Source organism: Ranitomeya imitator, chromosome 2 (genome assembly GCF_032444005.1).
Source record: "Ranitomeya imitator isolate aRanImi1 chromosome 2, aRanImi1.pri, whole genome shotgun sequence".
NCBI classification, from domain to species: domain Eukaryota; kingdom Metazoa; phylum Chordata; class Amphibia; order Anura; family Dendrobatidae; genus Ranitomeya; species Ranitomeya imitator.
This window is the reverse complement of record NC_091283.1, coordinates 180,642,272-180,714,360: the sequence shown is the minus strand read 5'-3', so window position 1 is coordinate 180,714,360 and position 72,089 is coordinate 180,642,272.

The window sequence follows — 72,089 nt, the reverse complement described above, 5'->3', positions numbered from 1 at the left end:
ATTCTCTGTGGTAGAAGGCAAGGTAAATTTTTTTTCCAAATTTACGCATATAAAAGGAGGTGACTTGATTGTTAATTAGGTGCTAGGACCAATTCTCTTGTGAGAACCAAAGATCATAGATGGTGAAGTCCAATATGGCAGATCCTTCTCCCCCTTCCCGATACCTGCGGTTAGTGGACACTCATTACACCCCTGTAAACATTAGATGATCATGTTCGGTCGTCTTTAATCTAATGTATTTGGCTACCTTTAGCCTCTCAAAAAAGAATGAGACTTTAAACAGGTTGTCCACTTTTGACAATCCCTTGTTGATTAGCGGTAATCTCTGCTAATCCATGCAGCAAGCGTTTATTTCCTCTGCAGCAACCCCGCAGGACAAACGTGGAATTACAAAGTTGGCATTGATGTTTATGTTATGAATTGAAGTGTTGTTTCCTCCAGAATGGGAGGCATGTTTGTACTTATTGTCCAAATTGCTTATCTCATACTTCTTTATTCATTTTCCTATGTTCTATTAGTGAATATTTTTTTAATTTGCTAGTGGGGAATAAAGGGGTACTGTGTGGTCTTTATGTGGGGGATAAAAACGTTTGGGGGGAGCATGATGTGTATAGGAGGAAATATTACTGATGTGTGGGAGGGTATATTACATTATCGGAGCATTATATAGGCTTATAATACTGTGGGGGGAATAATTCTGCTTGGGGACATCATATGGGGTCATAATAGTGTCTGAGGGCTTCATATGGGGGCATACTATTGTATGTAGGGGGCTATTGGGACATCATATGTGGTAGATAAACTGTGCAAGCTGTGTTGGAATGGCACTGTGAGGATCATAATGTTTAGGGGGCACTGCTGGGGCATCATGCTACATGGAGGGTGCTGTGGACATCATAATACATATGGGGTACTGTTGGGGCATCATTGTTTGGGAGGCCATTGTGGTGGTTTCATGGAAGCATCATGTGTGGTGAATACACTGTGGGGGATGCGTGAAAAAGATACTGTGGGGTATGAAAATGTATGGGCATCAGTGTGTGTATGAGGCATTCTGAGGGCGTCATACAACATGAGGGATATTAAACAAGCACTAAGAAGCTACTATACGATCACTATTTCTGTGGGTGCAATACAAAGGCTTAGATAGGGCTAAGGGTGTGACTTAGCTGCAAAAATATCTGCTGTGTTTCTCTGCACATGCAACAATTACTGTGCATTTTCACTATCTTTCAGGGTCTTTCTACCTGTAAGGAGATGGACATGTTCCCACGTTCCTCCTTGAAAAAACAAGCATATCGTCATGTGATGTAATGTGAACTGTGATGTATAATGTGAATTGTAATGTGTGTTAAGAATATTATTAATATTGATAAGGAGTGTAGTTTGACAGTAGGGATAGTGAGAGTTAATTTTTGGGACTAGCCCAGAGTGTGAGTGGATAAGTTGAAGGGAAAGTGACAATTTTCTGCTAAAAAGGCAGATAGAGCCTGGAGTGCATAGAAAGTGGACATAAGTCAAATGTGAGCAGTGTCGCATTCTGGGGTTTCCTTAAAGTGAGAGGAGACCGAAGGAAAGAGATAGTGAGATCTGGAGCAGAAGTGACTAAGAGACGGAGTGATCTACTGGAGATGGTTCCTGGAAGGGGATGCCTAGCTGCAAATCCTAGAGTTTACAACTCTAAGAGGTAAGGGGCCTAGACAGGACTGAGTATGTGAGATGATTAAAATGTCCCAGGTGGGAGTTCCAGAGAGTCGGCAGTAGGGCTCATACTCACTTGCGAGAAACTCGGATGAGTCTCGCATGTTAATACCCAGCGCTGCTGCCGGCATTCAGATCGGAGAGTGCGATCGCATAGGAATGCTCCGCTCGTGAGTGCTGGGTTCAGTGCTGGGTATTGCCGTGCGAGACTCATCCGAGTTTCTTGCAAGTGAATATGAGCCCTTAGAGGAGATAAGGATGGACATACTGGCACCCTAAGGGGAAAGGAGACGCAGAACCGCGGGACAATTACATAATTCTTGCTGAACAGGACTCTAGTGTGAAGCTGGGTGAAGGTGAAGTAGTTAAGAACAGTGGAAACAGAGGACAAGTAAAGAGAGTCTAGAGAAAAGGTGAAGATAGAGAATAATAGAGGAAAGAAGGAAGGAAACTGTGTGGAAAACGCTTTTAGTTGTGAAGCAAATATCCATAACACTTTGTACCCACTATCTCTTTTATATATTTCCTACCAAGTTCCCATTTGGTAAAAAGTTTGTTTTTAAATGGTGGTCTCTGTCATTGAACTGTCCAACTCCTGGTCCTGGCAAACCAGCAACATGTGTCGCATGCGGCCTGCACGGGCGTAGCGCCCTCTTGATGTACCCGCATAAGGTTTTATCCTCATAAAACCCAGCTATCGCCCCATATCACTGCTCCCGTTTGCTTCAAAACTCCTTGAGCAGCATGTCCATGTTCAACTTTCCTCCCACCTCTCATCTAACTCTCTCCTTGACAACCTCCAATGTGGCTTCCGCCCCATCACTCCACCGAAACAGCCCTGACAAAAATTACTAATGACTTAGTCACAGCCAAAGCTAACAGACAGTTCTCCATCCTCCTCCTTCTTGACCTGTCCTCTGCCTTCGACACAGTCGATCACTGCCTACTGTTACAGATTCTTTCTTCCCTTGGCATCAAAGACCTTGCCCTGTCCTGGATTGCCTCATACCTGTCCAACCGCACATTTAGCATTTCCCACTCCCACACTACCTCCTCATCCCGCCCTCTCTCTGTTGGAGTCCCTCAAGGCTCTGTCCTAGGGCCCCTACTTTTTTCCATCTATACCCTTTGCCTAGGACAACTCATAAAGTCTCTTGGCTTCCAGTACCACCTGTATGCAGACGACACTCAGATCTACTTCTCTGGCCCAGATGCCACCTCCCCTTGGTGTCCAGAATCCCGGAGTGTCTGTCAGCCATATCCTCCTTCTTCACCCCTCGCTTCCTAAAACTCAATGTAGACAAAACCAAACTCATCATCTTTCCCCCACCTCATGCATCCCCCCTACCCGATCTATCTATTATGGTAAATGGCATCACGCTCTCTCCCACACCTGAAATCCGCTGCCTTGGGGTAACTCTCGACTCTGCCCTGTCCTTCAAATCTCACGTCCAAGCTCTTGCCACCTCCTGTCACTTCCAACTCAAAATATTGCCAGAATCCGTTCCTTCCTCAGCCCACAATCTACCAAAACTCTTGTGCATGCCCTCATCATCTCCCGCCTCGATTACTGCAACACCCTCCTCTGTGGCCTCCCAGCTAACTCTCTTACACCACTCCAGTCTGTCCTCAACTCTGCTGCCGGGCTAATCCACCTCTCTCCTCGCTACTCCCCTGCTTCTCCCCTCTGCGAATCCCTCCACTGGCTCCCAGTTCCCCAACGAATCCAGTTCAAACTACTAACACTGATCTACAAAGCCTTCCACAACCTGTCCCCTCCCTATACCTCTGAACTAATCTCCCAATATCTTCCCTCGCATAATCTTCGATCCTCCCAAGACCTCCCACTCTCCTCCACACTTATTCGTTCCTCACACAACCGCCTCCAAGATTTCTCCCGAATGTCCCCCATCCTCTGGAATTCCATGTCTCAACACGTCCGATTATCCACCACCCTCGGATCCTTCAGACGGAACTTGAAAACCCATCTCTTCAGGAAAGCCTACAGCCAACAATAACCGAGCCGCTGCCTCACCACCGCCAGAGCCGCCGCCTCACCACCGCCAGAGCCGCCGCCTCACCCCTACCTTCTGTTTCTTCCCCACTATCCCATAGAATGTAAGTCCGCAAGGACAGGGTCCTCTCCCCTCTGTACCATTCTGTTACTGTAAACCTGTTTACTGTAAACGATATATAACCCTGTATGTAACCCCTTTCTCATGTACAGCACCATGGAAATAATGGTGCTATATAAATTAATAATAATAATAATGATGATGATGATGATGAATCCTCCTGATTTTAAATGAATGTCCAATAAAAAAGATGAATCTATCTCATATCTATCTATTATCTATCTATCTATCTATCTATCTATCTATCTATCTATCTATCTATCTATCTATAAGACAGCTTGATATTCTTTCTAAGTGAGGTGAAAATATTTCCATCAGACGAGTAATTACTGCAGGTAAATGTGATATCACTAATTGTAATAATGAAAAGGACGTATTTTACATAGAAGGTGATATCAGCCCGGCTGCTCTTTAGAAAAAGTTTCCACTTATAGAGTGATACTCAAGATCTCTGCTGATATCTTGACATTTGCTCAGAAAGCGAGGGATGACTCAGCTCCTCTTGAAGTTTCAGCCCACAGACTTCGGCCTACATAGACTGCAAGGTGAACAGTAGAACCAGTGAGGACGGACCTGTAGAGCTGTCCTGCCACAAAAGACACTGATGAAGACCATGTCTCATACACCGGATTATGCTGTTGGCAGCAGGGCTGAACACACAATGGACTGGTACAATAGCGGATCAATGGCTGCTCACAGCCACTGCTGTAAGTGGTGGATTGTTTGTTGTGCAGCACTTCCAAAATGGCAAGCATACATGCCAACATTTCACAATACCTGGTCTCAGTCACATTTGCGTAATACAGTTTTGCTTTAGTTCCTGCAGATTGCCTGCTGCAGAAGTTCTCAGAGTGCCCACCACAGAAACAATGCCACAGAGTGCCTGCAAAAGTAAGACAATATCAGAGTGCCTGCCATAGAGATACCGCCATAGAGTGCTTGCTACAGAGACACCGCCATAGAGTGCCTGCCATAGAGATACCGCCATAGAGTGCCTGCTACAGAGACACCGCCATAGAGTGTCTACCATAGAGATACTGCCATAGAGTGCCTGTTACACAGATACCGATATAGAATGTCTGCTACAGAGACACTGCCATAGAATGCCTACCATAGAGGCATCACCATAGAGTGCCTACCATAGAGATACCGACATAGAGTGTCTACCATAGAGACACCGCCATAGAGTGTCTACCATAGAGATACCGCCATAGAGTGCCTGTTACAGAGACACCGATATAGAATGTCTGCTACAGAGACACTGCTATAGAATGCCTACCATAGAGACATCACCATAGAGTGCCTACCATAGAGATACTGCCATAGAGTGTCTACCATAGGGATACCGCTATAGAGTCAAAAATCAAAAACATACCGCTATAGAGTGCCTGATACAGAGACACCGCCATAGAGTGCCTACCATAGAGATACCGCCATATAGTGCCTCTTACAGAGACACCGACATAGAATGTCTGCTACAGAGACACTGCCATAGAATGCCTATCATAGAGACATCGCCATAGAGTGTCTACCATAGAGATACCGCCATAGAGTGTCTACCATAGAGATACCACCATAGAGTGCCTGCTACAGAAACACCGGCATAGAGTGCCAGCTGCATAGATAACGCAATAGAGACTGATATAGAGACACTCCTATAGAGTGCTGCCACCATAGATTACTTGTCATAGACATACCGCAATACAGTGCCTGCCATAGAGACACTGCTATAGCGTGACAGTCACAGAGTCACCACCATAGCGTGCTTGTCAAAGAGTGCAATATTAAAATAATGCTTTACAGGATGCCTACCAGAGATGCCAGGGTACCTTCCACAGAGATCCATCCATAGTGCTCCACAAATGCCCTCTCGAGAGCCTTCCAGAGCTACTCACCCAGAGTACGTGCCACATTGAAGTCATCCATGTAGTAGCATTAACCATACAGTGGCACAGATGCCCCTTTATAGCCACAGTTGTTTCCCTCTTCTGCCTCTGGGTAGCATTAAGATTTGGATCAAGTATAAAGATTCAGGCTCATTTTTGTGGAAAGAAACTTTGGGGCCTCAAAGCAACGAGACACCACCGAACAATAACCACCATCAGCAGCCAATGATGGTAAAAGGTCACAATCATCTTTGTCGTTGATCTGTCCCATCCTCCTCCTTTCAGGGCTCTGTTTTCCGCTGTCCTTTGGTTTCCATCCATCCCGGCTTCTCACTTCGTATGTTTTGCTGATGTAGATTTGCTGCAGATTTTTAGTGCAGATTCCAAATTAAAAAAAAAAAATCCCACAGCCTAATTAGGGTATATTCACACTTGAGTTTCTTTCTAGGCAGAAAATTCCAAGGTCAGTTTTCACTTCAGTGCCAAGTTTGCTGCAGATTCCTCAGGGAATCCACATCAGAGATGTGACGTGTCATATCTTTTTTTACACGGCAAGGTTTTCGAAAGCTGTATGAACAGCAATGAGGATTTCCCATTGATATCAATAAGGAGCTTATACAAAAACTATTTTGGAGTGGGACTGGTTTTCTCCCTTTAGTAAATACATTGTATGCAATAAATGGATTCATATGATATAAAAAGTCCAATGTATTGCAAAATAGCCTCAAGAGATCTCAAAATATGCCCCTTATACTCAGTCCCTGAAGTTGGGCAGGATACATTGACTTCTTCATTTTTAGGCAAAACAGAGATATACTGTATGTACCAGGACTCAGGAGCAGAGATGTAGACAGAGTCCAAAGGTACAGAGGGGCGAAACATCTGAATGGACCCCCAAACCATGTAACACATACAGTATGTACAACAACAGAGAAGACCCTAATTATAATGCAGATAGGGGGAACCTCACAGACACCTATGCCGCTGCTGAATAAAAGTCACTACACAGAGACGAAGACCAATATTACCGCCATACAGTGACTATAGTGATAGATAATAGTTCAAAAGGCCGTACATGTGATTACAGTACAGACCTGCAGTGACAGGTGACGTTCTTCATCTCTTCAGAGCCATGAAGACTCCTTCATCCAGCCACGACTCTTCCACAGATTTTGTGACGCAGACACATTTCACGCCTCACATTTCTAGCACCGTCCCCATCTATTCCCAACCTACACACTCCACCCTGCTGATGCCCTCAATTTATTTGCCTGTTGCTGCCCCTACTGTGCAGTACCCTAAAGTAGTGTAGTACACCCAAAAACATTGGTGTCATTGTGATACCCCCCACATGCCTCTTAAATGTAAGATGCCTCCAAAAAGTAATAATGTCCTTTGATTAGCCCCATACATTAATAATGACCCCTAAGTACTACTTTAACGATTAATAATGACCGCTGAGTGCACCCAAAAATATGATAATTTCCCTACAGTGCTCCTCAAAATGTAATAATGCCCACAGGGTGCCCCTCAAAATGTAATAATGCCCCCTAAGTACCCTATATAATAATGCTCCCTGAATGCCCCCACAATGTAATATCTGAATGCCCCCAAAATATAGTAACACCCCCTGAGTGCCCCTCAAAATGTAACAATACCCCCAGAGTGCCCATCAAAATGTAATACTGCCCCCTGAGTGCCCCCTCAAAATTTAATAATGCCCCCAGGGTGCCACTCAAAAAGTAATAATGCCCCCTGAGTGCCTTATATAATAATGTTCCCTGAGTGCTCCCCACATTGTAATGATGCCACCTGAATGCCACTCAAAATATAGTAATACACCCTAAGTTCCACTCAAAATGTAATGCCCCCTAAGTGCCCCAAAAATATAATAATCCTTCCAGAGTGCCCTTTAAAATGTAATAAAGCCCAAAGTGCTCCTTAAAATGTAATAATGAGCCGTGAGTGCCCCCAAAATGGAATAATGGGCAGGGTGCCCCGCAAAACGTACAGTAATAATGCTCAGTGAGTGCCCTCAAAATGTAATAATGTCTCCTGAGTGCCCCATATAATAATGCTCCCTGAGTGCTCCCAAAATGTAATGCTACCTGAATAACCGCCAAATTATAGTAACACCCCCTGATTGCCCCTCAAAATGTAATAATGCCCGCTAAGTGCCTTATATAATAATGCACCCTGAGTGCCCCCCACAATGTAATACCTGAATGCCCCCCAAAATATAGTAAAGCCCCCTGAATGCCCCTCAAAATGTAATAATGCCCCCTGAGTGCCCCTCAAAATGTAATAATGCCCACAGAGTGCCCCTCAAAATGTTATAATGTCACCTGAGTGCCCCCAAAAATGTAATAATGCCCCCAGGGTGCCACTCAAAATGTAATAATGCCCCCTGAGTACCCCATATAATATTGATCCTTGACTGCCCCCACAATGTAATGATGCCACCTGAATGCCCCCCAAAATATAGTAATACCCCCTGAGTTCCCCTCAAAATGTAATGCCCCCTGAGTGCCCCAAAAATATAATAATGCTTCCAGAGTGCTCTTTAAAATGTAATAAAGCCTAAAGTGCTCCTTAAATTATAATAATGCTTCCAGAATGCCCTTTGAAATGTAATAAAACCCAAAGTGCTCCTTAAAATGTAATAATGAGTCGTGATTGCCTCCAAAATGGACTAATAGCCAGGGTGCCCAGCAAAATGTAATAATGCTCAGTGAATGCCCTCAAAATGTAATAATGCCCCCTCAGTGCCCCTATATACCGTATATACCGTAATAATGATCCTTGAGTGCTCCCAAAATATAATAATGCCACCCCAACACCCCCCAAATTATAGTAATGCCCCCTGATTGCCCCTCAAAATGTAATAATGCCCACTGAATGTCCCTAACATAAAATGCCCTTTGAGTGCCCCCCCAAATATAATAATGCCCCCTGAGTGCCACCTAAAATATAATAATGCATGTGTTTAAAATAAATAATGCCTCAAAAAATATATATATATACACCTCAACCATTATACAACAATTCTACCAGCTGAGTCTTCATTTCTTAGCGTCTAAGTACTGGCAGAGTTATGTGATGTAATTGTGCTGCCGGCACTGGGACGTTGATGGTGTAATCTGACCTGCGACCCACCTGACGGAGACTAGTAGGGCAGGTAGTCCATTTGTCACAATATGTACTGACCCAGCAGGGGTCGGTCAACGGAAGGCACAACACATACACAACGGGATGGTAAAAGGGAGAGGAAGTCCCTACCGATAGTAGGGAAATGAGGGATGGTCACCACCTGAGCTCAAACCTGAGCCTGTCCTTGCACTCCCCTAACACCATAAGGGGGTCCTTCCCCCCGCCGCCATCAGGAACCTCGTCCCTCGCTGTCACCTCACTGTACCCTGGCTAGTGCACTGGCCGGCAAGGGCACTAGCCTCACCACTGCAGATGGTACAATACAGGGGACAGTGACAAACACGAGGTATAAACAAAACACTTAGCTTCCAAGCTGCTGCTGCAAACGCCACTCAGCATAGGATACAAAACCAGGACCTCAAACTGCTGATACACACTGGCACCAGAGCGCTCTTCACTAGTGATTTGCGAGTGTACTCGTTACTCGAGATTTACAGAGCATACTCAGGTGGTCTCCGAGTATTTGAGCGTTCTCGGAGATTTAGTTTGTGTCGCCGCAGCTGCATGATTTGCAGCTGCAAGACAGTCTGAATACATGCAGGGATTGCCTGTTTGTTAGGGAATCTCCACATGTATTTAGGCTGTCTAGCAGCTGCAAATCATGCAGCTGTGGTGACACAAACAAAATCTCCGAGCACGCCCAAATACTTGGAGATCACCCGAGCGTGCTCGGAAATCTCCAGTAATGAGTATACTCGCTCATCACTACTCTTCACACATCGGCTGGTCTCCAGAGAAACTCTATCACTAACAGTCAGCAGATGCATCAGGTGACCATTTAAAGGATGGTGGGAGTGGTCACATCCACATTAGCTGACCCAATAACTCTGCAGTGGCAATAGAATGCCAGCAAGGGAAACTGACATTAACCCCCGCTTGCCTTAAAGGAAAAAAGCTACATTTAAATCATAGTGGAACCAGAGCTGCCACACATCCAAAAATGGATCGTGACACCATAGCTCGGTGATCTACTACAAACTTTAACATTATGGGCTGATACTTTGAGAATGGAGCTCAGCTTGGGATCCGAGTGGGCTACACCGCGTGAGTGTGCATAGGTCAGCCGATGCCTCTGAGTCTGACCACTAGTGTTTCCCAGTGCATGCTCCAACCTGTCCATAAAATCCTTCCACTAGGCATATTGTGGCAAACCTATTTTTCCACTGTATCGAAAACTATGGTGTATTATTTTTTACAATGGCTGATGCATGCCGCCATAAGGCATAGTGTGACATACATCAGGGAATACTCCCACCATAGACAAAACATAAGACCCTGTTCAAATCACATCTGGTCCCTTTCATTAGAGGACTCCAATTAGAAAAAATCAACATATTCCTATGCAGCGCCCCAGAGACCTGGTCGTTGCAGTAATGTCGCTCTGCCACTAAGGGGAGTGATGGTACATCTGATGGCACTAAATGAGTTCACCTGACCAGGTATCACAGTCACACACTACATTTCACACTCCGGCCACCAGGGGGAGCAAAAGGTTCTATTTATTAGGCCACTCCTCACACTTTGGTAAAACTGGGGGTTGGATAGGAAGTTAGTCAGAAGCTGGCTGGGTTTTGTCCAGGCAACATCCCGTGGCAGGGGGTGTTGCGGGGAAGATTCAGAGGGGTCCCTGTCAGGCGTGGGAACCTGGCAGTGACTTAGTGACAAGGACAGATCGTTACAGAGCCGCGCCTACACTACCTTGCGGCGGCATCTAAAGAAAGGACACGAAGCGAAGTATATTGTGGAGAAATGAGAAACGAGATCAAAGCACAAAGGAGAACCAGTAGGAGTCGTGCCCTGAGATCGGCAACATCCTACTGAGGCGCGTAGCCGGTGGCCAGAACGCCGAGGAAGTAACTGACTCCAAGCATTACTTCAAACAGAGGCAGAACAGTTGATTACAGGTTGGCTGTCTAACATACATCACCTAAGAAGACATAGGGGGCAAGCGTGGAGAGGGGCGTCTCTAGGGTCCCAGAATAGCTCCGAGCCTTCCCGTCAAACGGGTGTGTCCTAGCCATAACAAACAGGGGGACGAATCAGAAAACATCAGAATAGAAACGACAGTTGTGAGGACTATCCCGAATGCTCAGCAGGGAAGGACTGCAACACACAAGCGCTATTGGTAGGCACTGATTTCCACCAGCAAAGGGAACTCTGGATGTGCCTTCGGACCGGCCGGTCTCAGACAGCCCTGTTAACAGTGCTCTGGATTGAGGATCCTGAAGTCACCAGTAAAGAGGTAAAGAGACTGCAACCCTGTGTCCTCGTTATTAACTGCGCCTCACACCATCGCCACCTACACCACTGGGAAGCCCTGGGGATATACTTCACCTGTGGGAAGGTATACCATCTAGCTGCTATCACATCACCCCCAGCGGACCCCAAGCAGCGTCGGTCACTCTGACCGAAAACCACAGGTGGCGTCACAAACACATAACAGCTTCTACCACCCTTTCATTGGGCGCCCCTTAGCAGGGTCACGGACCGGGTCCAGCCACCGTGACAATCCTAGGACTGAGACAGAGGGGACCGGTACCGAGTAACCCGCGGCCCTGCATCTGGGGGCGCTCCAACTACATTTAGGTACATTGGATATATTGCCTATGGGACCCCCTCCGGAAAGGCACCCTTACCCTACTCCAGCACTATGCCTCCCGGGACACACTTGTCCATATATAGATGGTAATCACGGCCCTTTCTGGGTACCACAGTATCATTTTTTTACAATGCAAGTCTATTGGTGCCAGTTGTACACATCATTTTTTTAAAACATTTCCTAATGTACATATTGAAAAAAAAAAGTTTTGCAAAAGTGGAACATCCCTGGAAGTGAAGATGCGTCACGCACGACCTCCGTCATATGCATTGTTGTGTAGGCATTGTGTGCAGCTGCGTTCCTTGCAGTTCTCCGGTGTTAGGCTATTTGCAGGAGCTCGGCTTTAACCCCGATCTACCTGTGCATGAATGTTCCTTCCATGCCCCTGTTGTGGCAGCGTTCTCTGATTGGATGGTGTTTCCATGACTACTGCCGGTCCTGAGGGGAGCTAAGGACAGCCATTGGTTAGCAGAGCGGCTGCATCGACAGACTCCAACCTGTGTCCCTCTGGATCACCCGGGAACTTGAGCAGAAGGCAGTGTACAAATAAGAGCGAAGACAGAAAACGGCGGAACCATGGCGAAAAGCAAAACAAGAAAGAAAAGCCAACGATAAACAATGTATGCAGATGTATGGAGATAAAAATAAAAACCACACTTACAATAAATGAAGTAGATCAGGAGGGGGAGATGTGATTGTCAGCACTTACAGCGAGTGATATTGAGCCGTCTCCAGATAAGACGAATCCAGGGTCGCACTCGCTGGAAGAAAATTCTGTTTTTCTCTTGGAGCAGATGTATTACGCCTGTAAATATCTTCTTGTTTTGTTTTATCTGAAACTGCGGGAGGAAAAATATCATCTGTTTCAGTTACCTGTTAACTAAAGTTAGTTATAGAGGCATCAATCAATATAATTAAAGTTGCATCTATGGAAGCAAATCACGGCAACAAATTTTAACACTTACTATTTATATATAGATATAATCTGCATAATAAGTTTAGTAACTTTGTAATTATGTTCCGTTACTTATTCTGCACTGATCCTGAGTTACGTCCTGTATTATACCCCAGAGCTGAACTCACTATTCTGCTGGTGCAGTCACTGTGTAAATACATTACATTACTGATCCTGAGTTGCATCCTGTATTATACTCCAGAGCTGCACTCACTATTCTGCTGATGCAGTCACTGTGTACATACATTACATTACTAATCCTGAGTTACATCCTGTATTATGCCCCAGAGCTGCACTCACTATTCTGCTGCTGCAGTCACTGTGTACATATATTACATTACTGATCCTGAGTTACATCCAGTATTATACCCCAGAGCTGCACTCACTATTCTGCTGGTGCAGTCACTGTGTACATACATTACATTACTGATCCTGAGTTACATCCAGAGGGGGGGCTGTAGGAACGGAGTTAAGGAAAGCCCCCATGACTGCGTTGCCAAGGGAACGCAGGGGAGCAATTTTTAAATAATAATGCAGGGAAAAGGGATTGGTTCAGGGGATGGGGAGGACTAGAGGGGTGGTCCAGTGGGGGGGCGGGTCATGGGAAAAGTGCGGGAAAGGGGCCATTACTGCTAGAATATCCGACCTGAGAAGACGTGCAGGATGGCCTCCGTCGACGAAATCCTGGGGCAGCTGAGGGAGATGGCGAGGTCGCGGCGGGGAGGCTGGCTGGAGGACCAGCTGGCGTCTTTACTGGGCAGTCTGGGAGCCCAGGGGACCAGATCCAGGAGGACCCGTCCTCCGGAGCGCCTGTCGCTGGAGATCGGAGGGCGCGGCAACCGTCGGCCACAGAGCCCCTCTCGGGACTCTGCGGAGTGTGCGGTCACCTACCCCCCCGGCCCGTCCTCCGGCATGAATCCACAGGCCGGCGCTGCTGGAGCTGGACGGCGGTCGGGAGCAGCGGCGTCGCAGGCCCAGAGAGGAGCACAGGCCGCACCGGAAGTGCCTGGCGGAGTTCCGGGTCGCGGCTCCAACATGGCGGCGCCCAGCAGGAGCGGTACCCGGCGAGCAGCGGCGGTGTCTGCGGCGCCGGCGACGTCACCGGCGATAAGGAGCAGAGCGCAGGGAGCGGCGGGGCAAGTGAGCAGCAGCGGAGTGGCGGCGGGTACCTCGGGGTTTGAATCACCCCGGGTGCCTGGCAGAGGCGGCGCGGCAAGAGGCAGAGCGACGGGCAGGCGTACCTCAACCCCACAGCCTGGCCCAGCACGGCGGGGGCGAACGTTGGCAGCTGCTGGGCCTCGTGGCAGAGCTCAGCAAGCAGACAGGTCCGGAGTCGGGCTGGCGGCGGCCAGGTCCAGATCACCCAGAAGGTCCAAGGAAAGTTCCAGTTCGCCTGCTCCGGTCCCCCCTGGTGACGTGGAGGCCAGGGGCGCGGGCCTGGAGCAACACAGCGGCGCAGAGGATTCCGGTTCCAGGAGTGACCCGCGGGAGTTCGGTGATCGCACGGCTGGCGGGGACACAGCACCCGCGCAGCTTGGTGAGTATGAGAATAATTCTGTTGCGGGGTGGGATAGTGGTGCTCGGGTTGGGGATAGTTGGTATGGTGGGGTCGATTTGGCGGGGAGTGGGGGGCCCAGCACCGGGGGGGTCCCGGGGGTCAGGGAGCTTTTGGCGGGTATGTCCCAGATTTTGAGGAGATTGGATGGGGAGGGCCGGGATAGTGTGCGGTCGTCTCCGTTAGGGGCTTGGTTGCCGGCTTCAGGTACGGGTTCGGGAGTGGTAGTCGGGTCCGGTAGGGCTAGTGGGGTAGAGCAGGTGTCGTCGGCGGGGGTGTCGGTGTCGGTACAGACTGACAAGGATAAAGGGGATAGGATCAAGTTGGATGATAGAGCTAAGGGGGAGGTTTATGTGTGTTTTGAGGGGCCGTTGGGGGCTCATTTAAAGAAAGAGGTTAAGGAAAAAATATGGAAAGATGAATATGTAGAGATTTTCTCCCTGTTGCCCCTGGAGAAGTTTAATCTGGATAAGGGTAAGAAAGAGGATAGTAAAAAGGAGGAGGAGGAGAAGAGGCGTTGGCGATTGATACCGCAGACGTTTGCGAATTGGCAGCAGGCGTTTTTCATTTTGGCAGGACTTATAGGTGAGAAGTTTCCGGAGAATTGTACAGGTTTGTTCTGCTATGTCGATGCGATATGGGAAGCATACAGGGCGTATGGGGGCCAGGCGTGGTTACGCTATGACGAGCAGTTTCGGCAAAGGAAGGCGATTAGACCCGAGATAAAGTGGGAGCAAAAAGACATAGGTTTGTGGTTGAAGGTGATGGCTCCGACGAGGTTTGGGCAGTCCTTTCATGGGGGTGGAGGGAGTAGCGGTCAGCAGTCAGGACAAGGAAGTGGGGGACAGGGGTCACAAGGGGCTAAGGACAAAACAGGGACGTGTTGGCAGTTTAATGATGGCCAATGCAAATACGGCAGTACATGCAAGTTCAAGCATGTCTGTTCCCACTGTGGAGGGGCCTCACATGGAGTGGCCAAGTGTTTTAAGAAAGCGAGGGGTAAACCAGGAGTGGGAGGCGGTCATGGGGGTGACACCGGTGAAGGTTCTAAGGATGGCCCCTTATCTAAGTAGGTATCCGGATAGGGAAAAGGCTAGGTTGTTGTGGGATGGTTTTTCTGAGGGTTTTAGAATTCCTCATCCGGCTCATGCTATCCCCTTTTCAAAAAAGAACCTGAGGTCGGCTAACCTGCAGCCGGATGTGGTTACGGCAAAATTGGCAAAGGAGGTAGAGTTGGGGTGCATGGCGGGGCCGTTTAGTGATTTACCTGTGGAGGGGGTGGTTGTTTCGCCTCTTGGGGTTGTCCCTAAAAAAGAGCCCAACAAGTTTCGCCTTATTCAGCATTTGTCTTATCCGAAGGGCCAGTGAGTTAATGACGGGATAGCGGATGAGCTTTGCTCTGTGGTTTATACCTCCTTTGATACTGCAGTGCAATGGGTGCGTAGGTATGGTACAGGTGAGCTAATGGCTAAGACAGATGTTGAATCGGCTTTCCGTCTACTTCCGGTTCACCCCGATAGTATCCAGCTGTTGGGATGTTTTTGGAATGGGGGGTTCTATTTGGATAGGTGTTTGCCGATGGGTTGTTCGATATCCTGCTCGCTGTTTGAAGCCTTTAGTACTTTTCTGGAGTGGGTCGTTCGGGATGTTTCTCAGGTTCCGTCTGTTATTCATTACTTAGACGACTTTTTGTTTGTTGGCCCCCCGGATTCTTTGTTGTGTGGTAATTTGTTGGCTACGATGGAGTGGGTAGCAGGTCAGTTTGGTGTGCCCTTAGCGCGTGATAAAACGGAGGGACCTGTCATGGTGTTGAGTTTTTTAGGAATTCTCATAGATTCGGAGAAGATGGAGTGTCGCTTGCCTGAGGAGAAGCTGTTGGCTTTACGGCAAGAGGAGATGAGATGCGAGAAGTTGCGCAAGGTTACGTTGAAAGAGCTTCAGTCACTGTTGGGGCGGTTTAACTTTGCGTGCCGTATTATGCCTATGGGCAGGATATTTTGTAGGAGATTGTCGAGAGCTACGGCCGGAGTGCGGTCTGCACATCATTTTGTACGCTTGAACAAAGAGCACAGGGAGGATTTGGCGGTTTGGAGGCGTTTTTTGGACAACTATAATGGTAGGGCCCTGATCCAACAGGAGGATTTGAATGATTTTGATTGTGAAATTTTTACGGACGCGGCTGGTAGTGTCGGATACGGGGCTTATTGTGCTGGAAAGTGGAGCGTTGGGGGATGGCCGAATTGGTGACGTGAAGCGGGGTTTACAAAAAATTTGGCGTTGTTGGAGTTGTTTCCAATTGTGGTTTCGGTGGTCATTTGGGGCAGTACTTTTAAGGATAGGCGGATACGTTTCCATTGCGACAATTCGAGTGTGGTGTCGGTGATCAATAGTCTGTCTTCTTCATCTCCTCCGGTAATTAAATTGGTTCGGGAGTTAGTTTTGCGGTGCCTGGAGTTGAATACATGGATTTCGGCTGTACATGTTCCCGGCGTGCAAAACTCTATAGCCGATGCTCTGTCTCGTTTACAGTGGGAACGTTTCCGGGAGTTGGCTCCAGAAGCGGAAGATGCAGGAACGACATGCCCTTTTCATTTGTGGCAGATTGTTGCGGACGAGGAGGTCGGCTGATACAGTCGTCAGTGTCTGGAAGGACGTGGTCAGGTTATGAGGCGTCATGGCATTTGTGGGAAGGGTGGTTGGAACAGTTGGGTTCAGTTGAATCTGATGGTGACAGGGTGATGGCGTTTTTGCTTTTAATTGGATCAGCGGAGGAATGGGGTTGGTCCGTGTCGAAATTGAGTAAATTTATAGCTGGTGTTGCTTTTGGTTTTAAGCTCCAGGGTTCCGTTGATGTCACTAAGGATTTCTTGATTCGGCAGGCATTAAAAGGTTTTAGGAGGGGTTTTTCAACTTGCGATACTCGGCGGCCCATATCTTTCGGGATGTTGGAGCGTCTGGGGGTAGCATTGGGGGAAGTTTGTAGTTCTGATTTCGAGGCTGTTCTGTTTCGACTAGCGTTTTCGTTAGCCTTTTTCGGGGCCTTGAGAATAGGGGAGCTGGTTTCCCCTAGCAGGTTTACAGCCGGGGGTTTGTTGGCGGAGGATATTGAATTTTGGTCAGGTGGGGTTGCTTTTTGGATTCGGCGGTCGAAGACTGATCAGTTGGGGAAAGGAAAGCGTGTGGTTTTAGGAAAAGTGATTGGGGGGGCGATGTGCCCTCATAGGTGTTTGGAAGATTATTGGGGATTGGATCCAGATAGGTCTGGCCCACTTTTGCGGCACCGTCAGGGTGAATTTTTATCGCGGTTCCAGTTCAAGGCAGTTTTGAGACAAGCGTTGACAATTTTAGGCCTGGATCCGTTGTCATTTGGGACGCATTCATTTCGAATTGGGGCAGCATCTGAGGCTGCTGGTTTGGGGCTGGGTCCGGAGGTTATTCGTCGTATTGGCAGGTGGTCGTCGAATCGTTATTTATCTTATGTGTGTAATTGATTTTGTTTATTGTCTAGTGGGGGTATTAATTATCGTTGTATTTTGCAGGACGGACCCCACTTCTGGCGTGGATTTTCGGGCATTCTTTTGTGCATTGGGGGGAGATTCGTGCCGATGTTAGACAAGATGGTAGGCAATTGGGATTTCAGAGGGAGGCGGTGGTGGTCCGTTGGTTGGGTTTTCGGGGCATGTCGTGGCGCGGGTTTTTGACCGAGTTTTCCAGATCGGTTAGTTTGGATCGTTCCCCGAACATCGTAGTGGTACATTTGGGTGGTAACGATTTGGGGTCTAAGCCAGTGAGAGAATTAATTCGGGATATACGGTATGATCTTTTGCGATTGTGGGTATCCTTCCCAGGGATGGTTACGGTGTGGTCCGACATGGTGCCCAGAAAAACGTGGAGGGCAGTACGCTCTATGAAGGGTATCAATAGGGCCCGGGTTAAGCTAAACAGGGCTGTGGCGAGTTTTTGTTTCTCGTAAATTGAGTTGGAAGGTGGTGTTGGAAATTACTGGAGGAGTGATGGCGTTCATTTGAACGATATTGGCTTGGATTTGTGGATGTTGGCAATTCAAGAAGGGGTAGAGAGGGCCATGGCGGTGGTGGGGCACTCGCGAGCCTGAGGTGTTCAGTGCTGCTCGTGGTTGGCGGGGGGCGGGGTTCTTGGAGTTGGTTTCATGGGGCTGATCTGGCTTTGGTTTACTGGCTCTGGATGGGGATTTGACCTCGGGAGCTTTGGGGTTGGTTTGCCCGGTAAACGGGTTACATGGTGCCCTCGAGCTGGTGGTTACGGCTGAGGGTAAAGAAGGGTTTTTCCATGTTGGTTTTGGGCTTTGCCTATTAGGTGCCAGATTTATTAGCTCCAAGAACCCTCCCCTCAAGTTTTTATACAAATGTATAAATGGTTTTTTATGTTTGTTATTAATAAAATGGCCGCTGTGGCCAAATTATCCAAAAGAAATAATTGTTGTGTTTTTAATTTAGGGGTATTAATTAAGTCTGGGGTATAAGGATCAATGTGGTAAGAGAGGCCTGGTATCTCGGAGGTCCCATCTTGGAATACGCAGTCAAGAGGGGGGGCTGTAGGAACGGAGTTAAGGAAAGCCCCCCATGACTGCGTTGCCAAGGGAACGCAGGGGAGCAATTTTTAAATAATAATGCAGGGAAAAGGGATTGGTTCAGGGGATGGGGAGGAGTAGAGGAGTGGTCCAGTGGGGGGGCGGGTCATGGGAAAAGTGCGGGAAAGGGGCCATTACTGCTAGAATATCCGACCTGAGAAGCCCTCCCACCCTCCCTTGTTTTTTGGTCCGTAACGAGGGAATAGTTGGGGAATTAGGGGATAAATTTGTCTTTTGTAAGGGTTTATGTTGTATTGTTGTCACAGTGGCTGGTTGGCGGGGGGCGGGGTTCTTGGAGTTGGTTTCATGGGGCTGATCTGGCTTTGGTTTACTGGCTCTGGACGGGGATTTGACCTCAGGAGCTTTGGGGTTGGTTTGCCCGGTAAACGGGTTACATGGTGCTCTCGAGCTGGTGGTTACGGCTGAGGGTAAAGAAGGGTTTTTCCATGTTGGTTTTGGGCTTTGCCTATTAGGTGCCAGATTTATTAGCTCCAAGAACCCTCCCCTCAAGTTTTTATACAAATGTATAAATGTTTTTTTATGTTTGTTATTAATAAAATGGCCGCTGTGGCCAAATTATCCAAAAGAAATAATTGTTGTGTTTTTAATTTAGGGGTATTAATTAAGTCTGGGGTATAAGGATCAATGTGGTAAGAGAGGCCTGGTATCTCGGAGGTCCCATCTTGGAATACGCAGTCATGTATTATACTCCAGAGCTGCACTCACTATTCTGCTGGTGCAGTCACTGTGTACATACATTACATTACTGATCCTGAGTTACATCCAGTGTTATACCCCAGAGCTGCACTCACTATTCTGCTGATGCAGTCACTGTGTACATACATTACATTACTGATCCTGAGTTACATCCAGTATTATACCCCAGAGCTGCACTCACTATTTTGCTGGTGCAGTCACTGTGTACATACACTACATTACTGATCCTGAGTTACATCCTGTATTATACCCCAGAGCTGCACTCACTATTCTGCTGGTGCAGTCACTGTGTACATACATTGCATTACTGATCCTGAGTTACATCCTGTATTATACTCCAGAGCTGCACTCACTATTCTGCTGCTGCAGTCACTGTGTACATACATTACATTACTGATCCTGAGTTACATCCTGTATTATACTCCAGAGCTGCACTCACTATTCTGCTGCTGCAGTCACTGTGTACATACATTACATTACTTATCCTGAGTTACATCCTGTATTATACTCCAGAGCTGCACTCACTATTCTGCTGCTGCAGTCACTGTGTACATACATTACATTACTGATCCTGAGTTACATCCTGTATTATACTCCAGAGCTGCACTCACTATTCTGCTGCTGCAGTCACTGTGTACATACATTACATTACTGATCCTGAGTTACATCCTGTATTATACCCCAGAGCTGCACTCACTATTCTGCTGGTGCAGTCACTGTATACATACATTACATTACTGATCCTGTACTGATCCTGAGTTACATCCTGTATTATACCCCAGAGCTGCACTCAATATTATGCTGGTGCAGTCACTGTGTGCATACATTACCTTACTGATCCTGTACTGATCCTGAGTTACATCCTATATTATACTCCAGAGCTGCACTCACTATTCTGTTGATGCAGTCACTGTGTGCATATATTACATTACTGATCCTGTACTGATCCTGAGTTACATCCTGTATTATACTCCAGAGCTGCACTCACTATTCTGCTGGTGCAGTCACTGTGTACATACATTACATTACTGATCCTGTACTGATCCTGAGTTACATCCTGTATTATACCCCAGAGCTGAACTCACTATTCTGCTAGTGCAGTCACTGTGTACATACTGTACATTACATTACTGATCCTGTACTGATCCTGAATTGCCTCCTGTATTATACTCCAGGGCTGCCCTCACTATTCTGCTGGTGCAGTCACTGTGTACATACATTACATCGCTTATCCTGCATTGATACTGGGTTACATCCTGTATTATACCCCAGAGCTGCACTCACTATTCTGCTGGTGGAGTTACTGTGTACATACATTACATTACTTATCATGTACTGATCCTGAGTTACATCCTGTATTATACTCCAGAGCTGCGCTCACTATTCTGCTGGTGCAGTCACTGTGTACGTACATTACATTACTGATCCTGTACTGATCCTGAGTTACATCCTGTATTATACTTCAGAGCTGCACTCACTATTCTGCTGGTCAGTCACTGTGTACATAAATTACATTACTGATCCTGAGTTACATCCTGTATTATACTCTAGAGCTGCACTCCCTATTCTGCTGGTGCAGTCACTATGTACATACATTACATTACTTTTCCTGTACTGATCTTGAATTACATCCTATACTGATCCTGAGCTGCACTTGAGTCGCCCCGCGGGCAAGGGGTACTCGGTACCGGGTCCTACTGCTTCACAGGGGGATTTCACAGTGGCTGACCCGGTCCATGGCCCAGGGCGCCCATGTAAAAGGGGGAAGGTCTTAAAGGGATAGAGTTTATGTTCGTGACGCCACCTGTGGTATTCGGTCAGGGTGACCGACGCTGCTTTAAGGGGTCTGCTGGGGTGATGTTATGGCAGCTAGATGGTATACCTTCCCACAGGTGAAGTGTATCCCCAGGGCTTCCTTGTGTGTAGATGGTGAATGGTGAATGGCGCAGTGAAGAACGAGGACACAAGGGTGCAGTCTCTTTACCTTTACTGAAGACTTCAGCATCCACAGTCCAGAGCACCAGATCACAGGGCAGGCAGATTCCAGTCAGTTTGGAGGCAAGTCCAGAGTCCCCTTGTTCAGGTAGAAATCAGTAGCCTTCCTTTGCGTTGCAGTGGTATTGTCCCTTACTGCCTATGGCTTCACATGAGGGTCTCACAGATGCGATGTTTCGCTTTCTCTGTCCCCCGTATAGGATAGGACAAAACCCGTATGAGTGGTGACTTCAGCCTGTTTATAGGATCTCTTAGATAACCCAGCTGTGTGGGTGTCACCGTGCCTCCTGGGTGTAGGTGCGGACAGGTAACCTGCAATTAGCTGTCCTGCCGGTCTCTGGAATAAGGCGTAGAGGTCCTTACTCCCTCAGTGTTCCGGCTACCGGGATTCTGCACCTCAGAAGGAGGCAGCCTGTTCGGGGCTGGTCCCCTTCTGGTATCCTCTCCTTTGCTTCAACTTCCTTCACGCTCGCTGCAATATAATTCTGCCTTTAAATGTCGATTTCTAGGAGCTGCAGCTTTGAGGGCATGCACAGCTCCGTGGACCCCCTGTCCCCCTCAGACGGCTGTCTGGAACTAACTTCTACAGAAGTCCTGTCTGGAGCTCTGTCGGGCACTAACAAACTTTCCCTACAGACTACCAGTTATATATATATGGGGAGTGACCTAATAAATAGGAGCAGCAGCTCCTTCTGGTGGCCTGGAGTATGAAATGTGTTGCATGTTTGTGATACCAGGATGCAGATATCCTTCCTTGCCTTCGAACGTAGCATCACTTTCCCCGGGAGGAAAGCGACACTACTGCGACGACCAAGACCCTGGGGCGCAGCACACTCACTATTCTGCTGATGGAGTCACCGTTTATGTACATTATATTACTTATCCTGAGGACACACATTCAGTTGAAATTTATTGCTGTGCAAGACCCGTTTCCTGCCCTGCAATAGGAGCCGCTAGCCAATCAGAGGCTGGCAGCTGACGTCAGGGCGCCTGTAACTGGTGTAGACGTCACTGTCATGCACCAGTGCGTTTGTGCCTCAAAATGGATGAGGAAGAGGATGCTGCTGGACCACAGCCAGGTAAGGAAAAACCTTTTTATTTGTTCTGAAATCCGAAATATGGAGACATATGGAGCCAGGATGGGAGGATACATAGGAGGACACAATGGAGACATATGGGGTCATGATGCGAGAATATATGGGACCAGGATGGAGACATATGGGGAGCAGGATGGAGACATATGGGGCCCAGATTGTAGGATATATGGGGGGGGGGCAGGATGGAGACATATTGGGGGCGCTCTAGATAACTGTGTCATTTTCTGCAGAGACAAGTCCTGGCTGGAAGAAGTGATGGCTGTCAATGCTGGATGAAGAAGTAAAGCGAAGATGAATATCTTCAACTAGATATATCACTGGTAAGTCAGTATTTTACCTGTGCACATACACTATACAGTTTATAGTATATTCAGAGCTTCTGTGTATAATGTCACCTGTGATTCCTTTATTACCTGTACACTGACACTATATACAGAGTTCTTGTGTGTAATGTCACTGGGGATCCCTGTATTACCTGTACTATATACACTATATACAGAGCTCCTGTATATACTGTCACCTGTGATTCCTTTTCAGTTGTCCTGTATATAATGTCACTGGTGATCCCTGTATGACCTATACACTATATACAGAGCTCCAGTGTAAAATGTCAGTGGTGATCCCTGTATTACCTGTACACTATATACAGAGCTGCTGTGTATAATGTCATTGGTGATCCCTGTATTACCTGTACACTGAATACAGAGCTGCTGTGTATGTCACTGGTGACCCCTGTATTACCTGTACACTATATAGAGAGCTCCTATGTATAATGTCACTGGTGAGCCCTGTATTATCTGTACACTATATACAGAGCTCATGTGTATAATGTCACTGGTGAGCCCTGTATTATCTGTACACTATATACAGAGCTGCTGTGTATAATGTCACTAGTGATCCCTGTATTACCTGTACACTATATTCAGAGCTCCTGTGTATAATGTCACTGGTAATCACTGTATTACCTGTGCACTGACACTATTTTCTATGTATAGATCTCCTGAGTATAATGTCTTTGGCAAGTCACTATTACTTGTACCCTGAGACTGTAGACTGTATAATATGTACAGAGCTACTGTGTATAATGGCACTTATAGTAATATTAGTATTGTGGGTTTTTTTTTATTAATGATCCATATTGTACTATTCAGTCACTGTGTGATGGTAATATGTGGTCTGGTCATGGTGTGACAGTATTTGTACCTTGTATGTGGTATTATTTGTTATTTTAAAAAAATGTATGTGACACATTCCCTTAAAGAAAAAAAATATATATATACACCTAAAAAGAGCATTGGGTGTTTAAAAAAAATGTTTAATAGTTTAGAGTAACAAACCTATTTTTTCACTGGAATGAAGCTGATGCATGCCGCTGTAATGCATACCGTGACATACGTCAGAGAATACTCCCGCCACAGACAAAACTTAAGACCCTGTTCACATCACATCTGAGGCCTTTCATTAGAGAACTCCAATTAGGAAATATTCAACATATTCCAATGTATAGGTGTACATTGATTATCATGCCTATGGGATGAGTTTATATTGTTAAATACTGGTTGTCTGTGCATAACTACCCAGGGGCAAAGAGGACAGCCTACCAGGATCCCCAGATGAACACCATTCTCAACTGTATCAGCAGGTTGCGGGTCACATTAGACTGTCAGTAAAGCATGGCATGCAAAGGATTTAATTGTTGCAATGCAGAGGCAGAAAAATGAGTGCAGCTCTGGAGTATTAAATAGGAAGTTACTCAGGATCAGCACAGGATAAGTAATGTAATGTCTACATACAGTGACTGCACCAGCAGAATAGTGAGTGCAGCTCTGGAGTATAATATAGGAAGTTACTCAGGATCAGCACAGGATAAGTAATGTAATGTCTCCATACAGTGACTGCACCAGCAGAATAGTGAGTGCAGCTCTGGAGTATAATACAGGATGTAACTCAGGATCAGTACAGGATCAGTAATGTAATGTATGTACACAGTGACTGCACCAGCAGAATAGTGAGTGCAGCTCTGGAGTATAATATCGGATGTAACTCAGGATCAGCACAGGATAAGTAATGTAATGTCTCCACACAGTGACTGCAACAACAGAATAGTGAGTGCAGCTCTTGAGTATAATATAGGAAGTTACTCAGAATCAGTACAGGATAAGCATCGTGGTTCTGAGTTTGAACCCTTGAGCCTGTGCTTTGTGGTCAGCTTCTGTGTCTGCCTAGCCACAGCAGATACACCTTTTCACCTTTTCTCCAGGTGTTTAGTTTCTGTTATCCTTGCTTCCTTGCTTCAGTCTTTCTAGTTTAACAGGGGTTTTCAATTAAGCTTTCGTTCTCCTTCGTTTAACATCCGGAAAACTAATGGTCAGACGGCGAGAAAGTACGAAAAGTCAGAGCAATATTTAAGATGTTTTGTTTCATCTAATCAAGAGCATTGGATGGATTTTCTTCTTCTGGCTGAGTTTGATCTCAATAACTGCACCTCTATTACTACCGATGCTTCGTGTTTTTTTCGCTGTGGGGGTTTTTATCCACTTTTACGAAATACTTCTGCTTTGCTGTCTGAGGTCCCAGAAAAGGAAAGATATTCTTCTGAATTGATTATGGTCTGGAGAGAAGTTGAGAAGGTTTTTTCATGACTTATTGTACTTCATGTTAGTGGTAAAATTTCTTCGATAAAACTTGCATTTATTTATGAAAAAAATGGAAATTTGGAAAAATGTAGAAAATTTTGCAATTTTCAAACTTTCAATTTTTGTACCCTTATATCAGAGAGTGGTGTCACACAAAATAGTTAATAAATAACATTTCCCACATGTCAATTTTACGTCTGCACAATTTTGGAGACATAATTTTTTTGTTAGGCTGTTATAAGGGTTAAAAGTTGACCCGCGATTTCTCACTTTTCCAATAAAATTTACAAAACCATTTTTGAGTGAGTTCGGGGGGGTCAATATATCAGAAAATACCCAAATGTGACACCATTCTAAAAACTGCACCCCTCAAGCTGCGCAAAACCACATTCAAGAAGTTTATTAACCCTTCAGGTGCTTCAAGAGAACTAAAGTAATGTAGAAGGAAAAAATTAACATTTTACTTTTTTCACTAATAATTTACTTTTTAACCAATTTTTTTGTTTTCACAAGGGTACCAGAAGAAATTGGACCACAAAATTTGTTGTACAATTTCTCCTGAGTATGCTGATACCCCGTAAGTGGGGGAAAGCCACTGTTTGGGCGCATTGCTGGGCTCAGAAGGGAGGGAGCACCGTTTGTCTTTTTGAACGCAAAATTGGCTGGAATCATTGGTGGCGCTATGTCGCGTCTGGAGACCCCATGATGTACCTAAACAGTCAAACCTCCCAATTCTAACGCCAACCCTAACCTCAAAACACCCCTAACTGTAATCCCAACTCTAACCATAACCCTAACAACAACCCTAAACCTAACACACCCCTAACCCTAATCCGAACTCTAACCGTAATCCCAACCATAACCATAACCCTAACCACAACCCTAACCCAAACACAAACCTAACCCCAAGCCTAATCCTAACTCTAGCCCCAACCCTAACCCTAGCCCAATCCTAACCCTAGCCCAACCATAATCCTAGCTCTAGCCCCAACCCTAACCCTAGCTCAAGTCCTAACCCTAGCCCTAGCACAACCCTAACACTAATGGAAAAATGGAAATAAATACTTTTTTTTTATTTTATTGTTTTTACCTAAGGAGGAGATAAAGGGGGGTTTGAGTCACTGGGGCCCATTTTGTATAGAGCATTATATGCAGCCCATTCTGTATGGAGCATTATATGGGGCCCATTCTGTATGGATCATTACATGGGGCCCATTATTCTGTATGGAGCATTATATGGTGTCCATTATTCTGCATGGTGAATTATATGGGCCCATTATTTTGTATAGAGCATTATATGAGGCATTGAAGTCCATTATGTATAAAGCATCATATTGGGCCCATTAATCAGTATGGAGTAATGCATGGGATCCATTATTCTGTATGGAGCATTATATGGGGTTCATTATTCTGTATGGAGCATTATATGGGACCCATTATTCTGTACGGAGCATTATATGGTGTCCATTATTTTGCATGGAGAATTATATGGGGCCCATTATTTTGTATAGAGCATTATATGAGGCATTGAAGCCCTTTCTGTATAAAGCATTATATTGTGCCCATTAATCAGTATGGAGCAATGCATGGGGTCCATTATTCTGTATGGAGCATTACATGAGGTTCATTATTCTGTATGGAGAATTATATGTGGCTCATTTTTCTGTATGGAGCATTATATGGTGCTCATTATTCTCTATGGAGCTACATATGGGGTCCATTTTTCTGTATGAGCAATTTTTAGGGCTCTTTATAATGTATGGAGCAATACATGGGTATCATTATAGTGTATGGAGCAATATATGGGGCCTATTACATTGTATGGAGCAATATATGCGGCTCATTATACTGTATGGAGGAATATATGGGGCTTATTATACTGTATGGAGCACTACACCATGTTCCAAATTATTATGCAAATGACATTTTTCTCTGATTTTCCTAAATGGTCGGTGCAAATGACAGTCAGTCTAATAAAAATCATCTCCCGTTAGAGTATACATCTAATTTTATTGAAGAAACCTCCCAATGATAACAGTATAATCTCCAAAATGAATAAAAACTCAAAAAGCACTGCTCCAAATTATTAGGCACAGTAGAATTTCTAAACATTTGATATGTTTTAAAGAACTGAAAATGCTCATTTGTGGAATTTGCAGCATTAGGAGGTCACATTCACTGAACAAAAAAGCTATTTAACTCCAAAACATCCTAACAGGCCAAGTTACATGTTAACATAGGAACCCTTCTTTTATATCACCTTCACAATTCTTGCATTCATTAAACTTGTGAGTTTTTGTAGAGTTTCTGCTTGTATTTCTTTGCATGAAGCCAGAAAAACCTCCCAGAGCTGCTGTTTTGATGTGAACTGCCTCCCACCCTCATAGATCTTTTGCGTGATGATACTCCAAAGGTTCTCTATACGGTTGAGGTCAGGTGAAGATGGTGGCCACACCATGAGTTTATCTCCTTTTATGCCCATAGCAGCCAATGACTCAGAGGTATTCTTTGCAGCATGAGATGGGGCATTGTCAGCATGAAGATGATTTTGCTCCTGAAGGCACGTTTCTGTCTTTAGACCATGGAAGAAAGTTGTCAGTCAGAAACTCTATATACTTTGCAAAGGTCATTTTCACACCTTCAGGAACCTTAAAGCGTCCTACCAGCTGTTTCCCCATGATTCCTGCCCAAAACATGACTCCTCCACCTCCTTGCTGACGTTGCAGCCTTGTTGGGACATGGTGGCCATCCACCAACCATCCACTACTCCATCCATCTGGATCATCCAGTGTTGCTCGACACTCATCAGTAAACAAGACTGTTTGAAAATTATGTCTGTATGTCTGGGCACACTGCAAGCGTTTCTGCTTATGAACACTGTTTGGGGGTGGCCGAATAGTAGGTTTATGCACCACAGCAAGCCTTTGAAGGATCCTACACCTTGAGGTTCAAGCGACTCCAGAGGCACCAGTAGCTTCAAATAACTGTTTGCTGCTTTGTAATGGTATTTTGGCAGCTGCTCTCTTAATCCAATGAATTTGTCTGGCAGAAACCTTCCTCATTATGCCTTAATCTGCATGAACTCTGTCTGTGCTCTGTTTCAGTCGCAAATCTCTTCACAGTATGATGATCACTCTTATGTGATGATCACTCTTACGTTTTCGTGAAATATCTAATGTTTTCATACCTTGTCCAAGGCATTGCACTATTTAACGCTTTTCAGCAGCAGAGAGATCCTTTTTATTTCCCATATTGCTTGAAACCTGTGGCCTGCTTAATAATATGGAACCTCATTTTTAAGTAGTTTTCCTTTTAATTAGAATCACCTGGAAAACTAATTATTATTACTATTATGTGTTTAAGATTGATTTCAGTGAACTATTGAGCCCTGAGAAACAATTCCATCCACGAATTTATTTGAAAAACAAAACAATGAAATCTTTAAGACACGTAAATCCAATTTGCATAATAATTTGGAACATGGTGTATATGCAAGGAGTTTGTATGTTCTCCCCGTGTTTGCATGGGTTTCCTCCGGGTACTCCGGTTTCCTTCCACACTCCAAAGACATACTGATAAGGAATCTAGATTTTGAGCCCCAATGGGGACAGTTCCGATAATGTCTGTAAAGCGCTGTGAAATTAATGGCGCTATATAAGTGAGTAAAATAAATAAATAATTATAAATATATGGGGTCCATTATACTGTATGGAGCACTATGTGGTGCCCATAATACTGTATAGAGGACTATACTGTTCAGTCTAAAATTAAAAGTCTGCAGTCACTCTGACTGCAGACTTTTGAATGCCCCCAGCAGGCACACTGTGCACTGCTAGGATTCTCTAGTTTCTGAGCTATTGTAGAATTTACAATAGATATCATTCATGTAATGTAAGAAGTAAGTGAAATCTTTGGCATTGTACTATACCTATATTTCTCTGAATAGCTGCGCATCATGAATGTATGTGTTTAAGGGGTCCAATGAGACTCTTTCACCCTGGGCCCACGAAAACCTGGAGAGGGTTCTGCAGCAGAGATTGTTGTGAGCTCGGCCTCCCCCCAACATCAGGGTCTGACCTCACAAATGCTCTCCTGGATGAAGGGGCAAAAATTCCCACAGACACCTCCAAAATCTTGTAGAAATCCTCCCCAGAAGAGCGGGAGGCATTATATCTGCAGAGGGGCGACTCCATATTATGTCTGTGGATGTAGGGTGGGAGCTCCTGTAGGTCAGATATGGAGGGGACACATACTTTTCTGCTTATAGTGTATATTGATGGTTCCCACAAAAAATTGGTTTCAGTCTAACCCTTATGTACTTAAACTTTACTCCCTAACTAAAGTAAATATATCCCACTCTCGCGTGACTCTTTGGGAATGCTGGGTGACAAGCAGTATCGTTCCCACCATATTGTCATTACTTAACTTTTCCAGAACTAGAGGGTAAAATCGAGGACTGACACTCAACCAATGTTTTGGTCTGTTTCTTCCTAGCTGGAAAATACCATAACTGTGCATCCATAGGTATCCAATTAAAATGTCAATAAGTATGTATGTCATCACAAACAACATTTATTTGTTAGCAGCTGCCCTCTCTGGCTACCAGAAGGGATTGGTGAACCTTTCTTTATGACATCTATATACCCTTTTTATGCCATGAGGCAACATGATTAAGATTTGATTTTTTTTTTTTGCTGCAATAGTTAAACTGATGATTTTGTAGCCCATCTCATTTTTACAACGTACGGATAGTAATAATAATAATAATAATAAATAAAATCCTGAATACAGTTTCCAATGTAATCTTTTCAATGGATTAATTAAAAACAGATGCCATTTTTATTGAGTTTATGGTCAAGTGATAAAAGAATAGGAATAGTTCATTTTTTTTCCACGTAGACACTCGGTCCATGTGAAAAACAGCTATCTGACCCAGTCTAATCACTTGTGTTGGTCAAATTGCTTCCCCTTTTTTGGCACACAAACTAAAATAATCCTTTTCTGAATTTGGCCCTATGCCTACTTCATTCGTCCACATTTCGCATACAGCCCCCTCACCCAGAATAAAGACCATGGTCGAGAAATCGTCACCCCACTCTGTCTTTGTTACCCAAAGCAACCAATCACAGCACAGCTGGCTTTTTACCAGAGGAGTTTATAAAATGAAAGCTAAGCTCTGATTGGTTGCTATGGGCACCACAGAGTTTTTCCTTTAGGCCTCCACTTATATAAAGGCCTAGTGAGTCTGTGAAGTTAGTACACCCCAGGAAGAAATGGAAAGCTTTAAAAAAAAATTTGGTGGAGGGTTCAAAACACAAATAATTGTTTTACTTTGTTTTTAAACCCCACTACAAAAGGAGAAACACTGGTGGTTTCCAGTTAAGACTTTCCCAGCCTCCCTCAGGGGATTTTGTTATTATAAACAGGAGGAAAGGGTAGAGTTTACACGAGGCAGGTCTGTGCAGGTGTCGTACATGTCCTGTCCTCAATGCTCCCTGTGACGATTCTCCTGACTGACAAACGCAACAATGGTGCTCTAGTAACAAAGGAAAATTTCGGCTAGATTGACAACCAATATGCTTTGCATTACAGCTTCCAAGCGAGTTGTCACCTAGCCTTCCCAGCAGTGGCGTAACTCGAACATTGGCAACTGCAGTATGTTATGCATTAAAAAGTTCTGTATTCATGCTGCTGCAGGACATCAAAATACACACCTCAGCTGCTTCACAACATCATAACACACAACTCAGCTGCTGCAGAACATCATAATACACAGCTCAGCTGCTGCAGAACATCATAATACACAAAACAGCTGCTGCAGAACCTCATAACACACACCTCAGCTGCTGCAGAACATCATAATACTCAGCTCAGCTCCTGCAGAACATCATAATACACAAAACAGCTGCTGCAGAACCTCATAACACACACCTCAGCTGCTGCAGAACATCATAATACTCAGCTCAGCTGCTGCAGAACATCATAATACACAAAACAGCTGCTGCAGAACCTCATAACACACACCTCAGCTGCTGTAGAACCTCATAACACACAACTCAGCTGCTGCAGAACATCATAATATAAAACTCAGCTGCTACAGAACCTCATAATAGACAACTCAGCTGCTTCAGAACATCATAATTCACAACTCAGCTGCTGCAGAACATCATAATACACCTCAGCTGCTGCAGAATCTCAGAACATACTTCAGCTGGTGCAGAACGTCATAGTAGACACCTTAGCAGCTTCAGAACATCAGAATCCACCACACCTCAGCTGCTGCAGAACATCATCATACTCACACTACCATGGGTCATTTATAATTTGGATCACTGGGGCCCCTCAGCTGCTAGGGCCCAGTTACTATTGCTACCTCTACACCCCCTACATGAGAGATAGATGTAGTTCGGGTGTGCGGTGTTTCCTTGTATTCAGGCTGGTGACCAGGTAACCAGTAGTCGGCCTCCACAGCCTCCAAAATGGCGGATGAGACCTGGCAGAGGGAATATTGGAGAAGTTTAATTACATGGGAAGAGATGAAGAATCCCACCGCTGACCCTACACCAAGTATAAGATTATCAGCGCCTGTATACGCCCCTGGTCTAATGTACAGAATAGATCCCAATGAGATAAATTAGGGAATGATCACTCTCCACGGAGCTGACGATACTCCATCACAACCGTCGGCTCCGCTCCTATTATGTATCAACCCATACTAAGCCGCGGCTCATCACAACCCTTCTCTGTTTTATTTTTAGATGTAAATGATGGCGTATAGTCGCTGATTTTGTGATTGTGTTTTTCTCGCACTGTGCCTTTAACCTCTGCTGCCTGTTGTGTAGCTGGAGCTTGTGCTGCCACCGCCGCTGCCGCCGCCGCCGCTGCTGCCTCTCTCCACCCACTTCTCTCCCCCCCCCCGCTACTTCACTTCCCTTGCGTTTTAATTGTTATAAATACTGCGAGGCTCTGGAAACTGATTTGGGTATACAATGACACCTTGTGTTATTAGAGAGCACAGGACGCATCCAGGCTCCTCTGCTGCATTCATGATGATGGGAGTTGTAAATATCTCCATCTATTTGGATTGATTAAAAACTCTCGGTTCCATTTACTCCTATGATTCTAAGTATATTTTTTATTACTTTAGCATATCCCACTTAAAGGGAACCTGTCGACACTCCTGCCATGTATTTTTTTTTTAGTAATTAATTACATTCCCCTAAAAAAAAAAGTAAATAATTCCGCAATCTATTTTTTTGAAAGCTCTGCATTTTGACGTTCCTCTGTTATTCCTCCTGGAAATGTTTCAATAATTTTCTACAACCGAATTGGTTCAGAGATGAAGACAGTTCAATATATCTAATCTTATGGTGCTGAAAACGAATACAAAGCTTAAATTTGCTGATTGGCTCTGATTTTCAGGATCCAGAGGAGGTCGCAACTACTTATGATGACTTTCATGCTGCTTATAGAAAAATTGTTTCTTTATTATTTCATCATTGTTATTGCATTATTAGTAGCTCGTCTATTACATCATCTATTTAGTCTATTGAGCCTTCAGCATGCTATCATCTCAGGGCGAGCAATCAAGAAACGCTAACTCAGCTCTTAGGCTACGTTCACATTTGCGGCTTTGGACGCAGCGTCGTGGACGCAACGCACGACGCACGAAAGACGCAAGTAGAACGCATGCATTTTTGACGCATGCGTTCAACCCTTTTTTACTATATAGGGTCTTTTCATTTTTTTTTTTTAAAGTAAAGAACGCATGCGTCCTACAACGCACAACAACGCAAGTACTTGCGTCTTCTGCGTTGCCAATACACTTCAATGGAGGTTTTGAAGCTTTGACGACGCAAATACAACGCAAGTGCGACGCAAGCGTTTTTAAAAAATTTTGGACGCAGAAAAAATGCAACATGTTGCGTTTGCAACGCACTGCCAGATGCGTCGAAAGGACGCATGCGTCGCAAAACGCACCGAAACGCATGAAAACGAACGCACATGCGTCCCCAATGTTAAAGATAGGGAAGCATGACACGTGCCTTGTTTTGCGGCGACGCCGCTGCGTCCAAGGCCGCAAATGTGAACGTAGCCTTATGACGTCATTCAAATTCAAATGCTCTCTGTGTAAGGTATACAGTTTTAGGATTTCTTAGCTTAGTTTCTTAGAATATTGACATGTTTCTATATGCTTTTTCAGATACGCCTCGTTCTTGCATTAACAAAGCAGATAGTTTTTGCTACATATGTGGAGAAGTCACTTTTGCGTCACAAAGATGAAATTTGACTAACATGATAAGGAAAGCCTACAACCTGTATTTTGGCTGCAGACTAGGAGATGAGGACAAGAGTTTTGCTCCATATATATGCTACAATTGATCTGCATCACATCTTACACGGTGGTTGCATGGGAAGAGGTAATCTATGCCTTTTGCATTCCCAATCATCTGGAGAGAGCCAACGATCACACTACCAATTGCTATTTCTGCATGGTGCCCACCATTAAGAAAGGAGTTTCAAGGTTAAAGAAGTGGACTTTACAATATCCAGACATTCCATCTGCAATACGCCCAGTACCACGTGCAGAAGAATTGGGGGCTCCAAAAGCACCAGAAACGTTTTCAGTCAAGTCAAGTGAGGAAAAAGAAGGCGCTTGGTGCAATGAAGCATCTTCCTCTCACAACCCAGACTTTCTATGAGCAACCTCAACTGAACCACACCTTATAACACCAAGTCAACTGAATGATCTTGTTAGAGATTTGGATCTGCCCAAGAGTAAGGGTACCGTCACACAGTGGCACTTTTGTCGCTACGATGGTACGATTCGTGACGTTCCAGCGATATCGTTACGATATCGCTGTGTCTGACACGCAGCAGCGATCAGGGATCCTGCTGAGAATTGTACGTCGTAGCAGATCGTTTGGAACATTCTTTCATCGCTGGATCTCCCGCTGTCATCGCTAGATCGGTGTGTATGACACCGATCTAGCGATGCGTTCGCTTGTAACCAGGGTAAACATCGGGTTACTAAGTGCAGGACCACGCTTAGTAACCCGATGTATACCCTGGTTACCAGCGTAAATGTAAAAAAAAACAAACAGTACATACTTACATTCCGGTGTCCGTCAGGTCCCTTGCCGTCTGCTTCCCGCATTCACTGACTGCCGGCCGTAAAGTGAAAGCAGAGCACAGCGGTGACGTCACCGCTGTGCTGTGCTTTCACTTTACGGCCGGCAGTCAGTGAGTGCGGGAAGCAGACGGCAAGGGACAGACACCGGAATGTAAGTATGTACTGTTTGGTTTTTTTTACGCTGGTAACCAGGGTAAACATCGGGTTACTAAGCGCGGTCCTGCGCTTAGTAACCCGATGTTTACCCTGGTTACCCGGGGACCTCGGCATCGTTGGTCGCTGGAGAGCTGTCTGTGTGACAGCTCTCCAGCGACCACACTACGACTTACCAACGATCACGGCCAGGTCGTATCGCTGGTCGTGATCGTTGGTAAATCGTATAGTGTGACAGTACCCTAAGGCTGAGCTCTTAGGTTCCCGGCTACAGCAGTGGAATCCCCTAGCGGACGATGTTCAGATTCCTCTGTTCCGCAACCATGATAAGGATCTTGTCCAATACTTCTTCATGGAGGGCGATCTTGTGGCATGCAGCAACATCAACAGTTTAATGGAAGGTCTGAAGATAAGTCATAATCCAGAGGAATGGAGGCTCAAAACAAGTCTAAAAGCTGTCTTGCTGCATAATGGCAATGCAATACCTTCAATTCCAGTTGGTTATGCTGTTCGCGTGAATGAAACCTATGACAATATGAAATAACTATTGAGATTCCGAAACTATGACCACATTTGTGGCCCTGCTGGGGTGATATAAAGGTGGTTGTCCTCTTACTTAGTTTCCAGGGTGGATACACAAAGTACTTCTGCTTTCTGTGTGAACGGGATAGTCGTGCAAAAGAATATCACTACAATAAGAGAGACTGGCCTCTCCAACATTCACATCAGCCAAGGAGTAGAAATGTCCTGCATCCAGCACTTGTTGACCTACAGAAGATTTTGTTACCACCATTGCATATCAGGTTGGGCCTAATGAAGAACTTTGTAAAGACAATGGATAAAAATGCAAGAGCATCAAGTATCTCATTGATAAATTTCCAAGGATGAGTGAAGCAACGATAAAGGAAGGAGTCTTTATTGGACCTCAGATTCGTAAGCTTCTTCATGATGAGGAGTTTCTCTGTTTGTTCCAGTGCAAGAAAAAGGTTCCATGGGTATCATTCGCATTAGTGGTAGCTAATATTTTGGGAAACTCAACAGCAAATAACTATGAACAGTTGGTGGAAAATCTCCTAAAAAATATAGAGATCTTGGCTGTAAATATCCTTAAAGGGGTTGCCACTACTAGAATAACCCCTTCTAGAAGTAAATGTTTGGCTTTGGTAAAATAAAAAAAACTACACTTGCCTCCCGGGCTGGCGCCGTTCTAGCATGGTCAGCACTCGCAGTTCTAGAGCTTTGGTGCGGTGGAATGACACGTGGTGCCCAATGTCCAATCAGCGCTGGCGTTACTGTCCCCACCTTCACTGGAGGTGAGTATAGGTTTTTTATTTTATCGGGGGACAAACATTTAGTTCAAGAAAGAGTTGTACTAGTAGTGGACAATTCTTTTAAAGATTCATTACTTACATTCGCATCTAGACTTTTTTTTCCACCAAACTTGTAGAGCTGTAAGCGACGGAATGGTGAGAGATTTCACCAAGATACTGCGGATATGGAGAAAAGATATCAAGGAAAATGGAATCCTTCAATGCTTGCAGATTACTGTTGAACAATTGTAAGAGATGATCTGATGCAGGAGTACAAGAGACAAGCAAAAATGAGTGATCATTGAATGAGGATCAAATTTTGCAGTGCAATTTCTGTAACTGTTTATAATTCGCAATAGTGTTTAGTCATGTTTTAGTTATTTGAATTCTTGCTACGTTTCCTCTAAATAAATATCAGAAAATTGGTATAACAAAATATTCTGCTTCTTTACATTTGCAAAAATAATAATGTTTCAAAGTACTGAAACTTTTATGCATTAATTAAATGTAACAGTAAAAGGAAATTTTTTTGATATCATAGAAATTATATGTATATATTTTTATCTTTTACATTTTAAAAATTACAAAAAGAAAACTGGGCCGATGGAAAAGTTTGGGCACCCTGCATAGTTACTACCTAGTGGTACCCCCTTTTGCAAGTAACACACCTTGTAAACACTTTTTGTAGCCAGCGAAGAGTCTTTCATTTCCTGTTTGTGGGATTTTCATCCTTTCTTCCTTGGAGAATTATTTGGGTTCTGTGAGATTCCTGGGTCGTCTTGCATCGTTTGCTATTTTGAGGTTCAGCCATAGATTTTAAATGATTTTCAGATCAAGGGACTGTGAGGGCCATTGTAAAGCCTTCAGCTTGTGCCTTTTGAGCTCGTCTATTGTTGATTTTGACGTGTGTTTAGAATCATTATCCATCTGTAGAAGCCATCCTCTTTTCAACTTCAGCTTTTTTACAGATGGTGTTATGTTTACACCAAGAATTTGTAGAAATTTAATTGAATCCATTCTTCCCTCTACCCGTGAAATGTTCCCCGTGCCATTGGCTGCTGCACAACCCCAAAATATGATTGATCCACCCCTATGCTTAATGGTTGGTGAGATGTTCCTTTACTGAAATTCTGTGCCATTTTTCCTCCACACATACCTTTGATCATTGTGGCAAAATAATTCTATTTTACCCTCATCGGTCTACAGGACTTGTTTCCAAAATGCATCAGCATTGTTTACATGTTCTTTTGCATACTTCTGATGCTGAATTTTACGGTGAGGACACAGGAGAGGTTTTCTTCTGATGACTATTCTATGAAGGCCATATTTGTGCAGGTGTCTCTGAACAGTAGAACAATGTACCACAACTCCAGAGTCTGGTAAATCTTTCAGAAGGTCTTTCACAGTCAAGCAGGGATTCTGATTTGCATCTCTAGCAATCCTACGAGCAGCTCTCACTGAACGTTTTCTTGATCTTCCAGACCTTATCTTGACCTCCACTGTTCCTGTTAGATACCATTTCTTAATTTCAATTCGAACTGAGGAAGTGACAACTTTAAAGCGCTTTGCTGTCTTCTTATAGCCTTACGGCTTTGTGGGCCTCCTCCATTTTCATTTTCAGAGTACTAGACAGCTGCTTAGAAGAACCCATAGCTGCTGTTTTTTTTTGGCACAAGGTTATAGGAGGACGGGTTTTTATAAAGTTGGGAAATTTGCATCATCTGGACTTTCCTAACAATGATAGTGAAGAAGCCATTACCACAACAGGCTAATTAAGGTCTGAAACCTTGGTTAAAGTTATCAAGCAAATCTCCAATGATGTCTAAACTTTTGCATTTGCCCATTTCCCTTTTTGTAATGTTAAAATTGACAGTATTTGTATTTTTGCCTAAAATACCAAGTAGTGTCATCTTTAACTTTAGGCCTTTGAGAAATCATTTCATCTTCCACTTGCTTAACTGTTCACAATGACAATAATTTTGACCAGGGGTGCCCAAACCTTTACATGTCACTGTACTTTATTGAATAGATCTCTTAGACCTGATGGGAATGCTGTAGTTATAAACATGTTCGAGGACATATAACCCTGATTTTAAAAAACTAATTTTTCTTATCGGGGTGTTAAACTTTACAAAAATAATTATATAGCATTCTTACTTGGATTTTCATAGTAAGTACTCCAGCCTCATCGGATACACCTTTATATTGTTAAATTTGGTAATAAAATATATGGATGCACTAGAGCAAAAGTCAAAGTGGGATCCACTGGTTGTACTGGTATATACATGTCAAATCCACTATCTAAGGGCAGATGAGTCTTGAGATTATACACTTACTTACTTGTCATTCCTTGTTGGATAATATGGCTTCAGTATTCTCTGACTGTGAAAGTCTAGATCTGAGGACATAGGGCTTGCCGCTAAACAGACTGTGACAAACCTGCTTGCTGACTGTTTTTTTTCTTTTTAGATATTAACACTTTTCTTTTCAGCTCATTGCCTTGGAGACCGACCACCGCTGCCAAACAGTAGAACATATGCAGTACTTGCAAACTCTTTTCTATTGAGCTTGTAAGCACCATTCTGATACCAGAGCGCACTGTTACCTCCTAATCCTGGCCAGCTTCAGTGCAGTGCTTACATTCTTGACAGCAGCGGTGGTCAGTATCTGAAATGTCCCTTTGAAAGGCGCAACACTGCTCCATTCATTGACTATGGGACTGCTGGACATAGCAGGAAATAACCCCTTTAATCTTCTGGATTAATTTTTTCATATAGATAAGAAAATCTGAGATAGTATGTAGTAACCCAATAGTAATTCTTAACATTAGCTGTATAGTTATAGATTTAGGGAGAGCGCAGTCATTAGCTGCACCAGTGAAGGAGGAGAAGCCTGAGGGCAGACAGGGACGGTGGAGAGCAATCAAGGACAAGGCAAATTAACTGTGAAAAAGGGGAAAAACAAAATAAAGGATTAATAAAAATTATAGGAATGTAACCGAGGGAAGAGTCACACACAGCTCAGTTTTTACCTCACAGGAGGCACAGCTGGGTTTGTCCGGTGGAAACAAGTTATCACCTATTCGTGAGATTTTGATCGCGTGGTCCTTCCACTCAGACCCTTAATGATCATACATTTAACATGTTTTTGGTGAGTTTGACCAATGGGACCCTTCTGTCATGGGGCACAGCACTCATCTGAGTCTCTAGCAGTCCTTATCGCGATGGTGATTTTTTACCATTATTATTGCATGTTGCTTCCACGGGGGAGACTCCTTTGTCTACTCGCAGATTAGGCTTGGTGTTGCTCCTCATTATGTGCTCCACTACTGCGGCGGTAAAACTGCTATCAGTCCTTTTGACAGACCCTTGAGGTCCACTTTTCCACTTTGTTGATCAGCCTTATCAATCTTTCCATCCTTTTTTGAACGTCACAGCTCCCCGCCATCATGTTGTCATTCTAAGTAAGACACCAAAATTTTATGCCACCAAAGAGGTACCCACCAGTTGGTCATTACATACAGTAAGTGCAATAACAATGATAACACAAGTCTTTGTGAGTTAATTAGAAACAGTTCAAGACACAATAAACATAAACTTATACTTCGTCCAGACGGATGTACAGCTTCATGTCCCGATGGGTGCACAACCTTATTGGAATACTAATCAAAACAGATGGCGGGTTTGGGCGTCTTTACACTTCTATATATTTCATTTTTATGAAATGTAGAATTCAAGACATTTACACATCCTATAATGAAAATGTCATCACTGGCTGCTTCTAGTATCTGGATCTTCATGAATACCTCCAACATTGCTGGCCACCGAAAGAGTGCAGTGCTGTAGGTGAAAAATATTTAGATGAGCGTACATAAGAAGGTCTTCTCACTGCCAACCAATGGGATACATATCTGAAAAAATTGTGAACATCTCAAAGTTACAACATTTTTGATCCATATTCTAATTGATTATCCAAAGCACCTTCATTGAAACCTTGAATTGTCAGCCCCGTAAACACTCCAAATTTACTTATTGAGTAAAGTGTTAGTGAAGTCTTTGTTTTAAGTTACATAGACCTAAGAAGTTCCAATATGGCCGTCTTCTTCTTCTTATGTGCAATGGTGGCTAGGCAGCTAAAAAAAAAACCTTGTTGGATGAAATGTAATTAGTATGTTGGCAGAAGCACTTTTTTCCTTTGGGCTGATATGAAGGACATACTGTATATTCATATATAACTTCTAGCAAGATGTGTAGTTTGAAGATTTTGGACCACAATACAAAACCTGAAGTAAGGGTCCCACATACCATGTGTCATTTATGACAGTGGGTCTGGCAAAGGCAGCTCTTGGGCCTCTTTCGGGAGCAGTTCCTATGACATCTCTACTGCCTTTAGCTATACCCCAGTTTCTAGAAGTTGGACATGGAGGAAAGAGGAGAATGGAATACGAAGACTTTAATAGGACCATCTGGCTGGCACTTTAGGTACTATCATGAGGCTGGCATTGTGGGTACTATCATGAGTCAGGCACTGTGGGCACTCTGATGCAGCAGGTGTAATTACACTGGCACTGTGGGTACTATCATGAGGCTGGTGCTGTGCGTACTGTAATGACATTGGCACTGTGAGCACTATCATAATTCAGGCACTGTGAATACTATCATGATGCTGGTACTGTGGATACTATCATAATTCAGGCACTGTGGGTACTATCATGAGTCAGGCACTGGGGGTACTATCATGAGGCTGGTGCTGTGAGTACTATCATGAGGCTTGTGCTGTGGGTACTATCATGATGCTGGTACTGTGGGTACTATAATTAGACTTGTGCTGTTGGTACTGTAATGACACAGGTACTGTGGGCACTATCATGATACTGGTACTGTGGGTACTATCATGAGTAAGGCACTGTGGGTACTATCATGAGATTTGTGCTGTGGGTACTGTAATGACACTGGCACTGTGGGTACTATCATGATGCTGGTACTGTGGGTACTATTATAAGCGCTGCAGAATATGTTGGCGCTATATAAATAAAATTATTATTATTATTATCATGATACTGGCACTGTGGGTACTATCATGAGATAGGCACTGTGGGTACTATCATGATGCTGGTACTGTGGGTACTATCATGAGACAGGCACATGTGGGTACTATAATTAGACTTGTGCTGTTGGTACTGTAATGACACAGGCACTGTAGGCAATATCATGATACTGGTACTGTGGGTACTATCATGAGACAGGCACATGTGGGTACTATCGCGAGGCAGGTACTGTGGGTACTATAATTAGGCTGGTACTGTGAATACTATCATGAGGCTGGTACTGTGAGTACTAGTATAAGGCTGGAACTGTGGATACTATCATGAGGCTGGCACTGTGGGTACTATCATGAGGCTGGTATTGTGAATGCTATCATGAGGCTGGTACTGTGAAAACTATCATGATGCTGGTACTGTGGGTACTATCATGAGACAGGCACATGTGGGTACTATCGTGAGACAGGCACTGTGGGTACTATAATTAGACTTGTGCTGTTGGTACTGTAATGACACAGGTACTGTGGGCACTATCATGATACTGGCACTGTGGGTACTATCATGAGTAAGGCACTGTGGGTACTATCATGAGACTTGTGCTGTGGGTACTGTAATGACACTGGCACTGTGGGTACTATCATGATGCTGGTACTGTGGGTACTATCATAAGCGCTGCAGAATATGTTGGCGCTATATAAATAAAATTATTATTATTATTATCATGATATTGGCACTGTGGGTACTATCATGAGATAGGCACTGTGGGTACTATCATGATGCTGGTACTGTGGGTACTATCATGAGACAGGCACTGTGGGTACTATCGTGAGGCAGGCACTGTGGGTACTATCATGAGGCTTGTACTGTGAATACTATCGAGAGACTGGCAATGTGGGTGCTATCATGAGGCTGGTACTGTGAATACTATCATGAAGATGGTACTGTGAACACGATCATGAGGCTGGTATTGTGAATACTATCATGAGGCTGGCACTGTGAGTACTATCATGAGGCTGGAACTGTGGATACTATCATGAGGCTGGCACTGTGAATACTATCATGAGGCTGGCACTGTGAATACTATCATGAGTTAGGCACTGTGGGTACTGTCATGAGGCTGGAACTATGGATACTATCATGAGGCTGGCACTGTGAATACTATCATAGGGCTGGCACTGTGGGTTCTATCATGAGGCTGGTACTGTGAATACTATCATGAGGCTGGCACTGTGAGTACTAGTATTAGGCTGGAACTGTGGATACTATCATGAGGCTGGTATTGTGAATGCTATCATGAGGCTGGTACTGTGAAAACTATCATGATGCTGGTACTGTGGGTACTATCATGAGACAGGCACATGTGGGTACTATCGTGAGACAGGCACTGTGGGTACTATAATTAGACTTGTGCTGTTGGTACTGTAATGACACAGGTACTGTGGGCACTATCATGATACTGGCACTGTGGGTACTATCATGAGTAAGGCACTGTGGGTACTATCATGAGACTTGTGCTGTGGGTACTGTAATGACACTGGCACTGTGGGTACTATCATGATGCTGGTACTGTGGGTACTATCATAAGCGCTGCAGAATATGTTGGCGCTATATAAATAAAATTATTATTATTATTATCATGATATTGGCACTGTGGGTACTATCATGAGATAGGCACTGTGGGTACTATCATGATGCTGGTACTGTGGGTACTATCATGAGACAGGCACTGTGGGTACTATCGTGAGGCAGGCACTGTGGGTACTATCATGAGGCTTGTACTGTGAATACTATCGAGAGACTGGCAATGTGGGTGCTATCATGAGGCTGGTACTGTGAATACTATCATGAAGATGGTACTGTGAACACGATCATGAGGCTGGTATTGTGAATACTATCATGAGGCTGGCACTGTGAGTACTATCATGAGGCTGGAACTGTGGATACTATCATGAGGCTGGCACTGTGAATACTATCATGAGGCTGGCACTGTGAATACTATCATGAGTTAGGCACTGTGGGTACTGTCATGAGGCTGGAACTATGGATACTATCATGAGGCTGGCACTGTGAATACTATCATAGGGCTGGCACTGTGGGTTCTATCATGAGGCTGGTACTGTGAATACTATCATGAGGCTGGCACTGTGAGTACTAGTATTAGGCTGGAACTGTGGATACTATCATGAGGCTGGTGCTGTGGGTACTATCATGAGGCTGGAACTATGGATACTATCATGAGTTAGGCACTGTGGGTACTGTCATGAGGCTGGAACTATGGATACTATCATGAGGCTGGCACTGTGAATACTATCATAAGGCTGGCACTGTGGGTACTATCATGAGGCTGGTACTGTGAATACTATCATGAGGCTGGTACTGTGAGTACTAGTATAAGGCTGGAACTGTGGGAACTATCATGAGACTGGTATTGTGAATGCTATCATGAGGCTGGTACTGTGAACACTATCATGAGGCTGGTACTGTGAACACTATCATGAGGCTGGTACTGTGAATACTATCATGAGGCTGGTACTGTGAGTACTAGTATAAGGCTGGAACTGTGGGTACTATCATGAGACTGGTATTGTGAATGCTATCATGAGGCTGGTACTGTGAAAACTATCATGAGGCTGGTGCTGTGGGTACTATCATGAGTTAGGCACTGTGGGTACTATCATGAGGCTGGTATTGTGAATATTATCATGAGGCTGGTACTGTGAAAACTAATATGAGGCTGGTACTATGAACACTATCACGAGGCTGGTACTGTGAATACTATCATGAGGCTGGTACTGTGAATACTATCATGAGGCTGGTACTGTGAATACTATCATGAGGCTGGCACTGTGGGTACTATCATGAGGCTGGTACTGTGAATACTATCATGAGGCTGGTACTGTGAGTACTATCATGACACTGATATTGTGAATACTATCATGAGGCTGGTACTGTGAATACTATCATGAGGCTGGCACTGTGGGTGGGTACTATCATGAGGCTGGCATCCACACACATAGAGTCCCATGGATTCCAGTACCACCTCTATGCTGATGACACTCAGATCTACCTCTCTGGCCCAGACGTCACCGCTCTGCTGTCCAGAATCCCGGAGTGTCTATCAGCCATATCCTCCTCCTTCTCAAACTCAATGTGGACAAATCTGAACTAATTATCTTTCCTCCATCTCATAGATCTTCCTTACCTGATCTATCTATTGCAATCAATGACATCATGCTTTCCCCCGTACCGGAAGTCCGCTGCCTCGGAGTAACCTTCGACTCTGCCCTGTCATTCAAACCGCACATCCAAGCTCTTTCCACCTCCTGTCGCCTCCAGCTCAAAAATATCTCCAGAATCCGTCCTTTCCTCAACCGTCAATCTACTAAAATGCTCGTGCATGCCCTCATCATAACCCGCCTTGACTACTGCAACATCCTTTTCTGCGGCCTCCCTGCTAACACCCTTGCACCTCTCCAGTCCATCCTTAACTCTGCTGCCCGACTATTCCATCTCTCTCCTCGCTACTCCTCTGCTTTCCCCCTCTGCAAATCTCTTCACTGGCTCCCATTCCCTCAGCGTATCCAGTTCAAATTACTAATACTGACCTACAAAGCCATCCACAACCGGTCTCCTCCATATATCTCTGAACTAATCTCCCGATATCTTCCCTCACGTGATCTCCGGTCCTCCCAAGACCTCCTTCTCTCCTCCACACTTAATCGCTCCTCATCCAATCACCTCCAAGACTTCTCCCGAATATCCCCCATCCTCTGGAATTCTTTGCCCCAACATGTCCGACTATCAACCACATTCGGATCCTTCAGACGGAACCTGAAAACCCATCTCTTCAGGAAAGCTTACAGCCTGCACTGACCCCGCTGCCTCCTCATCACTACCGAAGCTACCGCCTCACCAACACCGGAGCTCCTGCAACCCTCAACCTATTGTAACACCGGAGCTCCTGCAACCCTCAACCTATTGTCTCCTTCCCACCATCCTGCAGAATGTAAGCCCGCAAGGGCAGGGTCCTGGCGCCTCTGTATCAGTCTGTAATTGTTAGTTTTGTTTACTGTAAGTGATATCTGTAACTTGTATGTAACCCCTTCTCATGTACTGCACCATGGAATCAATGGTGCTATATATATAAATAAATAATAATAATAATACTGTTAATACTATCATGAGGCTGGTACTGTGAATACTATCATGAGGCTGGTACTGTGAACACTAGCATGAGGCTGGTACTGTGAACACTATCATGAGGCTGCCACTGTGGGTACTATCATGAGGCTGGCACTATGAACACTATCATGAGGCTGGTACTGTGAATACTATCATGAGGCTGGTACTGTGAATACTCTCATGAGGCTGGCACTGTGAATACTATCATGAGCCTGGTACTGTGAATACTATCATGAGGCTGGCACTGTGGATACTATCATGAGGCTGGTACTATGAACACTATCATGAGGCTGGCACTGTGAATACTATCATGAGGCTGGCACTGTGAATACTATCATGAGGCTGGCACTGTGAATACTATCATGAGGCTGGTACTGTGAATACTATCATGAGGCTGGCACTGTGAATACTATCATGAGGCTGGCACTGTGAATACTATCATGAGGCTGGTACTGTGAATATTATCATGAGGCTGGCACTGTGGGTACTATCATGAGGCTGGTACTGTGAATACTATCATGAGGCTGGTACTGTGAATACTATCATGAGGCTGGCACTGTGAATACTATCATGAGGCTGGCACTGTGAATACTATCATGAGGCTGGTACTGTGAATACTATCATGAGGCTGGCACTGTGAATACTATCATGAGGCCGGTGCTGTGAATACTATCATGAGGCTGGTACTGTGAATACTATCATGAGGCTGGTACTGTGAATACTATCATGAGGCTGGTACTGTGAATACTATCATAAGGCTGGTACTGTGAATACTATCATGAGGCTGGTACTGTGAATACTATCATGAGGCTGGTACTGTGAATACTATCATGAGGCTGGCACTGTGAATACTATCATGAGGCTGGTGCTGTGAATACTATCATGAGGCTGGCACTGTGGGTACTATCATGAGGCTGGTACTGTGAATACTATCATGAGGCTGGTACTGTGAATACTATCATGAGGCTGGTACTGTGAATACTATCATGAGGCTGGCACTGTGGGTACTATCATGAGGCTGGTACTGTGAATACTATCATGAGGCTGGTACTATGAACACTATCATGAGGCTGGTACTGTGAATACTATCATGAGGCTGGTACTGTGAATGCTATCATGAGGCTGGTACTGTGAATACTATCATGAGGCTGGCACTGTGGGTACTATCATGAGGCTGGTACTGTGAATACTATCATGAGGCTGGTACTGTGAATACTATCATGAGGCTGGCACTGTGAATACTATCATGAGGCTGGCACTGTGAATACTATCATGAGGCTGGTACTGTGAATACTATCATGAGGCTGGTACTGTGAATACTATCATGAGGCTGGCACTGTGAATACTATCATGAGGCTGGTACTGTGAATACTATCATGAGGCTGGCGCTGTGAATACTATCATGAGGCTGGTGCTGTGAATACTATCATGAGGCTGGCACTGTGGGTACTATCATGAGGCTGGTACTATGAACACTATCATGAGGCTGGTACTGTGAATACTATCATGAGGCTGGTACTGTGAATACTATCATGAGGCTGGTACTGTGAATACTATCATGAGGCTGGCACTGTGGGTACTATCATGAGGCTGGTACTGTGAATACTACCGAAATCATAAGAAGAAGCCCTAACTCTAAAAACACTTTTTATTATTAAAATCCAAGGCAAACAAAAGTGACAACAAAAAAACGCACACAAGTGCTCAAAACCTACTCACAAAAATAATGGGGAATACTAGACCACCCTAGCTCCAATACCTATCATTGCCCCTTCCTAACTGCGGAGGTTGGCACCCTAGGGGGGAACGTTATGGCGCCCCCGCTCCACGATGGCTCACCCTAGAAGCCCTGCTATACCCTACTACCGCTATCGAGAACCACTACCATAGGCTAAAGGGTCCTCTATCTCTATACAAGGAGCCAACTATGCTAGGGAGAACCTAGATCCCCATAAAATATAAAAACACATAAATGAATGAACAAATAGCATAAATATGGTGACTCAGATATCAAAGTACCGCTCTGTGTGTAGTATACAGTGACTCCAGAATAAGGGTATAAAGACCCCACAAGGCAATCATAAACCGACCACCTATCCCAACCATAGATATATATAGATACAAAGGGATCATAGGTGGATCCGATATTGATGGCAAAAATCCACCAGATACACAGTTACACCATGCGGTATATACAAGTACTCATCTTTGGTTACATCCGCGGTACTGCACCATTCGCCATTGTTGCTATGCGCCTCAACGCGTTTCGCCTAAGCAGGCTCTTCAGGAGGCCTGATACATAGATATCCTGTGTCACATATGGTGATAGATAGCTACCTGCCCGGTGAAGTTCACCCTCTCTTATAGTCACCGTCGCTCAACTCACAGCGGGGAACCTCCCCTTCACTTCCTGTGGCGTCCATGGATACACAATGCGCATGTCATATCTGGAGCGCAGGCTATTGGCCATAACGGCGCGCATCCTCCTTCCATTCGCCGCCGCATCATACAGTGCCACGGCGCATGTCATCTCACAGCGGATGTCAGAGCCAATACCTCCGATACACAGACGCCAGTGCGCATGCCCCAGCTGGAACGCAAGTCATAGCCGCGCACACCTTCTATTCATTCGCCACGGAGGCCGCGCCTGTCAAAATTGGATACCAGACAAATGTAGCCACCCCTTTTGTGACACTGGCCTATAGCCACTCCGGGATTCCAAAAGATAGGAAACCCCGGAGAATGCACGTAAAACGCATCACATCACGTGCATTCTCCGGGGTTTCCTATGTTTTGGAATCCCGGAGTGGCTATAGGCCAGTGTCACAAAAGGGGGCACAGTATCGACGTAGAAATCCCGCGCCTCTGATTGGCCTCGACCAATCAGCAACGGGCACAGCGACGATGATGTCATAATGGTTGCCATGGCGACGATGATGTCATAAAGGTTGCCTCGATCAATCAGCGACGGGCACAGTCTGCCGCGAATTCTGGAATCATCATTGTCCATATACTACGGGAACATGCATATTCTAGAATACCCGATGCGTTAGAATCGGGCCACAATCTAGTCTATATATATAATTGTCTAAGGGTTTTTCCGTCTGTCTGTCTGTCTTTCTGTCTGTCTGTCTGTCTGTCTTTCTGTCTGTCTGTCTGTCCTGGAAATCCCGGCTCTCTGATTGGTCGAGGTCGCCAGGCCTCGACCAATCAGCAACGGGCACAGCGACGATGATGTCATAATGGACGTAGACATCTCACGTTTCTGATTCAGCGACGGGCACAGTATCGACGTAGATGTCATAATGGTTACCATGGCGACGATGATGTCATAAAGGTTGCCTCGACCAATCAGCGACGGGCACAGTCTGCCGCGAATTCTGGAATCATCATTGTCCATATACTACGGGGACATGCATATTCTAGAATACCCGATGCGTTAGAATCGGGCCACAATCTAGTCTATATATATAATTGTCTAAGGGTTTTTCCGTCTGTCTGTCTGTCTGTCTGTCCTGGAAATCCCGCCTCTCTGATTGGTCGAGGCCGCCAGGCCTCGACCAATCAGCGACGGGCACAGCGACGATGATGTCATAAAGGACGTAGACATCCCGCGTCTCTGATTGGTCGAGGTCGCCAGGCCTCGACCAATCAGCAACGGGCACAGCGACGATGATGTCATAAAGGACGTAGAAATCCCACGTTTCTGATTCAGCGACGGGCACAGTATCGACGTAGATGTCATAATGGTTGCCATGGCGACGATGATGTCATAAAGGTTGCCTCGACCAATCAGCGACGGGCACAGTCTGCCGCGAATTCTGGAATCGTCATTGTCCATATACTACGGGGACATGCATATTCTAGAATACCCGAGCTAGGCCTCGACCAATCAGCGACGGGCACAGCGACGATGATATCATAAAGGATGCAGAAATCCCACGTTTCTGATTCAGCGACGGGCACAGTATCGACGTAGATGTCATAATGGTTGCCATGGCAATGATGATGTCATAAAGGTTGCCTCGACCAATCAGCGACGGGCACAGTCTGCCGCGAATTCTGGAATCGTCATTGTCCATATACTATGGGGACATGCATATTCTAGAATACCCGAGCTAGGCCTCGACCAATCAGCGACGGGCACAGTATCGACGTCGATGTCATAATGGTTGCCACGGCGACGATGATGTCATAAAGGTTGCCTCGACCAATCAGCGACGGGCACAGCGACGATGATGTCATAATGGACGTAGAAATCCCGCGTTTCTGATTCAGCTACGGGCACAGTATCGACGTAGATGTCATAATGGTTGCCTCGACCAATCAGCGACGGGCACAGTCTGCCGCGAATTCTGGAATCGTCATTGTCCATATACTATGGGGACATGCATATTCTAGAATACCCGAGCTAGGCCTCGACCAATCAGCGATGGGCACAGCGACGATGATGTCATAAAGGACGTAGACATCACGTGTCTCTGATTGGTCGAGGCAGCCAGGCCACGACCAATCAGCGACGGGCACAGTATCGACGTAGATGTCATAATGGTTGCCACGGCGACGATGATGTCATAAAGGTTGCCTCGACCAATCGGCGACGGGCACAGCGACGATGTCATAATGGACGTAGAAATCCCACGTTTCTGATTCAGCTACGGGCACAGTATCGACGTAGATGTCATATTGGTTGCCTCGACCAATCAGCGACGGGCACAGTCTGCCGCGAATTCTGGAATCATCATTGTCCATATACTACGGGGACATGCATATTCTAGAATACCCGATGCGTTAGAATCGGGCCACAATCTAGTGTTAAAATAATGGACAACATATTGAAATGCATTTATTTGGGCTTAATTTTTTTTCTTCCAATTAGGTTTCATTAAAAATGTTGTAACATTTGGCTTTTACAGGCTGTTTTCCTGCGCATTCAACTTTGATGCTTTCTATGGTCATAAATCAGCTTAGAGGAACTGATAAAAGTGTTGCAAATCCTCAGAAGGAGCTCACTCATGGATTCTCAGTTAACCCATTCTGCAGCCAGCAGTAGACAGTGCAACGCAGAGGCTATAGAAGGCAAAATATTTTATGAAACCCAATTGCAAAAATTATTTTTAGCCCGAAACACAATCATAGAAGTAAAAAAAAAATGTCCCTAAAGGTGGACAACTCTTTAATGGGTGCAAAAAAAAAAATTCAACATTGTGGTTCAGTCTTGCCCATGTCATAGCTAGCAAGGCAGTATAATATTCTTATAACAGGGTTACTTTCCAATTCCATTAATTACTACCATATCCTATATATTCTTATTTTGTCTTTCATCCTTCTTAAGGAGCAGTAAAAACTCCTTCTTCAGCTTGCCGGGCTTGAGAAGTCAGCCTATCGCTGAGAAAAAGGCCTTGCAGGAGCTGAACGCTGCAAATGGAACAAACACAATTTTTTTGCATCTAGAGGGGGAAGCACAGAGCTAAAAATAAAAAAGAAGATCAGTATCTGTCAGGCTGCCGGCTGATTGGCTGCCGGGAAGTGCATATAATTACCAGGAGCTTGCAGTAGGTAGATGCATGTACAGGTCTCCACACAGCGAGGCAAGGTTATGTTATACCCTGTACATGGGGAACTAAAGAGAAATGAAAAGCAAAAAATAATTAACCAAAAGGTTTGGAATGGTTACGGAACGTGTCTACGTGAGATGGAGAAGGGGCTTCAAAGCTGCAGATCCCTACACGGGTTCCCTCGTGACCTACCGGGCTCTTCTTACACTAACCTTTCCTCAACCCAGGGGAGTCCGGCTTTGATTTTTTTTTATCCTTTAAAGATATTGCAGCGATATCTATTCACTTACCGGAAAGTTATTCCGAGATATTTCAAGTTTCTCAGATGTGAATTTCTTCATCTCTTCGAGATTAAACAATCGAAAAGACTCATGTCAATCGGCAACAAATGAGCAGCCGACAGACTGTGCGTGCACCGGCTGAGGCTGCAATGGAGGTGAGTGGTGCCGATGACGTTCACACTCTGACCCCACACACTGGCCAAGAATATGATCGTTAGGTATGGTGCACAGATCTCGGCATGGGTCGGAACATCACCAGCACCACTCATCTCTGAAGGAAAGTGAGCGGCTGGAGGTGGCATCAGATAGCGCTACACACAAATAAGTGTATGATGGTTTGCTCAGGATAGGAGACAAATGTATGACCGCTTGGGGTCCACCAAGGGTGTACCTATAGTGGGTGACAACATCGTACCTTTGGGTGTCCAAAGGGTCCCTTTGACCCGTTTGATAGGACCAAAACTATTAAAACCCCGTAATCATTGGAAGCTCTGCTGTTGTTTTTGCCTTCGTGTTATGCCACTAATACAACCAGTACCACTAGAACGGGGGTCCTGAGCGCTTTATTCAGCTGTCCCAAAGACTTAGTGAGAATGCGCAAAACTTTTTTCCATCCAATCTTCTCATCTGAGTGGTTGGGTAGTTGGGCCATCACATATGGACCACACTTCTCAGACTGGCCATGGATTTCTTGACCTGAACTCAACAATGATTGGCATATATGAGGCTGTTGAGTTTGGGCCAGGAGACCCTTGACCAAACCATGACCAGTCCGGAAATTATTGTCCATACTAACAAACATCAAGAGGAGGACTAGGCATCACTGGTGTTCCCAGCGATCATATATTTCTCACCTACATTGTAGAAAGGTGATTAATGTCACTTCTGGAAAAACCCAGTTATGAAAAAATGTGTGATGTAGTTGGTAAGGGACCCCTTACGTTTAGTGCCTCGGGGGCCCAGATTAGTCCACCTGTTCCTCGCATCTTCCTGATTCAGCCACCTTTGAATGCCGCCAGCCCCTCAACCTTTTCAAAATTGTAAGGATAGGGATTAAATATATAAAATTATCCGTAAGAGTCCGATCGCTGGGGGGGGTCCCGAATGAAGCAATGGTACTCATGCGTGATCACCACTCCATTCACTTGTAAGGGTCTGTGGGAGTGGATAGTGCTCATGTGGAACCACTACAGCGAAAGACAGTACATAAAGCAGCAGTCTACCATAGGTACTACTGCTTTACTCACTTGGGGGACACAGGACACCTGTTCTTACGATTATATGGGGTCCTGTTTTCAATTTTGTCTTTGTTCGATCCTTCAGTTTGTCACATTTTGGTCCTCTCTACTTCACACAGCCCTTGGCTTAATTCATGATTTTGCCTCTGCTTCAGCTCCAGAGACTTCTAGCAGTCTACCTACAGCCAGTTGGTGGCTTCTCTGGGGGCCACAATCTGGAAATCCAACTGAAAGAGTAAATATATCAGGACTCCATACTGGAGTTATGGGTTAAGAAAGGAAAAGCACAATACCACCTACTGAAGATGACCAAAGTGATCAACCCATGATTGACTGATTTGCTTAACGATCCACAATTCACCTTGCTGGTAGCTAGTCCGTCTATGGTTCATGAATTGGTTAATTGTTTTTTTTCCTAATGAATTCTATGGGTTGGAACATTGCGTAGAGAAGATTGCCAAATTGTAGCTGCCCCAGCAATTTATAGGATGCCCAACCATCATGTGATACATGGACAGGTTGGATCCACCAGAGCAAGAACTGCTCTATGTTAGCTCCATCCAAGTGCGAGACCCCTGTACATACAGTCCAAAAAGGGCTTAGGGACAGGAGTTGTGTCTTTGGGACAGCCCCTTTACACAATGTATTTAGCTCTATATACAATGAGTATGGGCAGCTGACAATTCGTGGCTTAACGGCTCTTGTAGCTCTGGGGTCTTGATCTTGACCAGGACACCATCTGCATGGAGCGTGTGTATTCCACATGTCCATGTGGGATTTCCTCTGGGTACTTTAGTTTCCTCTCAATCTCCAAACATATACTTATGTTAATTGTCCTCTCTTCCTATGAAATTGGCCCCAGTGTGTGTGTGTTTGTGGGGGGGGGGGATAGAGAACAGAAGTACAACACCAGTATATCTTACCAACAAGATGTATCTAACTGTCTATCTATTTAGAAAAAAAGAAAAACAAAAAGCAGCACATAATACAGTGGGGCAAAAAAGTATTTAGTCAGTCAGCAATAGTGCAAGTTCCACCACTTAAAAAGATGAGAGGCGTCTGTAATTTACATCATAGGTAGACCTCAACTATGGGAGACAAACTGAGAAAAAAAAATCCAGAAAATCACATTGTCTGTTTTTTTTAACAATTTATTTGCATATTATGGTGGAAAATAAGTATTTGGTCAGAAACAAACAATCAAGATTTCTGGCTCTCACAGACCTGTATCTTCTTCTTTAAGAGTCTCCTCTTTCCTCCACTCATTACCTGTAGTAATGGCACCTGTTTAAACTTGTTATCAGTATAAAAAGACACCTGTGCACACCCTCAAACAGTCTGACTCCAAACTCCACTATGGTGAAGACCAAAGAGCTGTCAAAGGACACCAGAAACAAAATTGTAGCCCTGCACCAGGCTGGGAAGACTGAATCTGCAATAGCCAACCAGCTTGGAGTGAAGAAATCAACAGTGGGAGCAATAATTAGAAAATGGAAGACATACAAGACCACTGATAATCTCCCTCGATCTGGGGCTCCACGCAAAATCCCACCCCGTGGGGTCAGAATGATCACAAGAACGGTGAGCAAAAATCCCAGAACCACGCGGGGGGACCTAGTGAATGAACTGCAGAGAGCTGGGACCAATGTAACAAGGCCTACCATAAGTAACACACTACGCCACCATGGACTCAGATCCTGCAGTGCCAGACGTGTCCCACTGCTTAAGCCAGTACATGTCCGGGCCCGTCTGAAGTTTGCTAGAGAGCATTTGGATGATCCAGAGGAGTTTTGGGAGAATGTCCTATGGTCTGATGAAACCAAACTGGAACTGTTTGGTAGAAACACAACTTGTCGTGTTTGGAGGAAAAAGAATACTGAGTTGCATCCATCAAACATCATACCTACTGTAAAGCATGGTGGTGGAAACATCATGCTTTGGGGCTGTTTCTCTGCAAAGGGGCCAGGACGACTGATCCGGGTACATGAAAGAATGAATGGGGCCATGTATCGTGAGATTTTGAGTGCAAACCTCCTTCCATCAGCAAGGGCATTGAAGATGAAACGTGGCTGGGTCTTTCAACATGACAATGATCCAAAGCACACTGCCAGGGCAACGAAGGAGTGGCTTCGTAAGAAGCATTTCAAGGTCCTGGAGTGGCCTAGCCAGTCTCCAGATCTCAACCCTATAGAAAACCTTTGGAGGGAGTTGAAAGTCCGTGTTGCCAAGCGAAAAGCCAAAAACATCACTGCTCTAGAGAGGAGATCTGCATGGAGGAATGGGCCAACATACCAACAACAGTGTGTGGCAACCTTGTGAAGACTTACAGAAAACGTTTGACCTCTGTCATTGCCAACAAAGGATATATTACAAAGTATTGAGATTAAATTTTGTTTCTGACCAAATACTTATTTTCCACCATAATATGCAAATAAAATGTTAAAAAAACAGACAATGTGAATTTCTGGATTTTTTTTTCTCAGTTTGTCTCCCATAGTTGAGGTCTACCTATGATGTAAATTACAGACGCCTCTCATCTTTTTAAGTGATGGAACTTGCACTATTGCTGACTGACTAAATACTTTTTTGCCCCACTGTATATATATATACAGTTAGGTCCATATATATTTGGACAGAGACAACATTTTTCTAATTTTGGTTATAGACATTACCACAATGAATTTTAAACAAAACAATTCAGATGCAGTTGAAGTTCAGACTTTCAGCTTTCATTTGAGGGTATCCACATTAAAATTGGATGAAGGGTTTAGGAGTTTCAGCTTCTTAACATGTGCCACCCTGTTTTTAAAGGGACCAAAAGTAATTGGACAATTGACTCCAAGGCTATTTCATGGACAGGTGTGGGCAATCCCTTCGTTATGTCATTCTCAATTAAGCAGATAAAAGGCCTGGAGTTGATTTGAGGTATGGTGCTTGCATTTGGAAGGTTTTGCTGTGAAGTAAACATGTGGTCAAAGGAGCTCTCCATGCAGGTGAAACAAGTCATCCTTAAGCTGCGAAAACAGAAAAAACCCATCCGAGAAATTGCTGCAATATTAGGAGTGGTAAAATCTACAGTTTGGTACATCCTGAGAAAGAAAGAAAGCACTGGTGAACTCATCAATGCAAAAAGACCTGGGCTCCCACGGAAGACAACAGTGGTGGATGATCGCAGAATAATCTCCATGTGAACAGAAACCCCTTCACAACAGCCAACCAAGTGACCAACACTCTCCAGGAGGTCGGCGTATCAATATCCAAATCTACCATAAAGAGAAGACTGCATAAAAGAAAATACAGAGGGTTCACTGCACGGTGCAAGCCACTCATAAGCATCAAGAATAAAATGGTTAGACTGGACTTTGCTAAAAAACCATCTAAAAAAGCCAGCACAGTTCTCGAAGGACATTCTTTGGACAGATGAAACCAACATCAACCTCTACCAGAATGATGGAAAGAGAAAAGTATGGAAAAGGTGTGGTACAGCTCATGATCCAAAGCATAGCACATCATCTGTAAAACATGGCGGAGGCAGTGTGATGGCTTGGGCATGCATGGCTGCCAGTGGCACTGGGTCACTAGTGTTTATTGATGATGTGACGCAGGACAGAAGCAGCCGAATGAATTCTGAGGTATTCAGAGCCATACTGTGTGCTCAGATCCAGCCAAATGCAGCCAAACTGATTGGTCGTCATTTCATACTACAGATGGACAATGACCCAAAACATAAAGCCAAAGCAACCCAGGAGTTTATGAAAGCAAAGCAGTGGAATATTCTTGAATGGCCAAGTCAGTCACCTGATCTCAACCCAATTGAGCAGCATTTCACTTGTTAAAGACTAAACTTCAGACAGAAAGGCCCACAAACAAACAGCGACTGAAAACCACCGCAGTGAAGGCCTGGCAGAGCATCAAAAAGGAGGAAACACAGCGTCTGGTGATGTCCATGAGTTCAACACTTCAGGCAGTCATTGCCAACAAAGGGTTTTCAACCCAAGTACTAAAAATGAACATTTTTAATTTAATATTATTGAATCTGTCCAATTACTTTTGGTCCCTTTAAAAACAGGGTGGCACATGTTAAGGAGCTGAAACTCATAAACCCTTCATCCAATTTTAATGTGGATACCCTCAAATGAAAGCTGAAAGTCTGAACTTCAACTGCATCTGAATTGTTTTGTTTAAAATTCATTGTGGTAATGTCTATAACCAAAATTAGAAAAATGTTGTCTCTGTCCAAATATATATGGACCTAACTGTATATATATATTTGATGGGTGCAAAAGGCTTCCCAGGTATATATGAAACCTAGCAAATATATCCAAAAAATGGAAGCAGCACAGCATTTTTTTTTATCAATTCACATGCAATTTAATTGCCCATATGGCGACGTTTCGGTCCCGGAATGGCTAAGAAAGGTCCATATTCCAGGACCGAAACTTCGCCATATGGGCAATTAAATTGCATGTGAATTGATCCAAAAACGGTGTGCTGCTTCCATTTTTTGGATACATCTATCTATCCCATATCTATCTATCTATCTATCTAGCCCGTATCTATCCATCTACAGTTGAAACCATACGTTTCCATGCACTATATAATAAGACACATCTGCATGTTTTTCTCAATATCTGACTTGAAATCAGAACAAACCTTTCCCGTTTTAGGCCAATTAGGATTACCATTATTTTATTAATATTTGCCAAATGCCAGAATAATTAGAGCGAGAATGTTTTAAGGCATTTTTATTACCGTATATACTCGAGTATAAGCCGACCCGAGTATAAGCCGACCCCCCTAATTTTGCCACAAAAAACTGGGAAAACTTATTGACTCGAGTATAAGCCTAGTGTGGAAATGCAGCATTTACCGGTGAATTTCAAAAATAAAAATAGATCATTATTTCCCCATAGCTGTGCCATATAGTGCTCTACACCGTTCATATTTCCCCATAGCTGTGCCCCATATAGTGCTCTGCACCGTTCACTGTGCCCCCTAGCTGTGCCATATACAGTGCTCTGCACCGTTCACTGTGCCCCCTAGCTGTGCCTTATACGGTGCTCTGCACCGTTCATTGTGCCCCCTAGCTGTGCCTTATACGGTGCTCTGCACCGTTCATTGTGCCCCCTAGCTGTGCCTTATACGGTGCTCTGCACCGTTCATTGTGCCCCCTAGCTGTGCCATATACGGTGCTCTGCACCGTTCACTGTGCCCCCTAGCTGTGCCTTATACGGTGCTCTGCACCGTTCATTGTGCCCCCTAGCTGTGCCTTATACGGTGCTCTGCACCGTTCATTGTGCCCCCTAGCAGTGCCTTATACGGTGCTCTGCACCGTTCATTGTGCCCCCTAGCTGTGCCTTATACGGTGCTCTGCACCGTTCATTGTGCCCCCTAGCAGTGCCTTATACGGTGCTCTGCACCGTTCATTGTGCCCCCTAGCTGTGCCTTATACGGTGCTCTGCACCATTCATTGTGCCCCCTAGCTGTGCCTTATACGGTGCTCTGCACCGTTCACTGTGCCCCATAGATGCTCCACATTAATCTGTGCTGCCGCTGCTACTGCTGCAATAAAAAAAAAAAAACACATACTCACCTCCCTTGATTGCAGCTCCCAGCGTCTCGTTCCGGCGCCTCCATCTTCCCGGCGTCTCTGCTCTGACTGATCAGGCAGAGGGCGCCGCGCACACTATATGCGTCATCGCGCCCTCTGCCTGAACAGTCAGAGCGCAGACGCCGGGAAGATGGAGGCGCCGGCCGGGAAGATGGATCGGCGCCCGGCGGCTGGAACGAGGACAGGTGAATATAACATACTCACCTAGTCCTGGCGCGCTGTATCCAGGGACCTCCCTATACTTGGTAAGATCCTGGGTTGTTTCATGTCCTAAGGGATACTTGGTTACGTTGGTTGGGAATTCACCTCTATTGGTTTTTTCTGTGTCCCTTTTGAGACATGACTCATATCTTAGTCCTAGCATTATGCATGATATTCTGGTCTGGAGCAATGGAGCTGGTTATATTATATTGAGTACTCTTACAGGTAGATCAGGTGTCATTTCATTATTGTTAGGTGGTATGGGGGCCATGGATCTTCCATTATGTATATCAATTCAGAGTAGCAGAGCACTATTGCCTCATTATATATGATATATGTATCAATTGATGTTATTTGTGTCTGGTTATCCCTGGTGTTTTCATCTGGTGTCTTTTAAATGTGTAGTTTTTAATGTTTTTTGTCTTCAAATAAAATTTATATTTTCCTGTATACTCCTGTGGTTCTCCTATGTTTCGACTGAATATTTGGAGTAGGTTGTTATAGGGGCCTAGACATTGTTCCTGGCCACCCTAACATTATGAGTCTGGGTGTTTGTGCAGTGCTAAAGTCAAAAGTTTACATACATTTTATTAGTATTTGGTACCATTGTCCTTAAACTGAATGACTTGGGTCGCACGTTTGGGATTTCCTTCCACAAGCTTCTCACAATAGTTGGTTGGAATTTGGGCCCATTCCTCCTGACAAAACTGGTGTAACCGATCCAGGTTTGTAGGTCACCTTGCTTGCACCGACCTTTTCAGCTTTGCCCATAAATTGTCAATTGTCAAAATATTGATTTTGTGATCCTCAAGCCACTTTGTTCCCATTTTGATAGTATGTTTCGGGTCATTGTCCATTTGGAAGACCCATTTCAGCCCACGCTTTAACTTCCTGGCTGATGTGTTGAGATGTTGCTTCAGTATTGCCACATAATCTTCTTTTCTCATGATGACATTTATTTTTGGAAGTGCATCATTCCCTCCTGCAGCAAAACAACCCCACAATATGATACGGCCACCTCCGTGTTTCACAGTTGGGATGTTGGTCTTAGGCTTCCAAGCTTCTCCCTTTTTCCTCTAAACGTGACGATGGTGATTATGCCCAAAAAGATCAATTTTAGTTTCATCAGACCACAGGACATGTCTCCAAAAATTAACAAAGATGTTCCTGTGTGCATTTGCAAACATTACTCTGGCTTTTTTGTTTCTTTTGGAGTAATGGCTTCTTCCTGGCAGAGTGGGCTTTCAGCTCATGTTGTTTACATGTATGTAAACTTTTGACTTTGCAGTAAGTAGCAAAAATGCCTTAAAACATTCTCTCTCTCATTATTCTGGCATTTGGCAAATAATAATTATGGTAATCCTAATTGACCTAAAAAGGAAAGGTTCATTCTGATTTCATGTCACATATTGAGAAAAACTTGCAGATGTGTCTTTTTATATAGTGCATGGAAACTTCTGGTTTCAACTGTATCTATCTCATATGTACTGTACATCTATCTATCTCTAGCCATTACACACCCTGGAATTATCCGGCCCCCCAATTAGTGAGACGCATGCACAGTGATGGCCAATTCCCTATGGTTGCCCTTGTAGCCTGTTGACACGTATAGACCTCCACCTATTGGAATCTATGGGACGGAGCCGCAATAAGGCCACAGGACTTTACCTGCACTGATCCATTGTCATGAACCCTCAGGCCACCACTGATGCCACGGATGTATTTCGCTCATAGAGGATTGTCTGACATAGACAAATATTACGCTGTGATGTAGATTTCTTCAATTCTTTATGTAATGTTTGAATATTCCCAAGTTATTAGAAAGCGTTAAGCATACTGATGTAATAACATTTGTGTTTCAGACTTCCAATGATCCTGCTTGCTGTCAGTGAATGGAAACATGAATTTTGCCCAGTTGGTCGACTATGTGCCTTATTGCAACATCAGCAACACAAATGCCATTGAGGCCGGCGGTCCGCTTGCACGGAGTAGCAGCACCTGGTGGCGTGGACAGCGCTGGGGGAACAGGTTCTTAAATCCAGATATTCTACTTCACCGCTGAGCGGCCTCTGAAACCAGACACCACAGTTATACATGAACAGTTTGTGCTGGTTCTCTCCCTCTTTGGCATTTTAGTGCATTACCAGCAGCATCTGTAGAGTCCGGACGGACTTCTGTACAGGTTGCGCACTTATATGGCGGCATTTTTTGGAACAGATTTGTAATATTATGTGGGAACAATATGGCGGTACTATTTAAAGTCGTATTACTTAATCTATTGTATATTATTCCCAACGCTATGTGATGTTATTATATTATGTATATTATTTTGCCAAGGTATGGCATTATTATTTGGCACTGTATGGGGGTATAATGTGGGCTGAACGTACAAGATAAAAAGGGATCATTCAATTCATGCACAAATGGATTGAGCCTGGAATATAGGATAAGGCGTACTACATGGCGCCCATACACATTAGATGGTTCGGACAGCAGCGATCTCTCGCATACACTGGAGCGCCCTCTGTGCTCTCTATAAGAAATCCACCCACAGACGTCTCTGACAACGACTGATCTCCGCTCCAGTCTGCATGAAGTAAGCCAACTTTGATGGCACCCTATCTTCAATGGGAACAAAAGCATTGGGCATGTTGAGATGGAAACAGCCTGACCCTTCTTTTCCCTGAAATCCCAAAGATATAAGAGGGGCTCATCAGGGGATTGCCATTAATAGGCACAGAAGCAGCGGGCGATGTGAGCGCTGCACGCGGTCCAAAGAAAGGGACAGTCTACGTTGAGTGGGGGCGCCATATCGTATCCCAGGGTGCCAACCTCCGCTGTCAGGAAGGGAATTTAGTAGGGATAGGCACATCTATCTTCCCTAGCCCTTTCCCATATATTTGTATTTATATTTTTTCTGGCATTTTTTATACCAGAGTACCCGATTTTCCCGTAGGATCCCTCCTATTGGTCTTTTTGATATTTTTGTCATTTTTTTCTTTTTAATTATTATATTAAAATATATTGTTTTAGGTCTTGCGTTAGTTTTTTGGTTTTTTCTTCAATTACTAGACCTTGGATATTGTGAATCTGGTTTTTTTGTCCCAGATGAATCCAATGTGTTCGGCCAATTAAGAGGAGAAGCTAACTACTTCCGGCCACTCTGCCACTACCTGCATCTGTATCTGAGGTGGCTTCACACACGACGTTCTGAGTATGGACCATGATGTCTGACCCGGCCGCTGATCCAAACTCACCAGCTTTGTAGCCACCCTTGAAGCTAATGAGATCAGGTGAGGAGACATGTACTCAGACCGTGAATGTCAGATGTGTAATGCCAGCCATATAATGTTCTTACAGCTGGCAAATAAGGTGACAGTTTCATCTGTAAAAAATATTTGGTTTCTGATGTGTTTCATGAGATGGAGGACTCACTAATGGACAGCACACAGATGCCCATCCGTGTGTCGGCCAAGTGCTGTCCATCTTTTAATCTATAGTAGTAGGAGAATCTTGAATGTTTTTTTCTTGCATATGAGAAAGATTGGTCGTCCAGCTGGCAGCCATCTTCTCTGACTCCCCCATACACAGGCAGGGCTGCCACTAGAAATTTCGGGGCCCCATACTGGCAAAATTTTCGGGGCCCCCTTGAGACTCCGCCCAGGCTCCACCCCAGCCCCGCCTCCAGGCTCCACCCCTCGAACTGTCCACAGTCCCACCGCTCTCTCTTGGAAAAACTCCACTTCTCACCAATCACACATTAACAGTTCCCATCACCAGATCACACATATAGCAGGCAGCTTTTGTTTTGGCCAAAAGATTTTTTAAGCCGCCACCATAACACGGTAGACACTTTTGGCCGGGCCCTACTCTGCTGTAACCTATTAAATATTTGTTAAAATATGCAATACAATTTAGGTATATTTTTATTTATTTTTCAATTTTTAAAATGCCCAATAATATCACATAGAAGGAACAAATACCACAACACCATGACCAGATGACATATTACCACCACAGTGATCGAATAATATCACATACAAGGAACAAATACCACAACACCATGACCAGACCACATATTACCACCACAGTGATCGAATAATATCACATACAAGGAACAAATACCACAACACCATGTCCAGACCACATATTACCACCACATAGTGACTGAATACTACAATTCTGATCAGTAATTTTTAAAAAAGCACCATACTATCACCATAAGTGCCATTATACACAGGAGATCTGTACTTAGTATGCAGTGTCTGTGTACAGATAATATAGTGATCACTAGTGAAATTATACACAGGAGCTCTGTATACAGTGTATAGTGTCAGTGTATAGGTAACACACTGACTCACCAGTGACGTCTCTAGGTGAAGTCCTTCATCTTTCATCCAGCACAGACCGCCATCATTTCATCCAGCCAGGACTTCTCTCTGCAGGAAATAACACAGTTATCTCGAGCTCCGCTTGCAGAACACATTACTTAATTTTTCACAACTTCTACATTACACCACATGAAGAAGGCGACATAGTATCACTCTATACAGTAGCAGGACCGCCCCCCATTTAAAACAGTATACTCAAAAAATAAAATAAATACATCACTGCAGTAATAATATCCCTAAATTAGCCCCTATGGTATTAATAATATCACCCAGCCTGGCCCCGTGTTTCTCATTCCTGGCGTCAGCCAGATATTCTCCCATCCTGCCCTCATGAGTATCCATTCTGCCCCATATGATCTCCTTATCCTGCCCCATATGATCGCCCCATGTGATCTCTCCATCCTGCCCCATCTGTCTCAATCATATCCATCCTGCCTCATGATCCTGCACGATCTGTCTCCAATTCTGCCCCCAGTGTCTCCAATCATGCCCCATGTCTCCATTCTGCCCCCTATGTCTCCAACCATGCCCCCATGTCTGCAATCCTGACACTTGTCTCCAATCATGCCCCCTGTGTCTCCATTCTGCCCCATCTGTCTCCAATCCTGCCCCATCTGTCTCCAGTCATGCCCCCATGTCTTTCATCCTGCCCCGTGTCTCCAATCATGCCCCGTATCTCCATTCTGCCCCTGGGTCTCACAGTCTGCCCCTGTGTCCAGCATTCTGCACCTGTCACTGTGTCCAGCATTCTGCCCCTGTCACTGTGTCCAGCATTTCTGCCCCACTGTGTCCAGCATTCTGCCCCACTGTGTCCAGCATTCTGCCCCACTGTGTGTCCAGCATTCTGCCCCACTGTGTGTCCAGCATTTCTGCCCCACTGTGTCCAGCATTTCTGCCCCACTGTGTCCAGCATTTCTGCCCCACTGTGTCCAGCATTTCTGCCCCACTGTGTCCAGCATTTCTGCCCCACTGTGTCCAGCATTTCTGCCCCACTGTGTCCAGCATTTCTGCCCCACTGTGTCCAGCATTTCTGCCCCACTGTGTCCAGCATTTCTGCCCCACTGTGTCCAGCATTTCTGCCCCACTGTGTCCAGCATTTCTGCCCCACTGTGTCCACCATTCTGCCCCACTGTGTCCACCATTCTGCCCCACTGTGTCCAGCATTTCTGCCCCACTGTGTCCGGCATTTCTGCCCCTGTGTGTCCAGCATTCTGCCCCACTGTGTCCACCATTCTGCCCCTGTGTGTACAGCATTTCTGCCCCTGTGTGTCCAGCATTTCTGCCCCTGTGTGTCCATCATCCTGCCCCCCTGGATCGCAGCAGCTCTCAAAGAAAAAAAAAAAACACAACTTCTTACCTGGCCAAGCTCCAGCGCCGGGTGAAGCTCCCTCTCCAGGCTCCACACAGACGCACTCGCCGCCGGGCCCGGCGGCTGACAATGACGTCAGACGCCGGCGAGTGCGCACTGCGGCCCTATTCAGCCGCCAGCCTCAGACTGGCTGGCGGCTGTTAACTATTGACGTGCGGGCGCGGGCCCGCACGTCAATAGTGTGCCGCTGCCGCAGCGCCTGCAGGGGGGGCCCGGTGACCAGATGAGACGGGGCCCGATGCGGGCCCCCTCTGCTCACCGGGCCCCATACGCCAGTCACGGCTGTCATGCCCTGATGGCGGCCCTGTACACAGGAACGCTCGCTTGGCCTAGTGCGAGCCACCGCTGGACATCTCTGGCGGCAGCTTATCTCTGGAGAACAAACGGATCAAGGGTCCAAAATTGGACATGATGGATCCTTAACACAGCCAACAGTCTAACGTGTATGGGGTCCCCTGAAAGTAGATGTTGGGGGGCCACAAACACATTAAACCGAGCCTGATGATTTCGGCATATGGGGGCCCAATGTGTGATGTCTTCCACAGTCCACGTACAGACCACGATGCACGGCCTGGTTGCAGGTTTCCCGACCATATGCCAATGAAGCTGTTGAATTCTGGGTGGCCAGTACGTCCATACTCACACACCGAGGTATGAAGCCATCTTAAGCAGCAGGAGACCCTACGATCAAGTTATTATTGGCAACCGTTCAAGCAAAACAATTACAAAAAATCGTTGCAACGACAAAAAAATAAAAAATAAATTAACGTCAACAATTATTAGGCTGCCGTCACACTAGCAGTATTTGGTCAGTATTTTACATCAGTATTTGTAAGCCAAAACCAGGAGTAGGTGATAAATGCAGAAGTGGTGCATATGTTTCTATTATACTTTTCATCTATTTGTTCCACTCCTGGTTCTGGCTTACAAATACTGATGTAAAATACTGACCAAACACTGCTAGTGTGACGGCAGCCTAATTCTCCACCATCGTATGATAGTTATTAAAGCCCGATCCTCTGAAAGGGGGTTCCCCGATAGCCAAATAATTGCGTTCTAAAACCATTCGGGTAGACGGATAGAGCAGAGGCAGGGCCACAAGGAGTTAAGTGCGAGGCTGTTTGTCCTGCTCTGTTTCAGTTCCTCATTTCATGGGCTGAGCTCGAGGTTGGGACGGAATGTATGTAATGCAGCGAGGCTGTGGGAGGTAGGGCCGGTGGAAGAACAACTTTTACGTGATACTTAGGTTGAGTAATCCGCCGGTCTGACGGGAATACTGAGTACGTGCCCGTAAAGCCCTGCGAACCTCTATCTGTCGTAGGACGCTAAGTTATAAACCGCAGAAATCCGCTGAAACGCTGAAATGCCCTTGTGCAGACGCAGAAAGGTCGTACGTAGCGAGACGCTCTTCGGGGTTGTAGCCTGTGGCGATCGCGCCGGGTGAAGTCGGAATCAAATGTAAAAACACAGAAAACACAAAATGTACAAAATGTCGAATTCAGGTTATTTTTCAGATTTCAAGACCTTCGTATCTATTAGATAAAAGTCAGCCGAGTTCGGTAAAATTGTCCCACCATCTAAAGAACTGTCACAACGAAGAATGATGTCAGGGAAAATAAGGATCAAAATGATCGGCTCTCTCGTAGAGAACACAGGAACGTCCGGCCGATATGAGGGCGAGTCGGGGGAGATCGCTGTCGGCCAGCTTCATGTGTATGGCCAAGCTTTATTTTTCAGTCACTGAATGAGAACCCTTGTTGTCGCCCTCTGACGGACGCATACAATTGTAGCTCATCGTATTGTTTGCGGATGACAAATGGATTCAATTGAATTAGGTGTAGGCAACGTGCGCTCCAGGCTGATACAATTTTGCAGACAGATTTGTGCAGCTGATGTATTTCACTCGCCGGGCTTAGGTTAGGTAAGAACACGTTTGCCACCTCTGAATGTAAAAAAGAGTGTTCTCATTCACTGACCGCAAAGTAATATCTGGAAAATGGCAAAGAAGTGATACATAAAGTGTGATGGGAAGTTGTAGAACTTGCATTTATACACTGATTAATATTGCACTTTTACAAAACTTGTGACGTGAAGACGTGTCAGAGGATTTAATCGGTGTGGGGGTCCTGGTGATGAGAGGGGCAGAGGAGCTCAGCCGAGTGAGACTGAAGACGGGATCATAGACTTTCTACCTAGTCGGTTTATATGTTCCTAACATGTCTTCATGAGACTTTATGCTTTATGTTGAAGTTACTTTAAAGGCCTCCATACACGTTAGACTAATATTGGCTTGGCTAATATCGACAGGCTCTGCTGATATTATTAGTATTTATTATAGCACCATTTATTCCATGGTGATTTACATGTGAGGGGTATACATAATAAAAAACAAGTACAATAATCTTAATCAATAAAAGTCACGACTGGTACAGGAGGAGAGAGGACCCTGCCCGCGAGGGCTCACAATCTACAAGGGATGGGTGAGGATACAGTAGGCGAGGGTAGAGCTGGTCATGCAGCGGTTTGGTGGATCGGTGATTACTCCGGATTGTAGGCTTGTCGGAAGAGGTGGGTCTTCAGGTTCCTTTTGACTGTTTCCATGGAAGGTGAGAGTCTGATGTGTTGGGGTAGAGGGTTCCAGAGTATGGGGAAGCACGGGAGAAATCTTGTATGCGATTGTGGGAAGAGGAGATAAGGGGGGAGTAGAGAAGGAGATCTTGTGAGGATCGGAGGTTGCGTGCAGGAAAGTACCGGGAGACGAGGTCACAGATGTATGGAGGAGACAGGTTGTGGATGGCTTTGTATGTCATGGTTAGGGTGTTGTACTGGAGTCTCGGGGTAATGGGGAGCCAGTGAAGGGATTGACAGAGGGGAGAAGCCGGGAAATAGCGGGGGGACAGGTGGATTTGTTGGGCAGCAGAGTTTAGAATAGATTGGAGGGGAGCGAGAGTGTTCGAGGGGAGGCCACAGAGCAGGAGTGTTGTGAATTCTGTTTTCGAACTCCCTCCTGTGGTCATGAATGGTACTTCGGCGAGTTCTGTCCATGGACTCCCTCTGGTGGCTGTGAGTGGAGCTGCTGCTTCTGAGGTTCCTTCCACAGGTGACGTAGTTTATTCTTTGGCTGGCTGTTCTATTTAACTCCACTCAGATCATTACTCCATGCCAGCTGTCAATGTTCTAGTACTGGTTCAGTTCGCTCTTGGATCTTTCTGGTGACCTGTCTACTCCAGCAGAAGCTAAGTCCCTGCTAGTTATTATTTGTTCATTGTTTCCTTGTCCAGTTGGCTATCATGATTTGGCCTTGCTAGCTGGAAGCTCTGGGATGCAGAGTAGCATCTCCGCACCGTGAGTCGGTGCGAAGGTCTTTTTGCACACTCTGCGTGGTCTTTTGTAGTTTTTTATGCTGACCGCAAAGATACCTTTCCTATCCTCAGTCTGTTTAGTAAGTCTGGCCTCCCTTTGCTGAAACCTGTTTCATTTCTGTGTTTGTGACTTTCATCTTAACTCACAGTCAATATATGTGGGGGGCTGCTTTTTCCTTTGGGGAATTTCTCTGAGGCAAGGTAGGCTTTATTTTCTATCTTTAGGGCTAGTTAGCTCTTAGGCTGTGAAGAGGCATCTAGGTCGTGTTAGGTACGCTGCACGGCTATTTCTAGTTGTGTGATAGGATTAGGGGTTGCGGTCGGCAGAGCTCCCACTTCCCAGAGCTTGTCCTGTGTGAGTTTAACTATCAGGTCGTTCCGGGTGCTCCTAACCACCAGGTCCATAACACAGGAGGTTGCAGTAGTCAAGGCGGGAGATGACGAGGGCATGCACTAGCGTTTTTGCAGATTCTAGGTTGAGAAATGTACAGATCTGGGAGATGTTTTTAAGTTGAAGTCGGCAGGAAGTGGAAAGGGCTTGGATATGTGGTTTGAAGGAGAGATCAGAGTCAAGGATTACCCCTAGGCAGCTAGCTTGTGCTAACTAGGGAGAATGAGCAGCCATGTACTTTAATGGATAAGTCTGTTGGGGGGGGTAGAGTGAGATGGGGGACAGGTAATGAATTCTGTTTTGTCCATGTTAAGTTTTAGAAATCTAGCAGAGAAGAAGGATGAAATAGCCTGATAGATATTGTGGGATTCTGGTTAGTAGGGAGGTGATATCTGGTCCAGAGAGATAGACTGTGTGTCATCAGCATAGAGGTGATACTGCAAGCCATGAGATTTTATAAGCTGTCCCAGGCCGAAGGTGTAAATAGAGGAGAGCAGGGGCCTTAGGACTGAACCTTGTGGGACTCCTACAGATAGGGGGCGAGGTGAGGAGTTGGTGTGTGAGTGGGAGACACTGAATGTCCGGTCTATTAGGTATGACACGATCCAAGATAGGCCAAGTCTTTGATGCCAAGAGATGAGAGGGTCTATAGTAATAGGGAGTGTCAAAGGCAGGGGACAGGTCCAGGAGGAGGAGAACAGAGTAACGTTGCTTGGCTTTGGCAGTCAGTAGGTCATTGGTGACTTTGGTTAGGGCAGTTTCAGTGGAGTGATGCGGTCGGAAGCCAGATTATAAGCAGTCGAAAAGGGAGCAGGTAGAGAGGTGGGAGGACAGTTCGAAATGGAGGTGTTGTTCCAGTAATTTTGCGGCAAAGGGGAGAAGTGATATGGTGCGATAGCTAGATACAGAGGATGGGTCAAAAGAGGGCTTTTTGAGGATGGATGTGATTGATGCATGTTGAAGCATGAGGGGAAAACACCAGTTATTAGTAATAGGTTGAAGAGATGGATTAGAGTTGGGATGAAGACTGTGGTGAGGTTTGAGATGAAGTGGGATGGGATCGGGTCAAGTGCGCAGGTGGTGAGATGTGATTTCGAGAGTAGGGTGGAAAGTTGGTCTTCTGTGATGGTGGAGAAGCTGGTTTTGGAGGAGGAGGGCTGGGTAGTTAGGAAGAGGGGTTGCGGGGGTTGTAGGCCAAAGCTTTCTCTGATGTTATCAATCTTGTTTGAAGAATGAGGCAAAGTCTTCAGCTGAAATCAATGGAGAAGGAGGAGGCGCTGGGGGACAGAGGAGAGAATTAAAGGTGTTGAATAGCTGCTTATGGTTGTGAGACAGGGAGGATATGATGAATGAGAAGTATGTTTGTTTTGCTGTAGCGAGTGTGGCCTTGAAAGTAAAGAGGGACTGTTTGAATGCAATGAAGTGCTCATTGGAGTGAGATCTTTTCAATCTCTGCTCTGCAACCATGGAAGCTCGCCTCAGTTGTTTGGTCAGGCTGGTGTGCCAGGGTTGTCTGTTGATTTTGTGAGCTTTGGTATGTGTGAGAGGGGAGACTGACTCAAGAGCTGCAGGTATTGTGGTGTTATATAAAGTGGCAGCGGCACAGTGGCATCCGCATTGTGTAGGGAACTTATGTCTGTAAGAGGGAGAAGGGATTCAGAGAGTGAGTGTAGATCGAGGTGTTTAAGATTTCTTCAAGGGTGTGCAAGTTTGTGGGATGGGGATTGTGAACCTGGAGAGGAGAGGGAAGAGAATGTAAGCAAGTTGACATTGACAAGTTCAGCTGATATCGTCAGGTTCAGCTGATATCGACAGGCTCAGCTGATATCGACAGGCTCCGCTGATATCAACAGGGTCAGCTGATATCGACAGGTTCGGCTGATATCGACAGGTGACAAGCTTGAACTCTGATACAAGATTGATCCGAGTCTCAGCTTAGTGTGATCCAATTCTTTTGGATGAGAGCACAGGTGAGTAGAAGATGGAGAATACAATTTCTCCATATTCTCCATTCTGTGACTCCATGGAAATCAGACTGAACTCAGATGCCATCCGAGTGCAGTCCAATGTTTTCCATACACCCATAGACTTGAATGGGTGAGTCTCATCCAAATTCTGCATCAAATCTCAGCATGCTGCTTTTTTCTCTCATGCTGAATTGGTATGAAAAAATAAAAACGCTGATCAGCACTGCTCCATAGAATAACATTGTTCCTAGTGCTACCTGATAAAACATCTGATAGCACTCATCCAATTAATATGGAGAGCCCTATGGCTGGGGCTACATGCCAACTTTGGCTACGACACAGGTCTCTGAGTGCTGCTATATCGCAGCAGGTGAATGGCGTCACACTGTGATTTGTAAGGTGTCACAATCACAACAGGCAGGTTTAAAAAAGTTGGATTTTTTGCAACTTGCTCTTTGCAGTCGTGGTATCTTGCAATCATGATGTGACCCCATTCTCCTGCTCAATGCTGCGATATAGCAGAAATCTTTGACCACACAACCAAAATTTCCGTGAAGCCTCAGCCTAAAGGGGGCAGCCCTTTTCCTTAGCTGTATATAATCTCTTGCGCCCATTGCAAAATATTTAACAGCGACCCCCACATACTATATATCATTGATAACACAGGGGTCTGCTTATGTGACAGCGGCGCTCACAATGCTCATACCCCACGAATTAGCTGATATTCTCCAAAAAATGGCTGATTTCTCCCACAAACAACATCCACCTTGTGAACAGGATGCATCAGCTACAGCATTCATGGATCTGAGCTGCAATGCCAGGTACACCTTTTTGTGTAGCCCAGAGCCTCTTTCATTTGGAGGACCCTGCCTGTCCATGCATAACGTGGGCAGTCCATAAATTTCAGTGGGAATGATGTAATTCCTAGTTTCGCCAGCGGAGGTGCTGTAGGAAAATCGAACACTTGTACCAAATTCCTTCAGAGATCAAACTGATCAATGGGGGTTTTAGCAGACGCTAAATCTACGATTAGCCACTTGTTAGGGGTCTTGATTTTTCGGCTATTACACTAGGATGCCATATTGACATAACGGTATAATAGACTGGGTAATATACAGAGGTGCGGCTCCGGTTACCAGGACTAATAAACATAAAGTATGCGTCCTCTGCTTATCATAAATGTGATATTGTGATATAGGATTATCATAAGGAATTATATAGAAATAGGAATCATAAAAAAGGGGGCTGCCCAGCGATTCAATCCCATCCCCAGAGAACGCCTGTTTTTATTTTCCGCCTTGCATGGTGGGCTTCCTTTCTACAGAAAAGAAGATTGATTCCCCGGCAGGCGCGTTACTGAGGCGAGCCTCGTCCAAGTGGTTTGCATGTATGCATTTTTACAGCTTTCGTTTAATATGTATGCAAATGCGCCAGCTCCTGTCCTAGCACAGTCAGGAGCAGATTTCCATTAAACCCCACGTCTTCTGCTCCAAAGTACATTCGACTTGACTTGCCTTTAAACTCTGATAGATGGGGGAAGAAAAAAAAAAAAAAGACTTGATTTGTGTAATTTATGCAGTGTAAGGATTGATATTGGGTTTGGAGGAGAAAGGGGGAAAATCTGTAGTAGAATTTAAATATATGCAAAATTTGTTTATAGGGAAAAAATATGAGACCAGCAAAAAATTCATGCGTGCTGCTCGCATGGTGAGTAGTCAGGGAGGTCCGTGCGCTAGCCCGGAAAGTCACAGTACGATGCACCCACATTGCCGCTATTTAATGAAAACCTAATTTTACAGGTTTGGTATAGGACTGTAATAGAAGCTTATAAAGGAGGGGGCGGTTATAGTTGACATTCTCCAAATCATTTTTTACTTTTATGGTTGAGGCGTCCGTAAAAAAAGGCATAAAAAGTTGCACAATTAAGGACGTCATAATGGAAACCCTTGTCATTGGCGTCTATGATACGTTTTTTCTGCTCCTATACCACAACAGATAATAGCGCAGATGTGAATCTGGTCTAATATGTCTGTATCCATCAACACAGGAGATGATGCGCTCACTTTCTGGGTCTCTGCTTTGGGTCCCCTTTAATGTCCCTTAATCGTCAGTCGTTGTTCACATACGCCAACGAACTTGCTAAGTGCACAGGATGATTGTCAATGCGATCATGTTGTCGGCAGCACATCTTCTGTTTACACAGAATGACGTGCTGCCGAGAACGATGATTTTTAAATAATTGCATATGACAAGCAAGCAGTTTGGTCGTTTTTCAAGTAAGTGCTGGCCGGTTTAGACTAATGATTAGAGATGAGTGAATATGTTCGGAATCGGTCGCCGAATCTGAATTTGCCATATTTGTTACCCTATTCGTGTCGAGTTTATGATTGATGATCGGTTCCAAACATATTTGGTCATTTCTTCTCCCATGGACTCCTATGATGTTCGGCTGTGTTCGGCGAATATTGCAAATTTGCCGTTGATCTTAATTGGAACAGAATTTCGAAAAATTCGCTCAACTCTACTAATGATCATAGTTACACAAGTTGAAAAAATACCTCAATCCATCAAGTTCAACCTTCCTCCACCAATAGTTTTTTTTTTGTCACTAAATTATCAATAACCCTCCATGTTATGTGCACTGAGGAAATAATCCAGCCCTTGTATAAAAGCTGTCATAGTGTCGGCCATTACTGCCTCTTGTGGTCAGCATTCCACAATCTGACTGCTCTAACTGTAAAGAACCCTTTCCTGTTTAGTTGCCGGAATCGCCTTTCTTCCACCCGTAATAAGTGTCCCCTGGTCC